This window comes from Siphateles boraxobius, unplaced genomic scaffold (assembly GCF_051911475.1).
Source record: "Siphateles boraxobius isolate OS27281-9 unplaced genomic scaffold, OSU_SipBor_1 3, whole genome shotgun sequence".
NCBI classification, from domain to species: domain Eukaryota; kingdom Metazoa; phylum Chordata; class Actinopteri; order Cypriniformes; family Leuciscidae; genus Siphateles; species Siphateles boraxobius.
In genome coordinates, this window is record NW_027508919.1 from 12,156,755 (window position 1) to 12,228,843 (window position 72,089).

At 38.9% G+C, this 72,089-nt stretch overlaps 1 protein-coding gene across 1 annotated transcript; it reads right to left on the bottom strand.

Annotated features, from left to right (window-relative positions):
- Window positions 1-34,948: 34,948 nt before the first annotated feature.
- On the bottom strand, window positions 34,949-37,787 carry LOC143756963 (uncharacterized). The gene is made up of 5 exons (XM_077247862.1): window positions 37,568-37,787; window positions 36,945-37,038; window positions 36,740-36,827; window positions 36,206-36,642; window positions 34,949-35,025 (listed from the first exon to the last, which is right to left on the bottom strand). The coding sequence occupies exons 1-5, from the start codon at window positions 37,599-37,601 to the stop codon at window positions 34,983-34,985; spliced, it is 696 nt and encodes a 231-aa protein (XP_077103977.1). The 5' UTR covers window positions 37,602-37,787; the 3' UTR covers window positions 34,949-34,982.
- Between the last annotated feature and the right edge of the window lie 34,302 nt (window positions 37,788-72,089).

Sequence of the window (72,089 nt, forward strand, 5' to 3'; positions counted from 1 at the left end):
GCTTTGGGACAACGTTTGGGTTAGTGTTGATGGCAAACTTTATCCAAACACCATTATGTTAGATTGATGCACGAGATGATTCATGCATCAAAAGGGGGGATGGTAACAATTTGGATAACAATTGACAAAATTTGGTTTATTAAGGGACGGTATATGTTGGGAGGACAAGGGGCTTAATAGGGTAAAAGCCTGGCAAGAAGCCATTCTTCTCCCTAACAAAATTGCTGTCTGTAAGTGTGCCGCACACGCTGATAACAAAATTGCAGGACTGTTTCAACAGGAAACGCCAGGGCAGATGCAGCAGCGAAGGCCGTGGCAGCACAGCAGACAAAAGAAACTACGTGTACTTTATTATCTGAAAATAACCTCGACATTTGTTCTTCTTTACAGAGCATGCCGACTTTTGATGCAGGGCAGAATGTGCCCAATAAAATAATGGTTATGGATGAATTTGACTTACTATCCTGGCCTGGATTGTTATTGTGGCAGAAAGAAACAAGGCCACACCTGCGCAGCGCATAACTTAAGATTTTCCTTTTGCAGAATGTCAGGAAGGATTGCAGAAAACAGAACTAATTCTGTTCCAAATGTATAAATATTGTGTTGTGGACATGAGCAAAGTGGGTTGAGTGTTTTTCAGGGTAAAAGGACCCCGAGTGCTATTAAGTGAGCAAGAAATTATCCGGAGATAATGTTTCAGGTTGTTGATTCCACAGGTCACACCAAAGGGGACGAGCGGCAAGACAAGCGGTCACTAACAAAATACTTAAGGTCTCCATTCACAGGTGAAAGCAGGCAAGAAATGGTTCACTCCAGTGGGGGTGCGGTCGTGATTTAAGGGAAAACCTTATAAGGATCAGAAAATGGTTGGAGAGTGTGACACCTGGGTCCAAGCCTCTCACCTTAGACAACACCAACAGGCCTCAAACATCCAATAGAGCACAAAGTGAGGGATTCAAGGACGTGCTAGTAACGTACCTCCCGAACCAGCGATGGAAGACCATGGCTACGGCACGCAAAGTGTCACCCTGGTGAAGACGGAATGTCCATGGGGCAAACGAGATGACCAATACACCTGGAGGAAGATGCACCAACTAATGGTTTGAGTTTAGCAAAATAATCTGTTTTTGTGATGATTTTGATGATTTTATTTGATTGAATCAAAATAGGGCTTAGATCAAATGATTTGATTGGTTAAGGATTCATTAGAAAATATTTCAGGTAAATTATAGGGATTATTATTGAAGAAACTTGATGATTAGGCTTTCCATTAAGGGTAAGAAAGGCCGATCATGGGAGAATATGTATGGTAATAAGCTAAAAGATGGTCCGTAATGGAAATATTTGAGTTAATTTTGAACAACTACATTGGTTAAAAGAATGGATAAAAAATATAAAACCTTTTCTGGATAGATTTTATTAAATATGGTGTTAAATAGAGCTTACTAAGTAAAACCATTGGCTGAATCGAGTTAAAAGTTAAGAAAACATGGTTAGGAAAATGGAGGTGATGTATGGTAATGGGCGTGGATTGATGGTAAATGGATAAGATTGGTTAATCTTTGGGGGATTGGGGGTACTGTACTACCAATTTCAGCGATAGGATTATCAATATTGTTATGTTTACCATGCATTATAATGTGTCTCCAGCTCAGTACAGAGACTGGTTAAAGCTGGGAGTCTGTTCAATTGGATGTACGAAATATGATGATACAAGTAGTGGGAGCTACTGTGACATGTGTTAAATTGTATGGTTTCCTTTTCTTTTTCTTTCTTTCTATGAATGTTTTTGATATGAACAGAAGGTTAAAAGCTGTGGTTATCCGCTATGTGATGACGTACAAGGAGAGGGTTCGAAATGAGGAATTTTATTCTACTTTTATTTCTTCGTATTTCTTAGCCTGTTGAAATGCCATGTGGGTTTCAAGATGTGTAATGATAACCAGGGTGTTAAATTGATGTGTTTCCTACTTAAACTATACACTATTTCTTGTTTATACTGAGGTGACTGAGGGTCCGACCTAGGTCGGGAGTGCAATAACAGTGCTTATTCACTCAGCCCGGCCTCAGATAAAGTCTTTACTTGCTTGCTAATACTTAAGTGACTATCCCCACAAAAACAGCCTAAGCTTTTTACTTTTCCAAATGTTATTTCACAAATGTTTAAGAGAGTGGTCAGTTATGTGAAAACCAGAGATGAAGAGTATAAGTGTGTTGAAATGACTTAAAATTTGTTCTATTATTTTTATTATTATGATTGGGTAATCTGAATGATAAAAAGGGGGGAATTGTAGTGGAAATTTTAATAGTGATTGATCCCAAACAGGTATCATAAGAGAAAGAACCTATTCAATGTATAAAAGTATATGTGTGTACGTGCTTATGCGTGACGTTTCAGGAACATATGGGACAGGACCTCTGACCTTAGGGACGGTCAGTTTTGGCCAGTTTATTTCAGTACCAGTTTGTGTCTTTAAGTAGAAACTGAACAGCAGTAAGGACCTTATCTGAGTGGGTGAAAGGTACAGCGGGTGAGGAGGAACCTTGAAAACAGTATAAAGGCTGTCTCATATCTTCCTGTTGGGTGTCACTCTCTTGCACAGCGTAACTTCTGTGTACTAGACTGGACCTATTCTTGCAAGAATAAATACTTTTCTTTTTATTAATTTGACTCTGAGTGTCTCTTACGCAGTGATGATGTTTAACAGAATTTTTGCCACAACAGTTGTTGTCATGCTTTCTTTTTGTTATGAGGTTGCAGGATAGACGAACCCAAAAGCAGACTGAATGCACTACACACAATTTATTGTGGACAAAACAGAAAACAAAAACCCACGAGGGGGCAAAACAGGACTGGAGCAGAGTACAACTAAACTAAGACACGATGACAAACAAGATACTGACTTGACAAGCAAACTCACAATAAATGAACAGGTTTTCAGGTCAAATACTCACAGGGATATACACGCACAGTTAGACAATGTACCGACACAGGACAGCAAACACAGGGGGATAAAATAGGGAGACACTAATGACAAAGACAGGTGAAGCTGACTAGACAAGGACAGGTGAAACAGACTAGACAATAATGACGAGACGAGGATAACAAGGGGGCGGGGTAACATAACGAGACAACACAAGCACATGGCTCAAAACACAAGACCATGTGCTTGCACACAAAACATGGGTCTGTCATGATCCTGCCTCAAGACTAGAGAAATGAAATGACAAGAGGGCAGAATCATGACACTTTTCCCAGAAAGAATGTGAAACATATATTGGTTATTTTCAGTTATCATTTTCAGATTTTAAATATATTTAAATATAATTTAAATAGATTTTTACACACTTAATGCATTATCATATAACATCACATTATTTAAAAAGTCATTGTATATTGCATTTTTCTTTAATATCGTGCAGCCCATGAGAATATACATATCATTTTGGTGGGTTCAAGCCTATATATGCGTGGCCTCGTGGCCAATCTTCACTGATTTTACATTCCATCAGTAAGATTGTGAAGGTTGAATTAGCAGAGCAATAGCACAGCTGTACATAAAATACTGCAATCCACACAACATAATGGGAGACATATCAGAGTTCAAAAGAGGACAAATTGTTGGTGCGTGTCTCGCAAAGACAGCAAGTCTTTGTGGTGTATAGAGCCGTGTGGCATTCAGGGTAATGTCGGCATACCACCATATATGAACCACATTAAACAGAAGTAACTACTTGGTTACTATCGTAACCTCAGTTCCCTGAGAGAGGGAACAAGTATTGCGTAGCTATACGCAGTGGGGAAACTCCTTTTTGCAAATTCATTTGCAGCTGCACAGCTAGCACATTGAGCGTCTGGCTCGCTCATATGCTGTGCTGCGGCAACTGCACATCCAATGGTGCGGGCGCCTCTGACGTGCGACCAATGAGCTAGCCTTACGTCATTACACATCAGACCCCGTCAAGGGGGCGTCGCCCTAGCCTATAATATTCCCCCGAATCCTCCATTATGGTTTAACGACTGAAGCGATAACTCTCCAGGTTACTATAGTGCGGCCGGCTACGCAATACTCGTTCCCTCTCTCAGGGAACTGAGGTTACGATAGTAACCGAGTAGTTCCCTTTCATATGGTCACTTCATATTGCGTAGCTATACGCAGTGGGGACGCCATGCAAAACACTGCACTATAAGTAACTGGTTGCCATTGTCTGCAACTCAGGACCCCTGAGCTAACAGAACAAGCCAGAAAACCAAGTATATATTACAGACCAGACACCGTCGGGTCTAGAATCATATATATGTGTTAGTTACAAACCGACATAATATACTAATAAAACCAGACACCGTCTGGATTATTAGTATAAGAAGTTACAACCGGCCAAAGCGGGTTTTATATATATATATATATATATATATATATATATATATATATATATATATATATATATATATATATATATATATAAATATGTATGTGATTGTGTTTTAGACAAGACCAGACACTGTCGGGCCTTAATCATATTGAAAGCACCTTCGCCTAGAGGGAAGGCACCCCCATATTATAAAACTTCATAAATGTGGAAGGCGAGGACCAGCTGGCCGCATCACAAATATCTTGAATGGGAAAGCCAGATGACCAAGCCATGCCCCTAGTCGAATGGGCTTTGATACCTATGGCAAACCTGACCCACTGAGGCATAATCCATAGAAATGGCATCCACTATCCATCTAGGCAGTCTTTGCTTAGTGACTGGATCACCCTTAGATTGGCCACCAATGCAGACAAAAAGCTGTTCAGATTGCCTGAAAGATGCAGAACGCTCCAGATAAATTCTCAGCGCTCTGACAGGGCAGAGAAGATTAACCTCCCCATCCTCTGCAAAAGGGGGAAGGGCTAATAATGTAATAACCTGTGCTCTGAACGGCGTTGAGAGCACTTTGGGTACATAACTGTGCCTGGGTTTGAGAATGACCCTGGAGTCATCAAACTCCAAACATGAAGGGCTCACAGAGAGAGCCTGCAGATCTCCCACTCGCTTGATAGATACCAATGCCAACAGGAGAGCAGTCTTTAGCGAGAGAGGTTTCAGACCAACCGACTGGAGCGGTTCAAAAGGCGGACCCTTCAAAGCCCCAAGGACCATGGAGAGGTCCCAAGGCGGCACAGAAGGAGGTCTGGAGGGGTTCATCCTCCTAGCTCCTTTTAGAAACCATACCACCAGATCGTTTCTTCCCAGTGATTGGCCAGCCTGATGCGCTGCAATGGCTGCCACATACACTTTGAGCGTGGTTTGGGAGCGGCCCGCGTCCAACAGCTCCTGCAGGAAGGAGAGTACCACAGATACCTCACATGACTCTGGGTCCACACGATTTTTCAAGCACCAGCTGGAAAAACCCGACCATTTCAAAGCATAAAGGCGCCGAGTAGACCGGGCCCTAGCTTCAGAGATAGTGCTTAAGACCTTCTCAGGAAGGTCCCCGGGTACCCGTTTAGGGGCCATACATGAAGAGCCCATAAATCGGGTCGAGGATACCATATTGTCCCATTGGCCTGTGTGAGGAGGTCTTTCCTCATAGAAACAGGCCAGGGGATTGTGTCCGATAATTGAACCAACTCCGGAAACCACGGTCTGGATTTCCAGAGGGGGGCCACCAGAAGGACTGGGCATCCGCTCTCCCTGACCCGTTTGATGACTTGTGGAATCATTGAGACGGGGGGAAAGTTGTAAAGGGGGCTCCCTGCTCTTCGAGAAGAACACTTCGCAATGGGTGTCTAGGGGAGTGTTGCCCCGTGAGAGCATATCCGCACCCAAATTCTGGATGCCAGGGATATGCGCTGCTCTCAGGGAGCTTAGATTGGCCTGTGCCCATAAGAGGAGGTCTCTCGCCACAGCGATGTGAAGTTGTCGCTGAAAGAGTAAAATCTGCTATAATGGCGAATTCAGGGGAATATTATATGCTAGGGCCACGTCCCTTGACGGGCCTCTGACGTGTAATGACGTAAGGCTAGCTCATTGGTCGCACGTCAGAGGCACCCGCAACATTGGATGTGCAGTTGCCGCAGCACAGCCTTTGAGCGAGCCAGACGCTCAATGTGCTAGCTGTGCAGCTGTGCAGCTGCAAATGCGTTTTACATATAAGCTTCAGTAAATCGAGGAAAAGGAGTTTCCCCAACGTTCGAAAGGGAACTGTCGACGCAAGAGGAAGCTGTCTGAAAGGCATGTCCAGGTACTAACCTGGATTGTATGCAAAACACATAAAACCAAAGCTGCCCAATTCATTGCAGAATTAAACGCGCACCTCAAATCTCCTGTTTCCACCAACTGTTTGCAGGGAGCCCACCTTCACTGTCTTCCCCAAGGAGGCTTAACACCTGGACTGTTGCGTGCCCAGAGTGAAGCACAGGGGTGGATCAGTGATGGTTTGGGCTGAAAAATTATGGAATTCCCTACAGTGCTTGAAAGGGCACGTCACTGCCTAGGACAACTGAAGCATTCTGGAGGACAAAGTGCACCTAATGGTGTCAGCATGATGCACCAATACACAAAGCAAGACTTTTGAAAGAATGGTTTGATGAACATGATAGTAAGTTGAACATCTCCCATGGCCTGCACAGCTGAATATTTAGAGCCACGTTGGGGGTATTTTGGATTGAGCAAGTCAGAAAATATTTTCCTCCACCAGCATTCTGGTTCTGAAAAAGGAATGGCTCAAAATCCCTCTGGCCATTGTGCAGAACTTGTATCTGTTATTCCCAAGGTGAATTGATGCCGTTTTGGCCGCAAAAGGAGGCCCAACAACATACTAATAAATTATTGAAGTTTATTTGTCTAACCCTATATACAACTTGGCAAAAGTAGAAGAAAAAAAAAGCCAAGCCCTAAATGGCTAAATTCTTAACCATACATTTTTGGTCACAAAATAAGTTAAATTTAAGCAAATGCACTACTTAAAAAGCCATTGCTGTCTCAAGAAACCATCAAAGACAGAATTAAGTTTTTGGCAGAATATGAGAAGTTATGTAGAGTGATGAATCACAATAAAATACGAGTTGCAAGGGGATGCTCTAGAGCGGAGTCTTCGAAAATCTGCTGAGAAATATAATAATAAATGTATCTCTACCAAGGTGAAGTATGTCATTGTGTGGGGAGCCTTTTTAGCTGCTGGTATTTGTGAGCTACTTCACTGTGAAAAGTAATTTAATGCTTTGGAGTACAGGAGAATATTGCACAATGGCTTGCTTCCAAAAATTAAAAAGTTGTTATCTAAAGAGGAATACTCAGATGTTATTTTTCAACAAGACAATGTGCCTAACTGAATTGCATAGACCAAACCAAATGATGGCTTGAGAACAAGTCCATCAGGCTCAAGTTTTGGTCTGGTCAGAGTCCAGATTTGAACCCTGTAATAAATATTTGGTCTCACATTAAACTCAACCGAACTGGGAGACATTTTTCAACTACTCATGAACAGTTTAAAGCTTTTAACGATAAGTGGAACAACACTGACTCTTCTTACTGTAAAAAGCTGTGTGCAAGTTGGGGAAGGCTACAGTACGTTATCTAAAGTGAAAGTATTTGTGCTATTCTTGCTAATTTCCTGACCAGTGATTTGCGATTATAATGGTTTAATAATGATGGTTTAATGTGATTAAAATACCATTGCTGTCATCAACTGTTTGGTTACCCACATTCTTCTAAATATTTTCTTCTGTGTTCAGCAGAAAAAAATAACTTTAAACTTGAGGGGAAGAAAATTATTAGAATTTTCAGTTTTGTGTGAACGATCCCTTTAACTATTCCTGGAGGATACTTTCTCAAAGAAATGTGTTCCTGTACAGTCTGTAGCACGTTCAAGACTTTAAAAATTAACAAAAGTAATTCATGTAATGAATAAAGTCTTGAATCATACAGTGGACACAACATTGAGCAAGGAGTCATGCATCAATACCACTCACCAATACAAAAGGCCATCCTCTGTGTTCATTTAAAAAAAAAAATGTTTTTCCAGGCTGAATGAAGAGAGCATGAAAAAAATGGAAATTGGATGAGTAATTTCAATGAGTTTGAGCTGGAGCCCGGTCAGAACTCATTAAGAACCAGAGAGGGTCTCCAGCTTTATGCTTTAATTAAGCGTCAATTTCCTCAGAATTTGATTACGGGAGACATGCCATTATGTGCTGCTTGTCATATTATTCCTCTTATTCAACAATGGAGTTTAAATACGTCCCTTCACCTGTCTCACAGTGCCGAAAGACTTGCCACATAAGAATGGATTACACAAAATGAACACAGTACTGCTTCACTTGCATACTGGTAGTACTGAGAGGTTGTGCACATCGCTCGCCTGAGTGTTCAAACTCCCTGAAAGATTAAATGATAGAAAAGAGAGAGATGAATCTTGGGGCTAGGAGGGAGGCTGGGTGAGCTTGATTGCCTAGGAAATGTGCAATGAATATATCAATGATCTCTGCCACAGCATCCCACTAAAAGATACTGCTGGTGAATTTATGAGTCACGAAACATGCAGGATAAGCTCACATTAGAAAAATCACAGAGTGAATCTTAGCTTGGTGAGTCTGAGTCATTAAATGCTACTGGTATTAATTCTACAGGAAAAAATCATTACTGTAGCAGCAGGTAGCTTTGTTTTTCATTAACATATATGGATACATTGCATTAAAATGGTGCTAAAAAAGAACAAGACATTCTTTAAATAATCAAGTTTTAGTTGTACAGTTAGGAATTCAAGGTGTTTGTGATAGCTTTCAGAGTTTACTTTGGGCACATGCCTCATTCCCAAACAGTGCATGTTAATTTTGTTGACCTGTTGTATTGGTTAAACCCTAGATTTCCTTTTCAAGTTTTTAGTTCTTAATTTTGAATAAAATGCTAGTTCTCTCTCGTCACCTTTCCTCGTGACCCAGAACACACAATCAAACACCTTCACGCATACGGCTGCCTACCCCAAGATTCGCCATCTGTTCACAAAGCCTACAGAAAGAAACATGTAAGTCTTAAAAATGCACTGAGACTTTGTTCAAGAAAGAGATCAAACTAAAACTACAATGAGAGACACATTCATTTTCATTTGACAGGACGTACATTAAAGTGGCACAAAGCATAAATTAGACATCAGATCATTGCCATTGTTCATTGGTGAATGATTCTAATAAGATACAGTGTAAAATAGGAACCATCAATCTCTGATGAAATATCTAAACATAATAACTGTGCTGCGTCTCAACTCTTGAAGTCACACCTTGGTTTTGTGATGAAGCGAAAGATAGCAGTCTCAAACTTGAGCTTCTCAACAGTGCAGATGGGTGGCTTGTCAGATCTCAAGCCTGTCAGAGATTCATCCGAAGTGACAAGGTCTGGGAGAGCAGCGGAAATGGGGGCACTATTGAATTAGAGTGTCAGATATGCTGATACACACAGGGGCGACTAACTCAATTTCATCACCAAAAGTCTCCATTTTTTGAAAACACATCATAATTAATGAAACTGCATTTCACTGATAGATGAAATGGACAATGTTTTAGTTATTGGGTTCCTACATACTGACTAACAATGAGATCTTTCAGATTGAATGTCAGTTGACTAGCTGAAAGACTGTCAAATGAAAGATGACTTACCAAACATTATATGGTATTTGTAGCAGTATACACTGTAACAATGTTCTCTTTGTCATAAGAAAACAGTAACATCCACATTTAACATGAATATTTACACTCAAGCTAGGAAGGTTTCTGACCTTTTGGCTGAAGAATGTGATATTTTTAATCAATCAATGCACAAAATAGATGCAAACTCATCAATTAAACCAAATCCTGTTTTCACACATCTAAAATATATTGAGACTAAACTGACAAAGCCAAAGACTTTAAGTTACAAGGGAGTCAGACCCACTTAATGCAAAGTGCTCACTAAGAAACCATTAAAATGACATTTAACATCAAGCCTAAAGAATTTAGACTTTAGTTTGATGGTTTGATACTCATTCTTGGCAATATCTATGAATATCTGAACATTTATTTGCCTGAAATGGTGAAAACTTAGTAATTTCTCTGCTATCCATAAGTCTATGGATTTAAGAATCCAACTTAGCATTTCATTAGGGTCATGTGGTTGTGAACACAAGTCAAATAAAATGAGATAAACAGTGGGTGAGCACAGTGAAATGAAAATGTTCCTCTGCACAATGTTTTTGATGGCACCTCTCACCCTGGTGGCACAGAGCTAATTCTCAATCTTGTTATGATGCTTCCTGCTTTCCATTCCACATTAGACTGAAGAAACAAGCATAAAAGCTGAATAGCCTTTTCTTGGTTATGGAAATAATTGGTCCTATCTCCATATCACAGAACCTCACTCACGCTTGTATTCACTGTACACATGCTTTATCAGCACTGTGGTAATGCTGTGTTGTGGCAGTGAATGTGGAATTATGGAGTGGAGAATGTAAACACTTCAATCAGGATTCACAAATCTTGCAAACAGTGTTTCATTAGCCATTGTGATTCTGCTGCATTTAGTACAATATCTTATTTAGCAGGCAAGACCTCTTGGAGAACTTTTGTTCCCAATGGACCCCGGATTTACAGCCCTGGTTCTGAACTGCATAAGTGATTCTAAACCCTATTTAGGAGGGTTCAACCCCCTTTTTAAAAAAAAAAAAAACAATTGGCTTTTGAATTATTGCAGAAAATAATCTCTGTGACAAAAAAGTTTATGATTCTTACACATTTTGTTAACCATGATAATCTTTACAAATAAACAAACATATTTAAAATAAATATTGCATTTATATTAAATACAAAAAAAGCAATAACGTATCAAACGGTATAAATGAACCACACCGCAATCGCATGATGTCAACCATATTAAGTGTCCCCAACTAAGCAAGCCAGTGGTGACAGTAGCAAGGAACCCAAACTCCATCAGGTGACAGAATGGTGAAAAGAAAAACCTTGGGAGAAACCAGGCTCAGGAGCAGTTCTCCTCTGGCCAAGATATACATATTTATGGGGGGAAATATATGCCTCATTAGTGTCTGTTTCTATGGCCTGTTATAGGTAAGCCATCCACCATATTGGAATCGTCAATTCCGGTTTGGGACCATTAGAGAGCTAGTTGACTGTGCATCTGCAACCTTGTTATTCACACGTATGAATATCTATATCTGCAATAAACATTAGCAGATGATTTTCACAGCATTTAGTATCATTAATGTGATAAGCATATGGATATTGCATATTGAGTTATTCATAAAAACACAAACCAGCACATTCTCACCTCTGAAAGGTCGTCCCATTTTGACTGGAATTTATAGCTCGTGGGTTTTATAGTCATGTGTTGCACAATGCTATGACATTTTCGATGAAAATAATTGATTTGTTTGTGTGAGTTATAAACAGCTTCATGTTAACCATTCCAAGATAGCGGATGCTTCGACGTGTCTGGAGTGGCCTAATATGGTATCTACATATAGGCCTACATATTTGTGATCCCTGCAGCAAGCTATTATTCATTCCTCCTAAGGGAAGCTCAGGCCCCCTAGTGGTGGATCCATAGGTGACACATTCTTCTATAGGGCGGCAATGTTCTCTAGGGCAGGGGTTCTCAATGTGGAGTCAGGTGGCGTTTAGGTATGGCAGAGAATGGCAGTTGCCATACCCTGACATTCAGACAGTTGGCTTGAGTTGGCTTTGAAAAGCAAATTTAAACAGCCTAACACCGTGTCCTAACCAGATGTGATGCGATCAGATTTACAACGTAAAGCAATTTATCTGTCCAAACCAGACTCGACCCGAAATGCGACAAAATCAATCAAAAGAGCAGCCAATCAGAAGAGCATCTGGGTGGGCTTTCTCTGCAAGCACAATGACTGCAATGGCAACTAAACGGGTAAGTTGGCTACATTATCAAATTCATGAATCGTACATTATTTAAACATGATTAAAAATATATAATGAGTGACTGAAATGAGTGTATGAATGAGTGTATGACTTTTTTTTATCATACAATACACTTGTTTGTTCACCTTGAGTTGACAGTTTGAACTGTAGCCTATCCTTCAATTTATTTAAAAGATCTGAGATGAATTAGGCTATCCATGTTGCTTTCAATATAAAGGTCATGAAAACTATATTCAAACTCACATTAAATTATTTTCATGCCTGTCGCATCACGTCTGGTTTGGACATGCATGGTACAGAGCTTATGTTTTCCCACCTAGGTCTGCAAATTAATTTGTTATAGCCTACCGTAGCCTATATGCCGAGCTATATGTCGCATTTTTTATCATCTGAAACGTGTAGCGACTTGTATTCCAAAATGCCTTATAATGACTTTAACGTCAAATAAGCCTAAGCAAAACACTTTAAAGCATACACTTCAACATTTTTATAGATGTATTTCTCATGTTTGTGCTACATGTACTGTATTCGCTGTTTTGAGTTAATTTTTGTGACGTTGCTCTAGAAAGAAGTTCATAGAGACAGAGATGGCAGAGCAAAATGTTGTGTTGTCAATTTGAATGTACACAAAAATAGATAGTTTTGAATTATGTCTTACTCTTATCTGTATGCCCATAAAAGACGGAGTATTTTAAGTTCTTAACGCTGCAATAAGGTTAAAAAATCCAAGTGATCGTGCCAGCACCTTACACTAGCACACACTACATATCAGTTCTAGCATTGCTAACTGGACATCACAGCTTATTAGACATCAAACTAAAAATTAGGTCAACCAAACATAGAAATGGTTAGGCTACTTAAATTTTCAATTGTAGTCTACAATATGTAGAGCGTTCACCGTGACCACCACTCTATCCTCTCACTGCTATTATTCCAAACACAATATAGGATGCTGTTTTACATGGATATTGGGACACGAGTGAAGATAATCATTTAGCAATCAAATAGATGCGAATATGGAAACATTAGGATTTGTGCCGTGAGAGACGAGCCCAACGCAAATTCATTAAGGCTTTAAAATAAATGCTTATTGTAATGAATTCCATTTTAATTTATGTTTATTTTATAGGCTTCTTATCTTTTCATTCTTACTAAAATACATGTTTATCATGTTTGTAAAAATTTGTTTGTTCGTTCTATTTTTTTTTTTTTCATTTAGGGTTAATTCTAAAATTGTGCTGTATTATTAAAAAGTACATATTTACAATTTGCGCCAATAAAACAGCATATTGTCTTATCCCACCCACAATAATTTTAATGTGACTGTTATAATTCCAAGGGGGTCCTTGGAAAAATATTCTACCCTATAAGGGCTCCCTGGCCCGAAAAAGTTTGAGAACCCCATCTCTTTGAGTTATCCTAGCCACTACAGTTCTGATAACCACTGTGAATTCTTTGAGCTCACATTAAGTGAAATAGCCTTGGAAATAATAACGATAAAACGAATTTGATTAGTTTAATACATTTTTTATCTTTACTTTATTTTTTTATGATTTTGTTTGTTTTTTGTTTTGAAGCTGTCACTTCATTGAGTCACGCTTGCTTATATCATTTTGCACATTAATTAACCGAAGAGTTTGAAGAATTATTTAAAACTAAAACAAACAACAAAAAAACTCATCTTACAATAATGCTAAAAGCAAACCTGACTAATTTGAATTATTTATATTCATGAGTGCTTCATGGTTTTTAAGGGCAAAATATTATCCACATCATTTACCATACCTTAGCACATACATTTCTTTAATGTATTTAAGTCTTTGCCTTGTGTAGAGTGGGCTATGGGTGCACTGTAGTGTACAAAGAACAACTCTAAACCAATAAGAGTTACGTGCATGAATGAATCACAGAACAATAGATTTCTTCTCCAAGGTGTATATTGTGTTTTATATTGTGTGCATATAGGTACTTCATGTAGGACTCTGAGCTGCTGTCAAAGAAATTTCGTTGTGTACAGATAGCAAAATAAGCCATTTTCATGGACAGTTACCCCAGCTATCTCCACAGTCCTCAAGTTTTACATCAAGGATCACAATCATTACACTAACATTCTTTCATGGTCCATTTTACCCAGGAAGATTCATGTATAGGGATTATGATACAAACACACGAGGAGCCTTATTTGATCTGAGTCAATAGTCAACTGTGAAGGATTTTGCTGAAGAAATGAAACTCCTCAGTTTTCTTTTGTGGGCGTAAGTGCTTTTACTATAAGAGCTGAAAGGTCTGGAACCGTTGAATCAGTCATTTACTTCATGGGATTTATTTATCTTATTCAGTGTATTATAGTTTATTTCAGAACGTATGTTTTTGTATCATTTGCAAGGATAAATAGAGAGAGAGAGAGAGAGAGAGAGAGAGAGAGAGAGAGAGAGAGAGAGAGAGAGAGAGAGAGAGAGAGAGAGAGAGAGAGAGAGAGAGAGAATCATTGTAATGATAAAAAAAAAAAAGAGTTCCATAATGTCTTCTTTGCACCAAAATAATTTAGATCACAAACTGGATATCATAATTGTTAAAGGTAATGGACACATAACAATGAACTAATAGATAATTTCCACAACAGAATGAAATGTTGGTGTCCAGAGTTGAATGTCATTTTAAAGCATTGAGACTCATGTCTCAATGGGTAGGTAAAATGAAGCAGCTTAGATGTAAAATACTAATTTGCACAAGCAAAAAGTCCTCTATGCATAAGATTTTAGCTTTTTATTACTGAGCTCCTCAGTCAAGACAGAAATGGTAGTTGGAAATTTCCCAGTGGTATAATACTTAAGGGAAGCTAATTCTCCACACCATATTTGCTTTCCACAACTGCATTGACTTTTTCTACGACTGTATTTAATCTGCGTGTTTACTACATTAGACAAATGTACTTGCTTTAACATGCGCAAATGAAGAGATATTGCAATTTACTCCCACGAATGAGAATATTACATTCACTTCATGCTTTAATTGTTGAGAGAATTATGATAACAATTACAGCTTTTACAACAAAATCATAAATGAAAGGTTATTTAAAAAGAGGGTGACTATCCATTACAGAGAGAACCATTGATTTATGGGTCAATGATGTGATTATTTTTTATTGGTCCAGATCTAATAAGTTATTTAAAAACGCACAACATTTATGATTAACGTTTTCAAAATGTAAAAGAAAAGACTGCAATCCAGAGTCTGTAATAAATAGGTAAAAATATGTATTTATTTATATATTTTACTGTTGTTTTTATTATTATTAGTATTTTTAAAAATATGAGATATTTTGCCCTTTGTTAGTTAAGGTCAGGTCAAATGGAGTTACCACAAAAATACTCATTATAAAAAAATATTTTTTTAATATTATAATAATGATTATGATGTGTATTCAAGGCAACAAGGACATATTTTAACTTTTTACTTACACCACTTGAGTTTTTAGGACTATTAAATCAAATTATTTACAGAAAATGTATAATATATAAAACCAACTTAAATAGGAAAATGATTTGCCTTTATACAAATAAAGACAGCTTACTAAAATTGATTACATTCCATCACTCAACATTTGTGAAAGATCACATTACCCTTGAGAAACACCAACAACTATTAAAACCTCTGCACTTCTGAGCTCCCTACAGCAGTACAAATCAAAGCTCTTCATGCTAATATCCAGTTCATTTCAATTATTTTCCAGGTAAATAAAATGCTCATCTTCATTTATTCAATAACCAGTCAAATATTTCATAAATATGGATATGTCATGCTGCATCAGCTAACTAACAAACTGAATAATAGTTTCCTGTTAAAGTTTCTATCCAGATATGTAGAAATTTGATTTCCAGAAATGTAGCAGCATGCAAACACCACACCCACGGAGTGTTTATACATATGAAGGCATTCATTTACTTGTATGCAACACAGATAAAGACAGAGAGGGAGAGAATAAGCTGGAGAAAAGAGAGCAGGCAGACACTTAGAAAACATCTGAAGGCAGAAACATCTACTGCAGATCTCAGGTTGAATGAGGACATCTCGTGTAACAAGGCCTCCAGTCAGCCAGTGTCTCTGCTCTCTCTGGGCATTTTCCTCACTTCCCTGCTCACTGGGGGGCTGGCTATGCATAATGCATGGTCCATAGGTCCCAGTGCATGTCACAGGTAGCCATCAGCCACGCGGAGGTGAGCGGCCCAAGGGATTCAGGCAGACGGCCACTGACAGGGGGTCTGTTCATTAAGCAGCAGATGCCAGGGTAGGTCAGGGTGTTACCGGTTTAAACGCATCACGGATGAAGCCTACGGGAAATCTGTGTTTGATAAGTTTGGTGTTCATTGACTTGCCTCACTTAGGACTACATTTTCGGACAGGATTCTTGTTCCAGGATCAACAAAATATGTTGATCTAGGAACATGCCTTAATTGGCAAAATCACGGTGATGTAAATGATTGCCTAATACAGCTTATGAAGACTTGATAAGATGACTATATTTAAATAGGCATCAATTTTTTTCATGCATTATTTGCAACACTTAACAAGAGACGAACTCTCCCTGGGATTCAACTTTTTTGACCCCTTATTTATACATCCCACAGTTTTAGTCTTGGTGTTGGTGTTTCTTAAAGAGAACATCCTGGACATTTGATGATTTCAAAGGTATCAGGGTTTGGCTATAATTACCAAATTATATCTTAAAATATTCTAAAAATAGTTACCAAAGCAGACAATGCCTTTCTTTTAAAATGGGCAGCACGGCTACATTTACTGTGATGCAGAACTGAATTTTCAGCATCATTACTGGAGTCTTCAGTGTCACATGATCCTTCCGAAATCATTCTAAAATGGTGATTTGGTGCTCAAGAAACATTTCCTATTATTATCACAGTTTAGTTCAGATTCTTTGAAATTTTAAGGTTCAAAAGAACAACATTTATTTGTTGTTATCTCTTGTAGCAATTTTATGCTACCATCCTGAATAAAAATATTAATTTCTTTGAAAAAATAGGATCCCAAACATTTGAATGGTAGTATATTAACTAATTGTATTATTTCCCATTTTATTTCTTATTTATGAATGGAACTACAAAACCATAAATGCTATAATTGTCTAGAAAATTAATGTTTAATACTTAACCCAGAAGAACAGGATGTGCATTGCATGATTAATATAGACCTATACATGCAATAGCACGTCTGTTAGCACTACAGGTATAATGAAGAGAAGCATATAATCTCTGTGCTTTATAAGAACTCTCCTTTGCTCATCTTAGAGCATAATTAGGTGCCTTTCCTGGTGGGCCAATTAAAGTGATTTCAATAAAACATGTACCATTAATTGACTTTGAACAGCACTGTTATACTTGTACTAATAATTCCATATGCTCTGATAAACAACTCCACCTTCTGCAGGAAGTGTGCAGTGTGGTGCCAGTGGGTGCATCTCTCATAACAGTAAAAGTGATGCAATATTCTTTTTACAGAGCATTTTAAAATGGTCGTATACAGCAAAAACATATTTGCTGGCATGTTCTTCCACTGGCGTGTGTGCTATTTGAGGTTGCAGTTAACAGTGGAACACAACACAAAGCCCCCTGTGTGAGTCCAATGAAATAAGCATGATTTCTTTTGGGCAAGCAGACGTGTGGATTGGGCCATGAGGAAGGTAATGCTGTTAACTCCCTGGCCTCTACTGAGATAGAGACAGCATCTGCTGGACAGATAAAGGCATCAGTCACAGCTGGGCTCAGTCCCTGCAAACCCCAATTTTGGCATTTACTCTATCGATTAGGATCCCAAGAAGCTGCAGTCTGCTGTGATAAGAGCAAAATGGCCGAGACTTTGGAAGCGGGGGGGGGGGGGGGGGGGGCTTACAGAGAGCATAGAAATATTCTCTTTGGCTTTATGTCTCATCTCAGTGGATAAATCACTGCATTGATGTGACCTGGCCCCATTCAGCCAACAACTTTTATTAGCTTCTAATAGGAATGTCATTTGAAAGAGACAAATCTGACAGTTTTTTTTTCTTTAGAATATGTGAGGTTCTGATTTAATAACCATTCCCCTGTTTTCATTACAGAAGAAGAAAGAGGAGAAAAGGCAGTTTCTCTCCAGCTCTCTCAATCCACATATTAGGAGCCAGATGGGTCATTGCTGTTATGCAGTATATTTTGTCCCTATTCCTACCATACGTCTGAACATGTTCTAAAGATGGAAATCATATTAGTGTTTTTCTTTTATCACAATAAATTGAACATAGGGTGAATTTTAAAATAATTCACTACTTTGGTTCGAGCAGATGTTGCATGGGTGCTTCTAATAGAAAAAAAATCCAGTTGTTACTTTATTTTTCTTCAAACTCTTTTAAACAAAACATGTTTTCTTCAGAATATAGTTTTGATTGTTTATCAGTTTATAGGGTTTATAGTTTATATAGTTATAGGGTGCACATAGTATCCCTTTTTCTATCAGTAGTCTTATGCAATTTTTCCTTTATCTAACAAAAGTCATGTCCTTAAAAGTATAATTCTTCAGAAGGTGAAAACAACAGCACGAAGATCAGTAAGCATGATTTGATTAATTATTTGTGGTATTATTTAAAATGTTCCACCCCGCCTGATAAAAATACTGAAACTGATATGAAAAAATGGTCACAAAATATGAAAAATAACCTCTATTACATGTCTGCTAGCTAACGCTAACAAATCCTCCTTGACCAATGTCTTTATCTCTTTATTTCCAACTTGTTCATTTTAGATGTGTAAATAATATTTAAAAGTAATAATTAATATAGTTAATTAATCTGCATATTTCTGAAAGTATTATATACCTTTTTATAGAAATATTTGCTTAAATTACTTGCTAAAATAATTTTTAAAAAAGCTCAGTTTTTTGAAGGTAGTGCATAACAGGAATGACCCAGAGAGCACAGCAAAGAGAGATAGAGGCAAAGCAAAAGAAAGCCAGCAAAATGTTCACACAGCAGCTCATCACAAATCTCTGGTAGTCACACATTGCAATTTCTCAAAACATATTCATGTCTCTATCAAATTGTTCAGCCGACAGAATGTCATATCTGTATAACAAAAACGATGCAAGAATTTTAGTGAATAGAAAATTGCCGGTATCTCATTGTTGTACTTCCAACAGTTGACATGCACTTGAAGCTGCTTAGATACTGAAAGCATAATGTCAGGCAGAGGGAAGGTAATCGCTCCAGGTAAACAGGAAGATGCACAAACATATATGACAAATGTCACATGTGAAATCTTCTTCACCAGTGGAAAATGTATTTATAGTTTAATGTATGTTTCTATTTCCTTGATTAATTGATTTTACAATTTCACACAATTGTTTAGGCTATATAAATTAAATAAAAATAAATAAATACATACATTTTAACGATTAATGTCTAAAAGTTTGGGGTCTATAATTTTTTTTTTTAAAAGAAGTCTCTTATGTTATCCAAGGTGTGATTTATTTGATCAAAAGTACAGCAATTACATCTTCAGTGTCACATGACCCTTTAGAAATCATTCTAATATGCTGATTTGAACTGGTGCTCAAGTAACATTACTAATTATTAACAATATTACAGCTTAATATTTGTGTGGAAATTGTGATACATTTTTTATGATTCTTTGATGAGTAGAAAGTAAAAAAAAAAAAAAAAGAAGTTTATTTGAAATACCAATCGGGTCACACTTTAGATTAGGGTCCAGTTCGAACAATTCACTAACTATTAATTACGCCTTTTGCCTCAATAACTGCTTATTTAGTAAGGTAGTTGTTAATTTTAGGTATTGAGTAGGATTAGGGATGTACAATATAGTCATGCATAATAAGGCATTAATATGTGATTTATAAGTACTAATAAACAGCTAATATCCAAGTAATATGCATGCTAATAAACAACTAGTTAATCATGAGAATTGGGCCCTAAACTAAAGTGTAGCCAAAAATCTTTTGTAACATTGTTAATCTCTTCACCTTCCCTTTTGATCAATTTATTGCATCCTTGCTGAATAAAAGTATTACGTTTTTTCTTTCAAAAAAAGAAACAAACTGATAATATACTGATCATTTTCAAAAGGTTTTCCCGAACACTCTTCCTGTCAACCATTGCTCAAACAGGTAGTCCAGCCTAAAACTAGTTTAAACCAGCACAGTAATGCTGAAAGCGCCACGGAGCCACAATATTTTCACTTTTTGAATAAATAAACCTATGACTTGGTTGTTTATAGTCATTGCAAATTAAACTAAAATAAGTATTCTGTCATAGAGAAAAAATTACACGTCACCTTTAATTAATTTTGCATATTCTTTATCAGACATATGCAGACATTGAGATTAGTCAGAGCACAAGGCCAACCAGACCACAGCAACCACAGAGCAGCTGGGATTTAAGCGCTTTGCTCAGGGGCACAACATTAGCGGTCAGAGGATTTGCCCAGGGCAAGATATGAAGCTGGACCTTTCCGCTGGCTCATGGTTCGGAGGTCTTACCACTGATCCAAGCACCTCATTTTTATAGGTTCAAAGTGAATTTTGAACTGTTCATATATCATTCTCACAGGTGTAAATACAATTCATGAGATTGAGAATTCCAATTATCATCAGCGGAAATGTAATTCACGAAAATCTGAAACAGATTCCCATATCTCTCTACCCAGGATTCGCCGTCTCGCTGAGTTATGACCCAGTAATAGTCTGGCTTTTTGACGTACTCTAATAACCGAGTTAGTGCTCTGGAATATAGTATTAGAGCTTGGCTGCTTTCAGTCTCTTTAAATATTCTGGATTTACAGATCAAGTAGTCCAAAAAAATTCTCTGTGGATTGCTTCATTAAACTGAATGAAGTTAAACTAAACTGAAATCCAAAAATCCATTTTCAAAGAGGCAGAAGTCAATAGATATAATAAACACACAGGATGGTGACTCCCCTCGCCCGGTCTTGTTTACCATGGCTGGTAGTTTTCTTGGAATAGCATGTGATTAAGCTGGCCGAGATGTGCCGCCACACAAGGAGTTGTTTGAAAGGCAAGCGAAAAGTTGTTGTTTGGCAAAAACTAGTGAGATTGCCAGCTGCCTGGGGAGTTCACAGGGATCAATACAGCGGGAGTGACAGCACCAGACTTGATTAAATGTGACTGCTACATCTGGCAGTCGTGGCCATTACTTTCCCACTACCATTCCCTGGGGTCAGGGAGCATGAAGTGACAGTACCCAAGCAAACCTCCATTACCCCCTTTCCCTGACCTTACAGGTAGCTCATAGACATGTCAGTAAAATAGTTACATACTCTCAGCTACGGCGCAATCGAGCGCGACAATCGCTCAGTGTGTTTGTTTGCGCGTCCGTGGGGGTGTTTGTGCTACAACTGTACGGATCGCGTGAGATAATTACAAAGCCTTCAGATTTGGTTCCCAGTGACACTGTGCATTAACATTTGCTTTGTGAAATATCTCCCCTCCATCACGGCTGAGTGATAACGCCCGTATTGAAGACAGAGTGACATTAGAACAGTGACTGAGGTTGATATTGTTAATCTCCTCACTCGACACACACGCCATGCGCGTTCACAATGGATCAGCGTGAAATCAATCCAAAGGGACCTCTATAATGGTGACACACAAAATGCTTGTAAATTCAGAGTGTTTGCAGTAAGAGGCGTAGCTCCAGATGGAGCTCATGCAGTGTTTAAATAGATCCAACATGTGTGGCACCCCAGTCAGTAAATGCAACCTGCTGATACCAAATCACTTCAAGCAGATTAAAGGGGCTTCTGTACCAACGAGCAAATAACTGTACTGTTGAGGCTTCTCAACAGTCCACAGATTTTCATCTTTGCCAGTGGTTATATCACAATGAAAAATTATCAAACATCAGACATTTAAATGGTACTACTACAAGGGGATGTGCCTGAAGCCAAATACTTTACTCAGAGAGGCACAAATAATGGCTTCAAAATGAATAACAAATTCTATCGAATAATAGAAAACATATTTAATTATTTTTTTATTGTGTTCATCACAAGAGTAATATGTTTGGGTTTAATATTACAACTGTTTTTATTTCTTTGAAATGCCTATATTAGTGTTTTAATTAAACCTTCCGTGAAAAATATATGATAACATGTTTCTGTCTCAAGCCATATGCACACAATAGTGGTCAGCATGGTAGCTATAAGTGGTTAAATAAAAATGTGCTTTTCATTTTGTTCTGACACACATTCTGTCCACACAATATTCTATTTGAATATAGATGCAGACAATTTTGTCATTGCAACAAATAGAGATACATATAATGGCTGCACTGCACTCCCCTAACTACTCTTGTAGTCTCATATTAATATATCATGTGTGAAATGAGAAATGTGCGGGTACAGGCGTTTCTCAAAGACTTCTATCCTCTTTTTACTTCAATCCTGTTTGAACTCAATCAGGAAATATTCAAATGCATGCCGAGCAGCCTCCGGCCACATCTGAGTTTCACTACGTTTCAGTGTGATTTTACAGTCCGTGTTGCAGCTGTTGATGGCAGTAGAGCACCTGCTATTGAAGCATCAGCTGGAGGGGGAAAGATACGCATGCACTGTCTTGGAGTTTCAAAGCAAAGGCAGGAAAATTAGCCATTTATTACAATGGTAAAATCTTCATGAACTGGACGTCTCAATAGAAAACGATTCTCGACTCTGTAGTTCTGCTGCAAAACTGCCAGTAGCTCCAGAAGTCAATTCAGAAGGAGCTTAAGATGAGGTAAAGAAAACAAGTGGTTTCATGACATCAAAGATGAAATTGTCTTTTCAAGCCAAAGTAGTGCATTTCATCACTCATATCTTACATTTGTTGCAAAAAGAAAGAGACACTTTTTTACAATGTGGTATGTTTTTACCTAAAATGGGCTTCAGACTGCAACTTAAATGTTTGAAAATGTAACAAAATTTGAAAGAGTTAATTAAAATCTAAATCTAATGTGTCATATGTGGTTGTGTCACTAGAGTGTGTGCCAGTGTTTCCTCAAACAAACAACAAACATACTGTATGGTGCAGTCACAATTACCATTTCTCTGTGAAATTTTAAGAGCAAAATTAATTCATTTCAACAGGAATTTGTGCGATTGGGGGTTTCGTGAGAGGATGAAAACGTTCACCACTTGAGTACGAGTCGGTCACACAAATTCGCCATGTTGACCATTTTAAAATGACTTCTGTGTGAGCAGTGCTACATGTATTGTTATGTTATTTTCACTAATATATTCGCTGATGTGACCACACCTACAGCATAAGCTGTTATTTATTTTTCTGAACAACCATCTATATCAAGCAACCCTGTAATTTGTCAAGAAAAAGGTAATTTGGCTCTAAAATGTTTCATTTTAGGATCCAATGCCATCTTGATTTCTTTTTTCTGTCCAAAGCCCTGCCACTGTTGTAGCATTTGGAGTAGCATGATTTCCATTACACAAGAGTAGATGTTAAAACTTCATGCTGATTTGTACTCGGCTTTCGCCAAGATAAGCACCAATTTAGACATAGTGTTAGTATGTTAGCATATTTGCTATATTTTAAAGCTACAACAACAAAGTGTTACATTTAAGAGCTATTTTAAGATATCAAAGTTCTACTACTTTAAATTTATTCACTTCAGCAAAAGTACTATTAAAAGATAAGTTATGTAGGCCAACTAGCACATGATCTTTATTTTTCTTTATTTTATTTCTCTTTTCGCTCTACGGCTTGATTAATTAAAAGAGCATTTTTATTAATATCGTGTGTTGCACCTCTTTGAAAGCAACATAAAAGCTGCAGCAGTGCCTTATGGGAACAAACTGACTCTAATGCTGAGGCCGTCAACCCGTGTCTCTCTCTTTTAGCCCATTTCCTCAGGAACAACAGCACTGAAATGTATTTTAGCACACGATTTAATCTAACTGTATCTGATAGAACACTCCTCATCTCTCTCACTGACACCCACAAGGATTGTGAAAGCAGTATTTGGCGTTGCACTGCTGATGAATGCTTGCTCTCACTACATAATACCTTTTACATCAGTGATGACAAGCTGCAGACTCAGCTACTGTGGGTCATCAAAATGATTCACGGTGAGAACGATCCCATTTAACCTCCACCTCAAAGCTAGCATTTCCAAAACCCACTTCCCGAATCTCACCTTTCTTAACCAATCTTGCTCCTTCAAAGCACTCAACCCTGTGGCACAGGAAGTTTAACTTATTTTAGGTCCAGAGATGCAAAGGAAGAAAGTGGTCATCTACTGTATCTGCTTGAGAGATGAACTTCAGCTGTATGGATAAAAAACACATTCAGTAATTACAGAGCAACTGACTGCAATTCTGCTCAAAAAGCATTTGACTGAAAAAGGGTGGATGAGGCAGTTTGAATTGTGCGGGGTGTTGCAGAATAAATAAATCACTGTAAAAGAGAGTTGATGCAGCATCCAATATCTCTTTGCCATGTGTTTCTCACAGCGCTCAGTCATGAAGACATTAATTAGCATTATCCTAATGAAAACAAAATTCCTTAAACATTCATGCAGGTGCAACGATTCAGCCAAATTAATCTTTCTTCACTGAAAAGAAAAACCCTCTGGAACATTTTCTCTTTTTAATCATTCTGTACCCGAGATATATATTTATTTTTATGTAACATATCTATAAATATGTTTTATTTACACTTTATCTATAACCTTCTAGCAGCATTTTTTTCTTCTGTCCAAAAGGTGTGAAATAAAGATTCTTATTATTATCCACCTCCATTAGAGTGGATAAGATGTTGTCTGAGTGGGCAGCCCGGCTCATTAAAGTCCCATTCTTCACATGCTTGTCACCACACAAATCAACACCAAGACTGCTGAATATTCATAAACAGTGAATTTTCAGCATATTCATATTATTACACATTAGGTTATTAAAGGGTTAGTTCGCCCAAAAATGAAAATTCTGTCATTAATTACTCACCCTCACGTCGTTCCAAACCCTTATGACTTTCGTTCAGCTTCGGAACACGAATTAAGATATTTTTGATGAAATCCGAGAGCTTTCTGAACCATCCATAGGCAGCAACATCATTGCAACTTTCAAGGCCAAGAAAGGTAGTAAAGACATCGTTAAAATAGTCCATGTGACAACAGTGGTTCAACCTTAATGTTATGAAGTGACAAGAATACTTTTCTTGAGCACCACAACGTTTTCTACAAATTTTAATAATTACTGAAGCATCATGTGAAAATAAAGACAATGGTGAGTGGCTGCTAAAAATTCAGCTTTGCCACCATAGTAATAATTTACATTTTAAAATATATAGAAATGAAAAACAAATGAAAAACACCCACGGGTGAAGCAACATTTTTTTTATAATTTCCTAACAAGGTCACATGTCAATTAAATCCAGAGTAGATTAGATGATAAACGAAATATCAGTTATTTTAGTCAATCTGTTGGATGCAGCAGAAATGGGCAGGGGTAAAGACTGGAGAGACGTTGGCAAGGGCCAAATTGTTTGGCCCTCATCTTTACTGAAGATAAGGTGTCCTGCAACACTGCACATATCGTTTAGGAATTGTTTGAGAAACATGATGAGTTCAAGGTGTTGCCCAGGTCTAAAAATTCCCCAGATCTCAGTGAGCATCTGTGGGATGTGCTAGACCAACAATTCTGATCTATGGTGGCTTCACCTCACAACTTACAAGACTTGAAGGATCTGCTGGTTATGTGTTGGTGCCAGATACCACAGGCCATCTTCAGTGGTCTTAGAGTCCATGCTTCGGCAGGTCGGAGCTGGTGGCACGTGAATGACCAACAGCATATTAGGCAGGTGGCCATCATGTTTTGACTCATCAGTGTGTTTGTGTTTGTGTGTGTTGTGTGTGTGTGTGTGTGTGTGTGTGTGTGTGTGTGTGTGTGTGTGTGTGTGTGTGTGTGTGTGTGTGTGTGTGTGTGTGTGTGTGTGTGTGTGTGTGTGTGTGTGTGTGTGTGTGTCTGTGTATTAGGGGTGGGAATTGGCAAAAATGTGACGATTCGATAGTATTGCGATATTTGGGCCACGATTCAATATTATTGCAATTCTCAAAATATTGCGATACAGCAAGTATTGCAATTCAATTTTCTGCGATATTGCGATTTATGTCCCCCATATTATTCAAAGGCATTACAAAAAATGAGGAAAATAAGACCGCTCAACTCACTTTAAATGTCACATTTAATTCTGTAAACATTATCTTCTACACATTAACTGAAGTGCAAAAAGGAGGGTAGTGCAACAACTTGAAAACTTGTTCTTGAACATTCAGGACATAGGACCTATTACAGGACAGGATATAATTATTCTCTGAATAGGAGACCTCTCACATGAATGGTGAGCTCTAGACTTGCTAGATAGTCGGTGTTACACGGTGTCACAACAACGGTTTCATCACTTGCCCACCGCGGCACCGCAACAACAACAAAAAAGTTTAAAGCTTTAAAAATATTTAACGCAATTACGCAGTATCCGTTAAATCCTGCCTGTATTACACACACACACACACACACACACGACCCACAGAAAAGACGCGCGTCACTATTGAGTTCTCTTTCGGGCTTGAACAATATGAAGGTAGTTTTGTTTCTTTATTATTCAATGAAAAAAAATTATTTTCAATTAAAAAAACCTTCACTTCAATGAAAAAAAAAACTTTTCAATCAAAGAAAAAAAGTATTTGAATCCAAAAATATATTTGAGACTCAAAAAAATACATTTCAACACTGCTTTTCTTTGATTGAAAATGTTTTCTTTGATAGAAGTCCGTTTTTTTGTTTTTGTTTAAAGCAACCTTTTTAATTGAAGTAACATTGTTTTTTGATTGGACCATATAATGGGTAGGACATTTGTGTCTTTATCATTCAATCAAAAAAGTGTTCAAATGGCAAAAAAAAAAAAAATACCCCGTGAATAAAACAAGTATTGAAGAGAATGTGTTTTTTCGTTGTTGTTTTTTTTTTATTTGCAGAGAACCAATATTTTGTAAGGAAGGAGGGGTTTCTTTATTGTACATTTATTTGCATGTATGTATGGTTTGCTCTGCACTGTTTACGTAAATTGGTCAGCGCAGCGCTGGTGAGGATTGTTCGCGCCGCACTGCCCACTGGGTGTCGCTAGGAAACACGTCCGCGCTGCGCTGACGAATCGGCCGCGCGGCTCGGACCATTGAACCGCGCAGATGACATGTCAGCGTGGCGCGCTCTGTAAATCCCCGCTGTCTCGTCCCACTTTTTGGTTTGTTTGGCTTCCCATACAAAAAGCTTGCTGGAGAGTGGCGAACATGACTTCTTTGTCAGAAAGATGTCGTTGGTGTAGACACTTGTCAATCAAACGTGTCTGACCAATAGAGAAGCACCCGCCCACTGCGGAACGTTTGTGTCAAAATGATTCTATCAAAAAAATTTGAACTTCAAAACTTTTCGCCTAAAAAAAAAAGTGATTCAAACGAAAAAATCTGAACTTCAAAACTTTTTGCACCTCAAAAAAAAAAAAAAAATGATTCAATCAAAACAATTTGAGCTTCTACATTTTTTTCATTAAAAAAAACAAAAAAAAAACGAAAAAACACATTCTCTTCAAGACTTTTTTATTCACGGGGTAATTTTTTTTTTGGCATTTGAACAGTTTTTTCTTTGATTTAAAATATTTTTTTTGATTGAAACAACTTTTTTGGAATTGAATGATCAAGACACAAATGTCCTACCCATGTATGGCCCAAACACAAAAAAGATTACTTCAATCAAAGAGAACATTTTCAATAAAAAAAAAAAAGTGTTCAAATGCAATTTTTGGAGTCTCAAATATTTTATTTCCATTCAAAAACGATTTTCTATATTTGAAAATGTTTATCTTTTCATTGAAGTGACTTTTTTATTGATTATGTTGTTTGTTTGTTTGAAGCAACTTCTTTTTTGATTGAATGATAAAGACACAAATGTCCTACCCATTATATGGTCCAATCAAAAAACAATGTTACTTCAATTAAAAAGGTTGCTTTAAACAAAAAAAAATTGACTTCTATCAAAGAAAACATTTCAATCAAAGAAAAGCAGTGTTGAAATGTATTTTTTTGAGTCTCAAATATATTTTTGGATTCAAATACATTTTTTCTTTGATTGAAAAGTTTTTTTTTTCATTGAAATGAAGGTTTTTTTAATTGAAAATATTTTGTTTTGATTGAATAATAAAGAAACAAAACTACCTTCATAGAACAAACCATAACACACACAAATTATGCCAAAATGTCCGTTTTGTCGAGTGTCCTCATAAGAGCAGTCTTAAATGATTTAAATAAAGTCTTAAATGAACGTAGAGATTTGTGAGAAAATGGGACGCTTGTCAGATCGCGTCTCTGTCTCACATTGCACTGCATTAACGAATGTACAGTTTTGTTGCGTAGCCTTCGCTCAACGGCTGTCCGAATTATCTTATTCGTTTTCATTCCCTCTTTCAAGTGAACAATATTGATGGACTAACCTAGGGAATAGGCCTAACTTAGTGAATGAGGGTTTAGGGGGCGATTTAAATAATAAAAGATTGATACTTGGTGCCCGTGTATCGATACAGTATTGCCACAGAAAATATCGCGATACTATGCTGTATCGATTTCTTCCCCCACCCCTATATATATATATATATATATATATATATATATATATATGTATATGTATATATATATATATATATATATATATATATATATATATATATATATATATATATATATATATATATATATATATATCAGGGTTCCCACGGGTCCTTGAAATCTTGCTTGAATTTATTTTTGGAAAACATTCCATATTATTCCCTCCACTCCAATAAATAAAAATTTAAGCACAAATCAATTTCAAATATATAGTTGAGATTTAAGAAATTGTTTTTTGTCCAAAAATAAAGAAAATTATAAGTTGTCACAGAACGCTCAGCTGTGCCTCCCTCTGGCCTCATCCGCTCCCTCTCTCCGGAATATTAAGGAACTGCATTTCCCATCTCTCCCTCTGATCATTATCTGTCTCCATCCCTGCAGGTTTATCTAATTATCCCCATCTTCGTCACCTGTTCTCCATTATTGCCCCTTTATCTGGACTTTGTCTCTCACTGTTACTTTGCGAAGTCTTGATTTGCTCTGCTGTCATTACCGAGCGTTATTCCCTGTTTCTAGTCCTTATCTGGTACTCTGATCTCTGCCTGGACTCTAGTTTCTGTGAACTAGGTTTCATCACAAGCATCGGAGATAGTTTCTCATCGACAGCAGCTGGTTAAACTAACCAATCTTACTGAGGAACTAGTAAAATCTGTTCAAGCACTCACCCCCGCCGTTACTGCTGCAAATCTGATTCCCACGCCCGCTGCACCTGTACCTTCTCAACCGGTTGTGAGTACCTCCTCCAGCAATCCCAAAATGTCACTCCCTGAAAAATTCAATGGGTCGCCCATCACTTGTAAAGGCTTTCTGATGCAGTGTGAGATTTATTTTAACCAGTCACGGGAGCAAACCACCGACGACAGCCGCATCTCATTTGTGTGCTCGCTTCTCACTGGAAAGGCGTTGGAGTGGGCAACGGCGATGTGGTCAGGAGGTCAGTTTTCTATGCTCTCTTACGATAGTTTTGTTACTCACTTGAGAGAGGTGTTTGAGCACCCGGCGGATGGAAAGGATCCGGGGGAGCTACTTCTTTCGTTACGCCAAGGAAACTCCACTGCGGCTGATTACACCCTCTCGTTTCGGACGCTCGCTGCACAGACGGGCTGGTCCGAGGAACCTCTCAAGCTCTTATATCGAAAGGGTCCCATCTCGGAGCTTCAGGGAGAGCTAGCCTGCCGCGACGATGGAAAAACTTTAAATAAGATCATGGATCTCGCCATTCGTCTTGACCACCTCATCCGGGCTCGTCGCTCATCATACACGACAAACTTCTTTGTCAAGCCCTCTGTCAGCACTGAACCCGAGCCTATGCAGATCAGCGTTACGCATATCACTTCGGCCGAAAGGGAGAGAAGAAGGCGGAATAATCTCTGTATGTATTGCGCTCTACCTGGTCATTTGAGAGCTTCCTGTCCTGTGAGACCTCTGGGGAGAGCCACTTCAACAGTTCCTAGTGCGGTGAGTCCATTGATTCCTACTCTTAACTCACACGTTTTGGAGGTTTCTTTACATTTTAATGGAGAGAGTGTTAAAACTAAAGCATTAATTGATTCTGGAGCGGCAGGAAGTTTTGTTGATCTTGCTTTTGCCGAAACTCATCGTCTGTCTCTCGTCTCTTGTGACTCTCATGTGGCAGTGGCAGCGCTGGACGGGCGCCCCCTGGGAACAGGGAGAGTGCAGTTCATCACTCAACCCCTAACTCTTAACATTGGTTCTCTGCACTCCGAAACCATACAACTTCTTACTATCAATTCGCCACTTCATCCAGTTATATTGGGATTTCCCTGGTTGGAGAATCACAACCCACAAATTCCTTGGTCAGAGAGGCGGATTTCCCAGGCGTCTCCATTTTGTCATAAGAACTGCATACCCGCTGTCCAAGGTCCTGAAACATGCTCTGAGTCTTCTAAGGAATCAATTCTTCAATATTTACCGGCAGTTTATCATGATTTGAGTCTGGCTTTCAGCGAGAGAGAAGCTCATCTACTACCTCCACATAGAGCGGGCGGTTGTGCCATTGAACTTCTACTAGGGGCGGTACCTCCTCGTGGGAGAGTTTACCCGTTATCTCGGCCTGAGACTGAGGCCATGAAAGCTTACATCGATGAACAATTGTCCAAGGGCTTCATTACTACCTCTACATCCACTGCTTCAGCTGGGTTCTTTTTCGTGAAGAAGAAGAAGGACGGTGGTCTCCGTCCTTGCATTGATTTCTGGGGTCTTAATGAGGTGACAGTCAAATATCGCTATCCTCTGCCGTTAGTCCCTGCCGCCTTGGAGAGGTTCAGGTGGTCCCCCGAGTGCACTTCTGCATTTGAACAGTTGAAGGAGAGATTCGTCTCAGCTCGCATTCTTCACAACTCTGATCCAGAGAGGGAATTTATCGTGGAGGTGGATGCTTCTAACACCGGAGTGGGCACGTTTCTCTCTCAACGCCATGTTAACCCGGCCAAAATGTTCCCCTGTGCATTCTTTTCTCGCAAGCTCAACTCGACAGAGCGTAATTATGATGTGGGCGATTGGGAACTCCTGGCCATGAAGGCAGCCTTTGGTGAGTGGAGGCACTGGTTGGAGGGTGCGCGTCAGCCCTTCACGGTCCTTACGGACCACAGAAATCTGGAATACATCAGATCCGCCAAGCGTTTAAATGCGCGCCAAGCCCGATGGTCTCTGTTCTTTTCCAGATTTAACTTCAAAATCACTTTCAGACCGGGGTCTAAGAACGGGAAGGCTTATGCTCTCTCATGCTTGTTCAACAGTCCCAATGAACCCTGCAAACCAGAGCCTATTCTTCCCGCCACGTTGATCGTGGCACCCGTGCAATGGGAAATAATAGTGGAGGTCACTGCTTCACAACGAAATCACGCGGCTCCACCAGAATGCCCCGCAGATCGCCTCTATGTTCCCCTCGAGCTCCGCCATTATGTTCTACAATGGGTTCACTGCACTCCCAGCGCTGGACATCCTGGCATTTCTGCTACCACTTAGCTCGCCTCCAACCGTTTCTGGTGGGGCACTTTGAAAAGCTACGTCATCACTTTCATCCATCGACTTCATTCCATTGGCTGGGTTACCTACCGCCCTTCAGACAGCAGAGGCTCTTCTAAATCACGTGTTCCGTCTCTTCGGACTTCCTGACGACATTGTTTCTGACCGTGGTCCCCAGTTTACATCTAAAGTCTGGAGGGAGCTCTGCACCAAACTAAACATTAACGTGAGTCTCACATCGGGTTATCATCCTCAGGCCAACGGTCAAGTGGAACGATTCAACCAGGATCTCATCCGTTTTCTGCGCACCTATTGCCACCAGAATCAACATGACTAGTTGCTTTTTGGTCTGGGCTGAGTATGCCCAGAATTCCTTGCTGAAGCCAGCCACAGGATTAACCCCATTTCAGTGTGTTCTAGGCTTTCAACACCCGCTTTTTCCATGGGCTGGAGAGCCATCTGATCTCCCTGCAGTGGATGCGTGGCTACGGCGCAGCGAGACCACCTGAAACACCGCCCACGTTCACTTGCAGCGCGCTATTCGCCACTATCAGCAACACGCAGATCGTAGAAGGCGCAGGGGACCTCACTATAGACCTGGCCAGTGGGTATGGCTCTCCACCAAGGATCTCCGTCTCAAACTCCCCTGCAAGAAAATTTCTCCTCGGTTCATCGGCCCATTTAAAATTCTCCGCCAGATCACTCCAGTTTCCTTTCGTTTGGCGCTACCAGCTCATTACCGCACTTTCCATGTGTCTCTTTTCAGACCCGCTACTACTCCCAGGAGAGAGGTGGCCCAGGAGGAGATTGCCCTAGTCCAGGGAAAGTGTGTCCAAACTTTTGACTGGTTCTATACTATAATGTATAGAAATAATATTGCTACTGTATTATAATATACACATACATAATATCGGCTGATATATCGTTATCAGGCTTTTTTTACTTCATAATATCGGTATCGGCATCGGCCCCCAAAAATCCATATCGGTCGGGCTCTAGTGTGTGTACAGTATCAGTGTACTGGATCCGGGCATTATGTCTTAAAGTTAGGGCAGCCTAATATTCTTCCTGTCTGTGTTTTTAATGTTAGAGAAGCAATTGTTGCGGTCCATTAATGTAGGAAGGGTTACAAGGCCATTCCAGCTTCGCCCTGGCCACCTGAAGGGCCTGCTCCACCCTGGCCGCCTGAACCAGTACCGCCCTGGAGACTTCCGGCTCCTAATAGGCCACGCCCGCGTCAGCCTCCAAGGCGCCTCCAGGGGGGGTTTATGTCACAGATCAGCCTGCACGTCATCATCACCCTCATCACTGCCACTATTTAGACTCAGGCTGCGTTCCAAACCGCATACTCAATGAGTAGGTACTTAATTTCAATGAGTACTTACTCAACGAGCGCGAAAAGAGTAGGTACTTCATAGCCAAATCTCGTTGAGTATGAATGCGATCCGGACATCATACGCCATGTTGACGTTATCATGTGACCTATGACGTTATCACAAGCGCAACAATTTAAAAGTTATGAGCAACAGGAGCACCGACATCTCACTGCATCAGTACAACCTAACTAGAACTGTTTTCATCAGCGTCTGAAATGGTTGGCATGTCTGCAATAGCTAGACGAATGTGTGGACAAAGGAGACGTCGGGCTGCTGCTCGGAGATCTCGCCTTTGGAGAAGACTGATGATTTTATACTCAAACAAAGCAAGTATTACTACTTAAAAAATTAAGATTACCCCAGAATGAATTGCATTACTAGCCCACCCCAACACTTATGCACAATAATGACAAATGCTGACCAACTTAATTATTTAACATTTTCTTAATTAAAATGATATATTTTGGTAAAACAAGCAAACTGTTGTATTGTCATATGACATAGATGTATGAATACACACTAGACAAATGCAGCTGATGTGAATACATACAATTTCCTTCAAGCACTGATTAATGCAAGAATTAATGAAATGAATATTTTATTGAAACATGAATAAATATTTAATATGAAACATGAATAAAAATAAATGAATGAATAAAAGATATCATATCACTATAAAGAAATACATATACAAGTCAATACCATATGAAACATTGCTTAATTCAAGCTTTTTGTTCTAACAAACTATGATGTATTTACAGGCGGTGAACCCCACATCATACTGCCATCTCAATAGAGCGGTTCCCATTCTGCGGCTTTATCTTGATGAAGCAGCTGACCACCGTGCCCACCTTCGCCTGTCTCTGCCGTCCATCAGGTCCCTGATTGCTGCAGTCAGACTGGAATCGGACCATGGATGGGAACGGGAGATTGAGGTCCTTGTGTTCCTGCACTGGCTGGCCCATGCAGCATCCTACAGGGTGGTGTCGCAGGCCTTCGACATCCCAAAGACCTCTGTGTATAACATTGTGCACAGAGTGAGCAAGGCCATCATGGGAATTTTGAGGAGGGTGATCTGCTTTCCGACCGGAGATGACCTGGAGGCAGTGGGAGCAGGATTTGCACAGCTGTCTGGCTCACCAGCTTTCAGCAGAGCAGTTGGTGCAATAGACGGCTGTCATATCCGTATCAAACCTCCAGCAAATAACTCCCACTGCTACTTCAACAGAAAGCTGTTTCACTCCATCCAACTCCAGGCCATCACTGATCACCGGGGGAAATTCCTTGATGTGTTTGTGGGGTATCCTGGGTCTGTGCACGATGCCAGGGTGCTGAGGAACAGTCCAGTGTATGCTGGCGGCCTTTATCCACCTGCAGGCAAGTGCATCCTCGGGGATGGAGGCTATCCTTGCCTGAGTGCACCCATCTGCCTCATCACCCTGTACAGAGAGCCGGTGCAGAACCCTGTGCAGGGGCGTTTCAACAGCAAGCACTCCCGTGCCCGCAACATCGTGGAGAGAGCTTTTGGGATGCTGAAGACACGCTGGCGCTACATTTTCTTCAAGGCCTTGGAGGTGAGTCCTGCCTTCGTGCCTGAGATTGTTGCGTGCTGCGCTGTGCTTCACAATCTCGCTCTAGCCAATGGGGACATCGTTGAGCCAGAGGATGAGGAAGACCATGATGACGGCCCCCCTGATCCCCACAACCTTGAAGCAAGAGTGGGAGAACAAGTGCGGGACAAACTGGCTGCTGCAGTGTCTGCTCCAAACATCCCTGTGCCGGCTCTCCATGAGCATGACTACCTTTAAAACATTAAGAAAGATAAAAATGTTTTAAAATTCATGTTGTCAGCATTCAGTTTCTTGACAAATGTCATTTTATAGGTTTACAATTACATGCAAATATTTGTTAGAGCTTTAAAACCTTTTGTAGTGTAGAGGGATAAACCAATTAACTGGTTAGAATAAGATTGCTGGTCAATCAGCAAGGCTCTTTACTCCAGGTTTGTCCAGGGTCATTGTCCCTGTAAATAAATGGAGTTAATCACTTTCGATAAAAAATATGTCAAATGCATAAATGTGATTGATATTTGTAAATCATTTTTTGAACCAGTCATGGGCATAAACGGTCAAAGCTGCTTAGTTTGTCAAGGAATTACTATAATGCAAAATGCATACATAAATTTACTACAATTTATATTTGGTGGGTTAAAGGGTTAGTTCACCTCAACATATAAATACAGCAATTGTTTACGGTTTACTATTTACTTATTTAATGTTTTTTATTGTTTAAATACAAAAGGGAATTTTTGTCAAGTTTGTTCTGCTGGTTTCATACAATATCAGTCAATGGAGCCCAACTTTCAGAAGCTTCCTGGCATTATTTAATGACGCTTCTGAAAGTCCATTGACTGATATTGTATTAAACCAAACAGTACAAACCTGACCAAAATCACCTTTTGTGTTCAGGAAAACAAAAAACAGAGGGATCAAACAACATCAAGGCGAGTAAATAATGACTATTGAATTATTACTATTATGATTTATTTGCTTGGGTTAAGTAACCCTTTAGTCACTATTTTACTGTGTGTAATTTGTGTAAACAGTCAACAGTCAACAAGTTCAGCTTTGGTCATGGAGGGCTATTATCCAGCAGAGTTTTTCCAACCCTAATTATACACCCCTGAATCAATTTAAACAAATTAATAACTGACTACTTGAAATTTACTGACAGGTGTGCTGGAACTTAACCCTCCATGACCTGCCTTTAAGATCCTTGCATGAACTCTGTAAACCTTTAAAAGTCATATAATACACTCCAGTAAAACCAGTGTTTTAAAGTGTTTTTTCTTCTTACATTACACCATACATTCACTAATTATTAATCAACGTTTCATAAATATTTAATTTATGAATTTGATTACAATCTTAAAGTATCACTAAATTTCTAGAAGTCTATAATGTACTGTGAATGCCTAGAAATAGTTTGTTTTATATACATATTATTGTACAAAATTCTTAGGCCACCATTTGTAGTTGTTGCACAGTACTGTGTGTATATATATATCAGTACCGTATCTATATATAGATTCCCATTTTTATTCACAAATTTAATTCACATCAACCCAAATGTGCAAAAGATCAGAAGATGTTTTTTGTCAAATAATTTATTTTTTGGCGAGCATCTGAAGAACAGAAAGGAACCTTTCATCCCTTTCGTTGGTTTCTCTTTCTCTCCTTTCCTCTCTCTCGACTGCCTCCCGGTGCCATCTCTCTTCTCTTTCTCTTACTTCTCTTTCTTGTCTTTCCTCTCTCTCTCGTCTCTCCCGTTCTCTTCTGTCCTCCTTCTCCTCCATTTCTCTCCACAGCCTCTCCTCCCTCTCAGCTGCCTTCCGCTCTCTCTCCTCTTCTCGCTCCTCCATGTCCCGGATCAGCTCCTCCACATCTATAGCCCTTTTCCTAGCTCTTCCTGGCTCTGGCCTCACTGAGGATGAAGAGACCACAGCAGCATCCGGCCCACATGAGGCAACGAGGGCAGGAGGAGAGATGGAGGGTCTGCCCATGGCAGTGTACCACTTCCAGGATGCTGCTGTGGGCTCTCCATCCTCAGTGCTCACCCCCGTCTGCGGACATTTCAGATCCTGCAAAAATGCACAAGCATGATACAAAAGCAGTCATTTTAACAGCACAATATTTAATCATTTAATTTATGTATTAGAAGTAACAAAATGATCTTACTTTGTATTTTTGTTTCAGGTTTTCCCATTTTTTTTTAACAAACGCCGCCGTCACCCTGCCTTGCAGGCTCTGCTCCTCCACAAAAGATCTGCAGCAAGAGAGAAATCAAGAATGAAAAAGTTATATCTCTGTTTGAAAATACAATAATTGAAATGTACTGCAAATAAAGTATTCAATTGATTTTTAAATATTTCTGTATACTCACTCAAAGCCTTTGATGGCAGCATTACGCTTTCCGGTGAAGAGCGCTTCATGAGCCACTCTCCACTGGATAAGCAGCCGCGTGTGCTCATCCGTCCCTGTAACATCCAGACAAGACTCACGTTACCTCTGTGATTTATGAGCTCAATACTACATTTACATGTTGAGGTTGTTGCTAATAAATAGCTTTTTATCCATCATAAATGTTCAACAATTTTTCAACAGTACTAATGGATAAATGAAATAGATTACTTATGTTTAGTTACTTTATGTAAAATGCATTAAACTAATAAAAACAGTGTTAACAACAGTGAATTCTCCTAAACAATAGTACACACACGTCACTCAGATGTCTATTTCATATCAGTTACACGTAGTAATCTTGCCAGATTTTGAATAAATATTTAGTAATGGTATTTCAGATGTATACGGTTTAAAATGTATGCAAATACAGTTTAAAGACGTATGTGTCCTTATGGAGCTCCTCTATCCAATAAAATGTGATTTACGGCAAAATCACAAATTTACCATATTATATAGCGTCTTTGCACCTTCAACAGTTCAACAATTTACTGTACAGAAAGTTAGTTCAACACATGCGATTTGGTTTGTATTTGTAATACTCACATTTGAAAACACTCTCGTCCACCCTTTCCGTCATGTTTGAGTATGAAATATCTACTTCTTCTTGTTCTTTTTTATATCGTATCCTCTCGCGTGGCCTCCTGGGATAGATGAGTACAAGCTGAAAAGCACTCAAATGTCTGGGCGAAAGCAGGAGATCATCCGGGAACTTCTCGCCTACTCTTTTAGGAATACTGATGTTTCGAACGCACTGCTTCTTTCACGTACTGTTTTCGCCTACTATATAGTAGGAAAGTAGGCATATTGGAACGCACTATCGTCCAAATCTCGCGATAATTAGTACGTCAACCAGGTAATTCTTGCCTACTCTTTTATGAATACTGAGGATTCTAACGTACTTTTTTGCTCGCCTACTCTTTTTCCCATACTATATAGTAGGGAAGTATGCGGTTTGGAACGCAGCCTCACACTCCACCACAGTTCATGGTTCGGCCTTGTTCGTATGATGAGGACTACTCTCCCTTTCTACAGCAATCTCCATTCTCTCCAGTGTTTCTCCTCCAGCGTCGCCGTGTCTATTGTGATCCCTGTGTTCTACGTCCACATTTTCCCTCCAGTCTTCCACCGAACTCCACACCTGTAAGAAGAAACATATTATTCACTGCCAGCATCCCGCTCTCCAAACCATCATTGCACTTACCAGCGTTCTGTTCATCTGCTCAGTTGTAGTCACAATAAACTTCCTGTTATCTCCTTCTTGTGAGTCTGATTCCGTAACAAACACAAAAACTTGCAAATTTTTTGTTGAACACTTCAAGAATTATATGCAGGGAAATGAAGCAAAAAACTATAAAAATATCAACGCATCTTGTAGAGGTGAAACAAACACTGAAACACCATCAGCTCATATAAACCCACCGACAACAAACTTTCTTTGCCTCAAGACTATTTCCCAATATTCCTCCAACATCGGAATTAATAGCATGTTATAAAAACTAACAACTCCTCATATGAGACGTGTAACACACGCACTAAAAAACAGGTCAACCTAGATATAACTGCAACCATAAATAAGAAACACTTCCAATCTGCACTGATTTATGTGATGGATAGGGCTTTTTGTGCAAAAATGAGATGGACTAATCGCTAATGTTTTAGAGCTATATTTATGAGGTCCTGTCAGATATTTGATAGTAAACATAGATGGCTTGTGTGGAAGCAGAGGCCAGACTCAAAATGGGGCAGAGGAGATATTCTTTGATGACAGGTGAAAGCAACACAGTCTGATCAAGCTCTGTTTTATGGAAGATCTGCCAGACCACAAACATGCTCGGCTGAGAACCAATCCCCTGCTACATAGCAACAGTGAGCTCTGCTGATATGAGCCTACAGCCTTTTTTACTGCCATTCTATTCAGACGGCTTCCATTTCCAATACAGAATGTCACAATGAAGAAACAGCTTTCTCTAAAGGGACAGGACACAAAAGAATAAAATACAACGGGACAGAAGAGTCAAAATGAGCAGATTAAAACCACTTATTTTCTCCTAAAGAGAACGTGATGTCATAGTAACTTGTGTACAAAAATGACAGCCATCATTGTAGCATACAAAACATAAAGAACAAAAACCACTAGAACTACTATTGGCTACAACATAGTGAATCAAGAGGGAAATAGATACTTAAAATAGACTTGCAGTGACATACAATTTCAACTATAGTCAAGTCAACTACAGAATTTAGATGGCCCATTTTTCTATCAAAGATAATTTTGCTTTTTGCATGAACAGGTGAAATTAGCTACATTATCATCTGTCTGAATTTTTTCTGCTCTGACATGAACCATTTAGCAGCCGTGAGTTACCTATCTGTTCTATTTCTTAATTGAATGTGTCCTATCTCATCTTCTGTATACTTTTCAGGTGCACAAATACTGCGGTCCCACAGCTGGTGCGATATGGTGACGGACTGCCACCAAGCTCTGAGGAAGAGTGATGGCGCAGACGTGTCGCTACGCATAATGTTTTTATAGACGCCTTGGGAGGTGAGAACCTTCTGACAGGAGAATGCATTCAACTCGACATCAGATCCCTAGGCTCCAGCAAACAGCTGCTCCGATCACCTTAACGCTGAGCAGCAACACCAGTGAGTCTGGCATTTTCCTAAAAATATAGTTTAATTACACAAGCAGGCCTCCTTTGGGATACCAAACGCTTTTAAAAATGCCTGATTGCTGAGTGAGAGTATTCTGACTCAATTTAGAGAATATGTTCCATGCAAAATCCAAGTTTTTCTTTTCTAATAGAGAATTTATTTGCATGCTACTGGCAGGGTGTTGGCTCACCCTGGGTACAGCATATGGGATATTAAAGCTCTTAAATAAAAAGTTTTCTTTTGGATCCCTAATGAACTGTAGGGGCTCTCGGGGTCCCCCTACAGTTGGGAAACAGTATTGTCTTCTACTACTGTCGTGAAATCTGTCATGGTTACATCAGGGGATACACGTGCATTTGTTGACAGTTGATACTGTCTTGAGTTCTCGCGAGTTCTCACGTCTTTGGCAGACTGCCAGCGTTGGGTGGGAAATATCTTCATCCCAGGTACATTGTCATATATTTCAGCATGTCATATGAATATAATTTCATGGGTTTTACTTTTTTTTTTCCAAACGTCAAAAGATCGCGTAGATCACGTTTACAAGACAGCGTCATTATAGTAGCCTATTGGCTACTGTTTTACATAACGGATATGCTAATTCAATTCAATGTTTGTGTGGTAGGTAATAGCCATATATCGTCAATATTATAATATCAAGCTAATATAGATGAATCTGCAATATTGAAAATCGATTTACATTATAGCCTGAGGCAAGACAATTTCACCAGAAAAATAAATAAACTAACATGACTACCAGCCTGCAGACATTAGTATAGTTATAGTGAAAGATTATTTATTATAACCATCGTAAACTACCATGTTAGTGTTTAACGTTACTAGCTACCAGATTGATAATTCGCTACTCTACTAGCATTAATTGATCCATGAAGATAAATGGAGAACCAGATATATTCCGTAACCTTATTTAGCCTTTTACATTTCGCGCGTAGTCAGCTCCCTGACTCCCTGATTTATTTATAAATTTATAAACACTTTATAGATGACTGACTGCTGCGCTTGTGAGAGGGTGCATGTTACTGAAAGAACGAGCATAGAGAGAGAGAGAGAGAGAGAGAGAGAGAGAGAGAGAGAGAGAGAGAGAGAGAGAGAGAGAGAGAGACGTTCGCGCGCGCAGCTGCGCGTGCACACTCTCACCGTCTTCAAACTGTCTTGCTTAACCTCAAAAATTGATCCTCGTTCGGCCTTTTAATTTGTCAATCTCCCTTTTTCTTTTTTAGTCACCTCTGACAAAACCTTTGCCTTCTTCCTTTTAGTTGTTGATTCGCCATGACAACAACTTGGGTATCAAACGCTAGTTGGGCTCTCACGTCAGAATTTGAGGAAGTTGGGGATGGTGGGGGAAGTGACGTATGCCGTATAGCAATCGAATTTTGTAGGTTTTTTTTGTGCTCGGGTTCCTACCCGAAACCCGAAGTTACATAGTGCCAGTAAAAGCGATACAGACACTGTCAGGCTATGACAGACGTGCTATTCAACCTATTGTAAGTCGATGTACCATCTCAAGGGTCTTGGAAATATATTATTAGTGCTGCTTTTAAGGAGTATAACATATCAATTTAGGATGTGTTCACATTTGTAGTTCGGTTCAACCATGTTTCTTTTTTAGGGTCGCATCTTGTAATACTTTAAAATAAGGAATAAAAGATCCGTACTCCCTTGTGTCTTCTTAATGAATATTTTATTTTATTATGCTACAAAGCAACATCTTTTATTTTATTATGCAACAAAGTAGATCAAGATCAAATGTTTCGGCAATCAGCCTTTTTCAGTGAATCAGGGTCACATCATGTCTTCATTATTAACTTTTTTGGTTAATTTACATGTCTTTGGTCATTGTTGCATTCATAACAAAACTCACCAGAATTCGCCATCTTTTACAGCGATCTCTTTTCGCTTGTTCAGTGCTCACCAGAGTTCGGATTGGAGCGTTTACACTTATTCAAATGAAACAGAGCAATCGCACCAGAGTTCGCTTTAGTCGAACCAAACCTGCTAATTGTAAACACACCCTTATATGAAACAAATAAATGCAATAAATAAATGCAAATATTTCATTATATTACATATAACATTGGATGTAATTTCAGTGTAAAAAACGGTCAAATAAAAAAAAATTATTGCAAGTAAAACCATGTAATTTACAGTGAAAGGGAGTAAAAGGACATTCCCAGAAGTCCATGCGACACACAGTTCATTTTGTTTCTTTTTTTGTTAATAATAATGTATATTAGTGTTTTAGTGGTAAAGTCCTCCTGCAGTCAATAATTTGGTAATTCTTTGGTAATCAAAATGACATATTTAAACGTTTCCCATACATTCAGAAGAGGAGGAAGAGAGAGTTATACAAGTTCGTCTACAAGTTGGCGTATCAGAATGGTAATGCATTTATGTATCACTCTCTACAACAAATGGTAATTGATAGCCTTTGAGAATGTTATCAAACAGCTAATAATGTGTTGCTAATGTTACACAAACCATGTGCCCATTCGGCATCTCAGAATTACACAACTGCCTTCTAAAAAATAAGCATCCTTAGAAACACTTTGAACATCACAGAAAGTCAGGAGAAAAAGGAGAAAGGCATATAGTTCATCATAACATAATATACATAATTCACCCGCCATATTGCTATATGTACCTGTTTTTTCCTGTCCTTTCTTTAAGGTGTTCTTGTGCTCATTGTGTAAAAGCCCCGTCCCGGATGTTGACAGGACTACTGTAGTTATATGTTTGTGACAGTAGGAAACAGGGATTTTTTCAAACCGCATATTTGGTAAACTGCTGTTTTAAGGAGAACATACTCAGAAATGATGATGACTATGAATTTGCACATGGTTTGTCTTAAAGCAAATTAAAAACACCACATAGACATATAAACAACATTAAAAACTTGATTTTCACCACAGGGGGGTCTGCAATGAACAGGTGGCTTTCTCTTTTACCATCTGGATTTTTATTACGGTGGTCATATAACATTTACAGGATACAAAGATTTTGATACTTCAGGTAGATGGAATGGCACAGCTGCCATATTTTAAAACCATGATTTAAGCAGGGTACTTTTTTAAAGAGTAGAACAGTCGCTGATGCAACAATCTGGTGCAATTTAGGTTATCTGATCTGCGACTGCAGGCCCAAATCATCGACTAGCGGTAGAACCATTTAACTAGTCTGTACAACTGTCTTGTGCATTATGTTAATTATAATGTTAATGTGTTAATGTATAATAAAGATGTTAATGAACAAGCTACAAGGCAGGATGTATTCCATAAAGGCATATAGAAAGCCACAATGCATCCTTTGTAGCCTCTTTCTAGAGCTGGGATTAGTTTTTTCATTAGTGGAGATTACAAAGTGTTGGTTTGAACAGGCTGGGGTCACATCAAATACTATGTTTGTTTGGAGTAGAAAGGGCTAGGGCACAGGGGAGGAAGGGTCCTAGTTATGAGGAGCAGTGTGTATCTGCACAGCAAACACCCTGAGTGTATCAAAGACACACACTCACACACAATTTAATCTAGGTTTAATCTAAATTTAATCTAAGTGCAGTGCGACTGCTCATTTGTAAACAAGGCTGTCCTCGGTATATTAACATTTAATCTGTTTCTGTCCTTGTCGATGGCATCTAAAGGGTAATTTTCACTCCTGGAGTAACACCAGAGCTTTACACATCAAAAAAGTGACTGTAATATTTGATTATACCCCCCACTGAGAGACATATGAACATATTAATCTGCTGGCATATGTCTGATTCTCACAAAGAACAGGATTGTAATGTCTTTACAAGCTAAGCCAAGAATAGGATTAAATGGCTGAGGCCATTTGGAAGTCTCAGATCATATTAACGAAGTATGGTGGTCCCATGACTACCATCTCCGCACAAAAAAAAAAAAAAAAAGGAGAGAAAGAAAATGGCATTATTATATCTGCGTATAGAATACTAAAGAAGCTAAAGTGACAGGTAATATTAAAACCAACCCCATTATTACAGGCAGGAGGTGAGATCTCTGTTCTATCTACCGAATGATGGTGATAGATTTCCGGCCGCTGACTTTGAAAGTCACTGAGGAAATTACCCATCTCACATTCCTGAAGTATTTTCATTTGCGAAACACTGAGAAACTATGCATCTACCAAATCAAGGATTTGGAGTGTATTTTCTGATCCGCTGAAAAATATGCTGAAAATCTTACCATTACTCATTCAGAAATTGTCCTAGTTTTTTCATACAGGAATCCTTGAAATATGTAGCACCACATTTGTTGGCTTTTTACTAAAAACCTCGCTGAATCTCAGTGCACTTTTCAACAGCCACAACAGAAAAAGAGAATAATGCACACTGAACTTTTCCTCATTCAGTTGCATTAATTAATATAACTGGGTATGCATCTCATTTTCAAGGTTAGGCGTTATTTCCTCCCTCTGCCTTTCCTTAAAGTATGAATGCCCCATTAAAATGACTAAAATATTTTAAAAATAAAATAAATGAATAAAATAGCTCAGAGAAACAAACTCACAGTCCTATTTCTTCATTAGCAGAAAATTGATTAACACCAGAAGGAAAACGCTTCCAGATTCAGCTCTCTTTCCCCACACGTTGGCTCCCTGAAGAATTTACTAGACGTAGCTTCTCTAACAGGAGGCTCAAGCGACTCCTCCTCACTGAATTATAGAGATCATTTCCCATTAACCAATGTAATTAAAAGCAAAAATTCAAGGGCTCTCTCAATGTTAAGATTATCACTTCAAAGACAAGCTGTTGACACACTGGAAACAGTTAACTCCTTAATGAATGATTCATGAGGGTGCGATGTGGTTGGAGAGAGCGTTCAGTCCCTCCACCACTGCAGCCCAGACCTCACTCGTTGTGGTCACCATTAATAGAGTCAAAATAGCGCTTTAGTGTTTCTGCATTCCTTCTTTGTAAGAACAGATAGATCAGTGTTCTTCATGCACTCTTATAGATCAGGCACAAATCTTGAGCATGGCCCTATCCCGAGCAATTAGGGTGAGATTTAGGACGTCGAAACAGTTACCTAAATGCAAGAGATCATTAAGCTCTCATTGTCTGTGAACAAGGCAGGAGAACACACAGTCACAAAGTCAAAAACCGGGCAGTGACTGCATGAAACCAGGTCTTTCTCACTGGATTCATTATGTCTTCATTCATGTCTTTAGTCAGCAAGCAAATGGAATTCATGAAATTAATTTATACCACAAAGGACATTCATTTTGGTCCTGAAAGCCTGTAAAAAAAATGTGTTTAATAACATGTTCTTCGGCCTTTTGTATGTAAAAGAGAAAACACAAGGGCCCTTGTTGAGAGACATATTGTACAGGATAAAAGCATTAAAAAAATTGGTCACCTGACAATGGATGGAATATTATATACTTTTGGCTTTTAAAAGGGGTCTACACAGTCTGCATACAAGTTGCTTGAGTCACCTTTCAGCAGCTTCATTTAATCTAAATCACCTTCTGAATGCGTTATTGACTAAAAAAGATCTTTGACTGAGGAGTTGCCAATAGCAACAGTTGCTGACTGAGATAAAGAGAATACTTCAAAACAATGTAAAGAACTACTGCTTTAAATATTTGCAAAAATTAAACAAACTACAGACCAGCCTCTAACTCATGTACGAGATCAGAATGAGTCTTCACCTTGAACTCTATAAGAGAAAACAGTATGTATATGTATAATGTATAAATACACTATACATTGATTTTGATCAGTGAAACCCTCGTTATTTCTGTTCCATAGCTAAAAAAACTGCAGTATAAAAGAGTCATTGAGTGAATGAAAGGGACTCATTTGGTGGAGAGTTTTCAAGTGAAATTGACCTATCAGGCAGCATTTAATGAGCAAAAAGTCTGTGGGTGATCAATATGTGGCCATCCATTTTACATTTTAAATAGAATCTGCACAACGTGTCCTCCATTACCTTATACAAAAACACAAAATAATCCTACCATTCCTTAAAGAATGAATCTAGCTGTTTTGATTACTTTATTCAAGGTGAACTAAGCTTTTCTTCATGAGCAAAGTCTGAACTGCCCAAAAACATCTTAATTGTATATTAATGAGGTCTTAATGAACTCATTACAATTACAGAGCTTTTTGAAACAAGCTAAGATAATAACTGCACATGAACAGATGCATTAGCTTGGGAGTTACTGATCATTTTCTTCAAAGAACACCCGTGATTAGTAATTCCAGACATCACTACAAAAAGACGACTTGCTTGTTTGAATCCTTGAGGAATGAAACAAACAGTTGTATAATCTGTAATATTATAACATATAGTTACTATATAGGGGAGACTGGGGCTTGTTGTCACACAGGTATGTTGAACACAATTCTACACTGGCAGACATTCATACAAGGATCAACTATAATAAAGATCTGTATTAACTCTTCTCAGGACGTTTATGGATATTTTTTCATTTTGCCATTTTATGAATTGTTTTACTACACGGTTTAATGTTTGGTAGACAAAACAACATTTTACATAAGTTTACCTTTTAAATTGAACTGAAAAGCCTTATAATAGGCTGGTCATAATGTGACAACACTAAAATTATTTTAATGAGATATATATTTACTTTTAATTAATAATAATAAATACAAAAAATTTGAATGATTTTTTACATTTATATAGCACTTTTCTTGGCAGTCAAAGTGCTTTACATAGAAGGGGGGAATCTACTTAACCACCACCAATGTGCAGGATTGATGTAGTTCTGGCTGCTGAGTATGACACCCTGACAGACGGTACCGACGCTGCTAAGGTCAACAGCAGCTTGATGTACACTGTCCTCGAGTGTTCCCAGAGCACAAAGTGGATCCAGCCACGTCCCCATTGACCGCTGTGATCTCTGGCCAAGCGGCGGCTCCCTCTGCCTGATCAGACGCCGCACCTCTTGTTGGATGGCCAACTGGCCACTTTCCCTGCAATCCAAGGCCAGGGCTCCTCCTGCTTCCTTATGCTCTCTCTTTTTTGCCTTTTGATGGCCGTTGACCAACCGGCCATGTCTGTGCCCTGTCAGAGGCAGCCATGGAGACTAGGATTAAAGAGATTTTCCAAACGAGAATGGCTGAACATAATCACTTATAATCTCAAATTCTGGGCCTCTTGATAATGAAATTGGGACGCTTGTTGGCTGTGACAGGGGTCCCTTCAGTGTCTAATTTAGGAAGTCGGAGTGATTCTACAACTGGCAAGAAACTCCAGAGGTTGAAAAACCAGATCAGAGGAGCGACCACCAGCCACGTGACCATTTAGTTGGAAAAATGCCTAATAGCAACCTTCAATTTAGACGATAAAGGTATAATTATTGATCTGCCCAGCTGTAAGGGGTGTGGATAAAACGGAAACCAGAGAAACCGGAGAACTACCGCTCCATGTGATGGAGTGAGGGACAAAGTGGGCATAATAAATCAGATCAGCCCCAAAAAATAAATAAAAAATTATGTGGCGCCCCATCAGAAGCTGCGTCTCAAGCTGTCCATCTTTTACAAACTAGACACTCTACTCTTTTTAATGGTGTTAGTCCTCTAGCATGCTAAGTCTTCATTTGCGAAAACTCCCGGGGCTGAATCGGTTACCACATATGCCAATCGATGTGAGTCTCTGACCACATGCAAGTGCTCAGAGGTACATGTGACCTTAGCACTTTCCATTGACCTCTGTTCGGTTTGTTTGGTTAAACATGGTGAAAGTAACAGAGACTAAAGGGTGAGAGTGGGAGGACTAAAACGAGTAAAGACTTTCCAGACTGTCAGAGGTATCGATATCTGTATGACAGCCCTGGGTTGAGCCTTGGGTTGCCGCTGTTCTCGAAAGAGAAAAAGAGGGGAAACATCATAAAGAAAGGCTATATAAGAAGTAGAGGTGTGAAAATTAAATGTCATTTCTTGACAGCAGTGTCAGAGAATGGTGGTGCTGGTGAAGTGTGACACTGGATTGTTGGCTGACAAGGCAAGAGGGGGGAATTGTCAACATTACCTCCTTCCCAGCATGCACAGCAGAGTGTGATGGAGGGGTTGGGTGGGGAACGCACCCACCACATAGTCACATTCTCCAAGAGAGATGAAAAGAGTCTCTCTTGCACTCTTGCTATCTCTTATTCTCTCTATATATCTCTCAGCGTCTGTGTGCGCACAGACAACGTCAGTCTGCAGGATAAACAGAATCAGACAAAGAATATTTTCTATAATGTGTGTATGTAGTTGAACACAATGGAAAAAATGTAAGTTTTCCATCTACATAATATTTGCAAGTGCACTAGTAAAAAGCCATAAAAAACCTAGTGTGATAACAGTCTCAGCCTGGATTGCACCGGTTGGCATCAGGTTGAATAATGCGGCGGTGTCTCTCAGAGGTGTTGCTACATGCTAGATACTAAAATTCTGAGATTTCCTGTCTGTCCTGACCTGCTGTGTCTCCATGCAGAATTGATGTGACTTTTTCCATGTCTCCTCGCTGCACTGCAGCCGTGCGATAGCCTGACTTTCCTGTACACTGTGGTTTAATTAAGCCGTACTCCACTGCGCTCTTGAACCTTCTCCGCTATAGACAGGATGACAGGGATGATCTAAAGCGGGTCTGTTAATTAAAGACATGCTCCCTGAGTTCAGTGTGGGAAGTAGTATGTGTGTAAAGGACTAAAACCAGGCAGTGTTGGCTTTTGCGTTCATTTTCTTTCGTTAAAATCAGCATTGTTGTCAAAAGAGAAAGTCTGTGGGAGTTTGCAACCTGCTAGGGGACGGAGTGGGATTCCGGCGAGACGACAAGCGCGAGCGACGCTCCTGAAATGGGATGGCTGTCTTCTTCCTTTCAAAGATATGCTAATAGGGCCAAGGCAGCACCTTGATGTCGTGTCTCGCCATCACTTCCTCTGAAGCATCGCATGCCAATCAGAGGCGAGCTCGGCTTTGATCAGTGGGCCACATTAACTGCCCCGGCTCGCCAGAATGGCTCCACTCAATTACAACTAGAGAAGCAGCTACTCCATTACATCCCCTATTCATGAATCATTAATCTGCAGTTATGGTCAATATGGGTTATCATAAAGCGCCAGGGGGGAAATGCATTGAACTGCTTCAGAAAGGAATCTTTGAGTCCCAAATCCGGACAATGAATGACCCTAGAAAATAAAGAAACATATCTTCCCTTACGAAAAATAAGTTTATTCAAGTGTGCAATGAGTAGAGTATACTTTTTTAAAACTAAAAATAAGAAAGTATACTTTCAGTCTACTTTTATGTACTTCTCATAAATATACTTAAAATTGCACTTAACACTTGCCTTATACTGATAGAAGTAGCAGCCTTCTAATACTTTTTTCATATAGTTTTACATACTGTCTAATAAACTTACATTGTTTGAAAAAATATTGATTTATAAAGAAAACAGATATGTTCCTAAGTCTGAGTATCTGCATTAGTAGCCCCTTTCACACAGCGCGTCGATCCTGGGAAATTGCCGGGAAATTGCCAGAACGCCTTCTGTGTGAACGCAAACACGACCCGGGATCGATGCCGGGTTGGGGACCTAGTAACATTGCCGGGATCAGTCCCGGAACGCGCGCTGTGTGAACAAAAGCCGGAACCAATGCCGTGTCGTAAATGATGACGCTGAAGTGAAGTGAAAGCAGGCTAGTGAAACGGTACGTAATACGCTAGTTTATGATCGAATCAGAGAAAAAAAAATGCACAAGCGTGGTTTCTCGAGAAAGAAATCGCAGCTCATAAGCAAACTATAGACGCTGCTGAGACATTACATGTTACATCAATGTCACGTGTCTTTACGGTATTTTTACGGGTTGTGTGTGAACGCACTCTCTGATTCCGGAAAATCACTTTCAGTGTGAATGAACCAAAATCAAACGAACCCGGGTCAAATCCCGGGTCACTTTATCCGTGTATTTTCCGGAATCTCTGTGTGAAAGGGGCTTTTAGGGTAGTCCACTGGTAGTGTACGTAGGAATTTACTCCAAATAGGCCTATACTATCACACAGAACGATTTGTTCTTGGAATTGGATTTGTTTGTGAAGTGAACTGTCTCCAGTCAACAACTCACTGATTCAATGATCCGTTCAGAGCGGGTCTCCAGTTATCTGAATTCACAAGTCTGGTGCGAATGGCGTGAAAGGTAAGTTACAAATGACGAATTTTAGGATTGATTATTGTAACTTGAAGTATACTTATTTATTTGCTCGCAATGGAAAAATAGAAATCTTTATTAAAAAACATTCTGGTCACATCTCATCACCTGAAGTTCACATGAAACAATTATTATTATTATTATTATTATTTTTAAGGGGGCTCAGGAGAGTCTGCTCCAGTGCCTCGATGTCTGTATGCTTCCTACTCGCCTTGGCAAGTACATTCTTCACGACATTGACATGCCTCCTGTCACTGCTCTCTTACTTCCAAGAAGCTTATTGCCTGCCGTTTGTCATTCACCCAGAAAAAAAGACACACAAAAAAAAAAAAAAAAACAGCATATAACTGCACGGCAGGACTTACTTTTGTAAATTAAAGCACATGCGTACTGTAATCACTGATTTTGGAATGAGTATACACTCTAAAAAACGTTGGGTTATTTTGTGTACCCAATAGCTGGGTTAAAAATATTGGGTTGTTCTGTTGGGTTATTCGGAACATTTATTGGGTTGTTTCTATAATAACGCAGCCCGTTAGGTTGAAATTCAAATTTCGAAGGTTGACCACCACAGCTGACAGAAGATACATGGGTGTGTTAATATTACACTACACAGTATGCATATTGTAGCCTATGTTATTATTTTTTTTCGTTATAACATGACTTTAAGCTCTTACATAGTATTATTGCCGTTTTTCGTTCTAAATGTTCACCCAATTATTTGTATGTTTATATCTCCCCTGTATGACTGCTTTTTGTCCGCTATCTGCGACTAACGACACCAATATGGCCATATAGCCAGCCAATTTCTTAGTACTCAGTTGTGATACTCTTCCTAACTTTCTATGTTCTTTCCAATACTTTTTGGGAAAGTTATTAATATTTTCAGATATTAACCGGCGCTCTCGGCTTCAAGACGCAGCGAAGCCTGGTCCATCCATCCTGTGACGCAGTCACATACAGGAAGAAGGTATGCTGTGTTATATAAAGGCCTACATTGCAGCGCAAATGTTTACTTGGGCTATCCCAACTACAGTGTGAATTTAAAATACTACAAAGTGTTAAACTAGGGTGACCATACGTCCTCTTTTTCCCGGACATGTCCTTTTTTCGGACCTAAAGAAAATGCGGCCGGACGGGACGCCATTCATTGCGTGCTTTTTTTTCCATTGCTTTAGATCACGCTTCTATAAAGATTAAAAGTTATAAAAGATAACTACTCAATAATATAGTAAGTTATTAAAATAGTCAGTTGAGTTACATACGTTTTTAAAAAAAGTTTGGTCTTTAGTTAGTATATGCTATAAAAACGGGAATGTGACGTCATGATTGACAGCTGTGATTGACAGCTTCTACACTGAGGAGGACAGTGAGGAAGACTGCACTTATTAAGATCACGCTACATGGGGTGAGTACCAAAAACCATCTCCTGGTACTCACCTGAGTAACTCACTGAAAAAGTTATGTGCACCCCTGTACATAACACTTTTCAGATCGCCACATGCCCATTAAATAAAATGAAGGTTGGTTGAGACTTTATTCCTTTATAATAAACTTTAACTTATTACTTTTTAAATGACACATAGCAGTAAAAGGAAATTTTAAATGGAGGTCATTTACCACAATACATGGCAATTGCAGAAGAAAGCTCTATATTATAATATAATATAAATAATAAAAAATATAATAATATATATTTATATTGATAAACAGATGTCCATACTTTCATTGTTACTGCACCTTATTACATGGCTTGGTTGAATTCTAATGTAGAATGCGGTCTGTTATTTCTTGATAACAGACCACTGCTAAGTATAACACACCGTTGCCATGAAAAACAGTGCGTTGCCATGGACGCAGGATTCTAACCGTAGATACGGAACAGACTATTTTCTTTAGCGGAAGCAATACAATCGTTTTTAAATCAATAAACTCCTTTTTAAATCAACATTTTGTGTCAAATTATTAATTTATTTGGTAGGTAGCCATGTAATAAGCGGGATAATGCGAGGCGGTTGTTATAGCGAATACAACCCCTTCAGGCTGATTCAAGCTCCGCTTTACGTCGGGGTCATAATCAGCCTGTCGGGTTGTATTCACTATAACAACCGCCTCGCTCTACATTATCCATTACATATGAGGTGTTGGTGTGATTTTAACTTTTCTTTTTCTTTCTTAATTTTTAGATTGCTCAGGACTTTGGTATTTTTATACCCACATGCCAAAGATAAACGTTTTGAAATTTTGGGACATGCATCTCAGCGAATCCTTTCATATTGCAAGACTGAGAAGAGAGCCTTGAATCCTGCACAACAGCTCTGTACTTTCATGTCAAGTTATAATATTTTGTCTATAATATAATGGACTTGTTTAAAGATTAATCCATTGTTCTTTCTGTTTTATGTAAAGACACTCTTGGAGATGTTGCTTTAAAAACCCTGCCAGCTATCTATCCTCCATAGAGTGCCAAAGTTATGACGTCACTTTGTAGGCCAAACCACGGAAGTGAGTTAGCATTTTAGCACTTCCGGTTCTCTCGCCCTAAAGTCTATGGGTTTTTTGAATGGGTTTTTGCTAAATCGCCTGAAATAAGGCCTGTGGTTAACAAGGCCTCTAAATATTTTAAAGTTTTGATCTATGACATAAAACCCACCAGTTATAGCCTGCTTGTGATTTTTTAAACTTTATTGTGTCTGCTTGTGGTTTTTAAAACTTTATATAGGCTTCAAAATTTATACATTTTGGATTAACTTGTAAAGATTATCTTGATAGACAAAACGTGTAAGGGTCACAACTCTTTGTTGAACACAGATCTTATTTTTTGCGATTTTCCAAAAGTCTATGGGGAAAATGCATAGCTTTTCGATCGTGGGAACCCATGCGCCGCTAACTTCCGAGTTGTCCTACAAATTGACGTCATAACTATCGGCACTCTATCGGTCAAAAGTTCAGTATGGCGTACCACAAGGCTCAGTACTAGGACCGCTGCTGTTCACTCTGTACATGCTACCATTAGTAGATATCATTAGGAAACATGGAATTAGTTTTCACTGTTATGCTGATGATACTCAGCTCTATATTTCCTTAAAACCTAACGAAACTTACCAATTCACAAAATTAACGGAATGCAGAGCTGATATAAAAAATTGGATGACTAGTAATTTCATACTACTAAATTCTGAAAAAACACATATTCTAATTATTGGACAAAAAACTTCCACACGCAATATCCTAGAACACTGTTTAACACTTGATGGCTGCTCTGTTAGGTCTTCGTCGTCAGTTAGGAAACTGAGTGTGCTCTTTGATACCAATCTCTCATTTGAAAGTCACGTGTCTAGTATCTGTAAAAGCGCATTTTTCCATCTTATAAATATATCTAAATTACGTCATATGCTCTCATTGACAAATGCGGAAACAATTAGTTCATGCGTTCATGACCTCAAGGCTAGATTATTGTAATACTCTCCTGGGTGGTTGCCCTGCACGCTTAATAAACAAACTACAGCTAGTTCAAAACGCAGCCGCTAGAGTTCTTACCAGAACCAGGAAGTATGACCATATTAGCCCGGTTCTGTCAACACTGCATTGGCTCCCTATTAAACATCGTATACATTTTAACATATTGCTGATTACTTACAAAGCACTAAATGGCTTTGCTCCCCTGTATTTGAGCGAGCTCTTAACCCATTATAGTCCTTCATGTCTATTGCGATCTCAAAATTCTGGCCAGTTGATAATACCTAGAATATCAAAATCAACTGCTGGCGGTAGATCCTTTTCCTACTTGGCACCAACACTTTGGAACAATCTTCCTAACATGTTCCGGGAAGTAGACACAGTCTGTCAGTTCAAATCTAGACTAAAAACACATCTCTTTGGCTTAGCATACTCATAACACATTATAGATTGCTATAATTCAATGTTAGGCTGCATAGTTTAGATCAGCCGGAACCGGGAACACTTCCCATAAATCCTGATGTACTTTGTACATCATAAGAAGGATGGCGTCTACGCTAATATTAGTCTCTCTGTTTATCCCGAGGTCTACCTCAAACTGCCAGATCCAGGCCATATTCAGATCTGAGGAAGGACCATCACATGGACACGATGAGAACGCATCCCTGAAGTGCCAGCCTCATCAACACTGTGAAGGCCTCATGGACACCTCAACAAACCCATCTCCATACCGACGTGATGACTCCGACCACTAATCAGATGAACTGGATAAATATTGTGAAAGTTCTGATCCAATCTGACTTCTGACCTATTATGCCGCCTAAATCATAATCATACACTGTTTGTTTGTTGGCCAAAGGAGGACTGGCCCCCCTGACTGAGCCTGGGTTCTCCCAAGGTTTTTTTCTCCACTCGGTCACCTGATGGAGTTTTGGTTCCTTGCCACCTTCGCCTTTTTCGCCTTTATTCGCCATTGGCTTTTGGCTTGCTTAGTTGGGGACATTTAACATTTAATTTTGAATTTAACAATACTATTACAACTTTACTTTCCTGTTATCTCTGTAAAGCTGCTTTAAAACAATTTGAAACAATTTGCTCATTGTAAAAAGCGCTATATAAATAAAGGTGACTTGACTTGACTACAACCGTTTATTTGTGTTTTTGTGTTCCATGTTTCTTAGAACTTAAAGCATAACTCTAAATTAATTTCAACATTAATATTCTGTGCCTGGAGGTGTTCCCTCAACACGTCGCCTTATCAGGCAGTTTATAATTGCATTACTTTTTATTTTTTATTTATTGAAACAATTTCTTTCCTTTATGTAAGTACATCAAAACAATTGCAACAATAACTTTTGAATGCAATGTCTAATTGAATGTAAATAAAGCATTGTTAATATACTTAAGTTGTGAGTTATTTATTTACATGGCAATAATAGTAATTATAATTAATATTAATTATAGGTTGATTAAAGCATTTTGGCCAAATAGCAGATTCGTTTTTTATAACCCAATCTATTGGGTAAAACTAGTTACCTAATTTATTGGGTTAAAATAACCCAACAATAGGTCGGTGCTATATCAACCCACCATTGGGTTGGGTCGTTTTTAACCCAACTTTTTTAATTGAGTAGCGCTGATTGCTGTGTATTGTATTTAAAGTAATTGTTTGAAATGAGCACCCTCAAATAGTTTTTAAACAAAACCTTCCATAGAACGAGAAGAGATGTAACCTCTCAAAATGTCTGTAATCAACAATAGGGCAACAGGGGAGTGATACACATTGTTTCAATGCTATTGTTTTTGAGAAAGGGTGAATGACAAAGGGCAGGCAATAAGCTTCATGGAAGTAAGAGAGCAGTGACAGGAGGCATGTCAATGTTGTGAAGAATGTTCTTGACAAGGAAGACGAGGCGAGCAGGGGGCAGATAGACAGCGAGGCACTGGAGCACAGACTCAAGTCTGAGCCCTCTTAAAAATATGCTAAAGACCCGTTCCTTACTGGCTGCATGTGTCTGCTTTAGTACTTCCTTCACACATAATCCACCAGAGAGAGAAAGAATACACACAATGAAGAAGAGACAGAAAAGCAGAAGAAATTTAAAGAGATATGAGGGCTCGTCTACGGGTAATATTAGGAAAAATTTAATTGATGAGTTCATCTCTGGCTCATTATTGCAGTGATGAATCAGATTGCAGGCTTCCCTCAAAGGCAGCTTAATGACTTGGTGACACACATCAGAATGACTTGTCTTCCATCACTGAGTCGTGCTCGGCTCTGTGATGTGCTTAAACAAAATTGATAATTACTAAGTGCTTTTATCAAAGTAATGAATGATATCAATGAGAGGCCATTTATACTACATTTTGTATGTTCAGTCTCATAATAGGTTATAAAACCTGCTGTCAAAGTCAATGTGAATTGCTGATTGTAAACCATTTTACTACTGCGTATTACAAAATAAAACAGAAAAATATGATTTGGAATTGAAAAGTAGACGCTACATAATACAATCTTAGCCAATGAGTGCAAGGGTGGCTGTGAAGAATTTGAATGTGAAAAAAAATTTAGTGCAAAAAAGGCATTTTTAGCACTGTTAATTGACACAAATTAAACCTTTGTTTAAAAATGTTCTTTGGAAATAAATATTCACTGAATTTGATGATATTACTAAATTTATAATATACTAGCATTATTAAGATTTAGTTTTAGAAATACCATTTCATTTAAGTTAGTTGCCACAGCAAGTTTTGTAAAAGTTTTTCATCTAATGTTAGATTTGATTTCACCTTTGTTTCAGTTAACAAAAAGTTTTTAAAAGAGTTTTAGTTAAAAATAACAACATTGATTCATGTACTAATTCATTTAGTCATCCAAAGAATACCATGGTACATTTTGCAGGTGGACCTCTTGTCTAACTTTAAGCATCTAGAGAAAACAACATGTATTTTACAGAAACTATAGCTTCTCCTGAGATGTACAATCATACAATTCAGAACATTTACTAAACTATCCCTTTGGCTGTTGGATCCTACACACAATCATCGTGCACACGTTCAATCTGAGGAAAGATGGCAGAATCACTGTAATTACTGTTGATGTTCTTGGACCATGTCCCACAAAGTCCCCCTCCCCCTCCCCCTCCCCCTCCCTCTCCCTTTCTTCTTCTATCCCCTCTTGTTCTCCTCTCCTCATTTGTGTCGCTGACATTGTTAATGCCTTGCCGCTAATGGGAATGGCGTCTACTCCGGCCGGCCTTAAAACTTCTGTCTGCCTCCTGTATCCTCTTACTTATCCAATAATGAGACCACATAAGGCGGTGTCTCTATTCATAATGGAGTCAGCGGAACTGTCTTGTGCTGTGTACACATCATAGGAGACAGTGGTAATATTAAGAGATAGATCTAATTGAGAGATGATTAAGGCCTTGTAGCTGACGGACTTCAGAAGCCATGGAGCTCTGTCTCTCTCTCAATAACATGGCAGTTAAGGAGTTTATGAGGACATCTGAGGCTCCAGACAAGTTATGTATACTCCAAATGCACACCCAGATCCAGTTATTTAAAGCACCAGCTTCGGGGCAGTTAATAGTTTTGTTTTTTTCTGAGTGCTTTTTCTCAGATAGTAGTTGGCTCCATCCTGCCATTATCTTTCTTTCAGAGTCAATCATGCAGCAGACATTTGAGTTGCTTATTTGAGAATGCCTCTAATTTCAGGAACAGATACATCAGCACTTTGAGTTTGTAATAATTGAGCTCATGTGATAATTGGTACTACCAATAGTGTGATCATGAGGCTCAACATGCGAAAGGGTCATTGAAATATATAAGGGTGTCCATGAAAACAAAATGACAGTTTTAAAAGGAAGGAAAAATTAAAACACAATGCCAAGTACTTAGAAATGTACTTCTAGGAAAATGTTTGTTTAAAATGGTTTCATGTTAGTTCCATGATTGGTTTACATATACACCCTCTATCCTATATCGTATACAGACACACTTGCCAGAAGTTTTTTAATTATATATATGAATAATATTTAAGAACTATTAATTTGACAAATAATTAGAAATAGATACAGTATATATACAGCTAAAAACTTGTGCAACGCATGCACGCCTACCAAATTTGATCTACCTCTTAGGCTCTACTGACTGAGTTAAATCACTGAATACATTTCCTGTCACCTAGAGGCCCAGATTTGCATTATACTTGACAAACACTAGGCTCCAAATATCTGCTATATCTCGGCTATTAATCAAAAGGCACAAGAGGTTCCACGAAAGGTTTATTTGCATTCAACTAAAGCTCCCTCAGCACAGCCCATGCACCAGGTCCTTCACTGAATTAGTCTGTGATATCATATGAAGGAGAGAGACAGGAGTTGTTAAGTGGACTGACTCATCTCTTTATAAAGGAGATGTTAAGGGTCTTTTTAAGGAGGTGCAGGATGCCAGTTGCCAGGCCGTGGGGACACAAACCATCTCTAGGCTTTGGAGCATTTGAAATTGACCTCCAGCCCACCTCTGCGAGAGCGGAACAGGCATTTAGCAAACAGGCGATCAATTACAGCTTTTTAATTGGGCAGCTTTTTAATGAGGCTTCTGAATGTGGGGAGCTACGCCTCTGTCAAAGCGGGTCTCACATAAGGGTGGACCCCATCAAATCCATGGCGACTTACTGGACTTACATAACCGTTATGCAAAAAGACACAGCGGCCCTTAAAGGAGCCGTTGTCCTTATGAATGCACCCTCTATCATCTATTAAGCTATATTCTCATCCCCTTAGGGATTTTAGATTGCTTCAAGTACATTTATAGCAAAAGCCCTATGATGGAGAGTAGGTCAAATCCAAGGCCATCATTTTTACCTGTATTTCTTTTCTGAACCTTGCTAAGTTTCAAAAACCTTCCTCATTACTCGTGTCTTCATGGTAACCCTTTTCCTGCTGCTGATGCTTTGAACACTCACTATTGTTAACCTGAGGAAAATGCATCTCAAATTTCTTCAAAAATATGAGGATGACACAAAGATATCGCTCACCGTTTTTTTTATTTTTTATGTGTAGCTTTCATATATTCATGATAATAGCATTTACAAAGAAACAAAAGCAGGAATAAGAACAAAAACAATGCCATTAAACATTTAGTACTGAATATACTAATATAATAATTGTAAATAATCAATAATCAATATAGTCACTATATTTGTCAATAAAATATGCCCAATAACTAAAATATCTAATAATAATAAAAGCTATTAATATTATTATTAATAGTAACTGTTTGTCAATAAATGGTTACTAAAAAAATACTTATCTAATAAATATATTTAATAATAATTTGAGTTAACAGTCCTATTTTATTAAACACATAGTGTGCTAGTGATTTGATAAAAGCTGTCTAATAGCCATCATAAACCTACGTCAAGAAGTAACAAGATCCATCTATGAGGCTCAGATGTTTACCAGAACTGCAAACACAGACAGATCCGAGTTGGTTAGGCATAAAAAATGCTGTATGATTCCTGGCATGCACTGCAGATGTGTCTTTCCAGGTCAAAACAGAACAAGATTTTAAAGCTGAAATAACGATACTCACTATTTTCCAGGTTCAGCCGAGCATTTGGTTTTATAGATCCTTTAAAAAATTATTATGTTCAAGGCAATAAAAGTAGGCAACAGTTTGTAATTAAAAGTCACAGTGCAAGTGTCTGTCTCCTCCTTCATTTTAACAAAGTATGCTGGTCTCCATCACACCGAACAGTAATGGATATGGACAGCCATATTTGCATAGTTTGACAGAGAGATTCAGACAAAGCAGATGAACAAAGAGAAAAAATGTAAATGTGCCGCACTTAAACCAACTCTTCAGACCGCCAGGGTTAAAACTCCGGCCTCATCTACACTTGACCAAAAGAGCTTGAGTATTTATTTATTTAAAAACAGCCTGAATAAATGGTGCTCTCGCTTCATGCCTATTGAGCCAAAAAGTTAAAACCATGGAATTTCATTGAAGCCGTCTACACACCGGATGTTTTATGGAAGGTTTAACAGTAAAATGTAAAAGGCTCATTAGGTGCTTCTTGGTGCCATTCTGCTCTTATGGGGGCATATGCAATTCATATCTGAAGTGCCATGCGCTGTTCAAATAAGACAGATGGAATTATGCCAGGGACTCAGTCAGCGGTGTTATTAAGCTGGTTCCAGAAAACTTTTTTTAAGTAGCAGAAGAGTCGAATACTAAACTAAAGAAGTCTCGCCTGCTGGAGACGAAGGAGGCTCAGCTCACTCTCATGCCTTCAGCCCCAGGGCATACCCGGATGCCGAGGGTGACTGCAGATAAACTGATAGGGCACATCATTACCGTCCCTTCACACACCCCTATGGAAACCGAACCAAAGCATGAGAAAAGGAGAGATTCAGCTTCCCATCTGCAATTCAGATGACCCTGTTGCTGCCTGGTTTGTGGGTGCAGAGGGTTTGTGTTCACGCCGTCAAGTCTGTATCCCTCGCCCGTGTGCCGCCAAGGTGAGTGACAGCAGGTGGGGATGTGGACCAATTAAACGCGGGCTGTTTGGTTTGATGAATGTCCCAGTCTGGTGGGCTTGGCGAGAAACACAGGTGAGCAGAGGCAATGTGCTGCCCACAGCTGTCGCAGTGAATAAGAGCAAACATACTGAGGAGAGATCAGCCGTGGCGCAACACTCTGGAGAGGCGGTCTGCCTCTGTCCCATCTCAAAAACTCTCCAGCTCCCTCACCTGTCTCTCCCTCTCTCCATTCCTTCAGCAGCCTTATAAACATTGACAGTTGTGCTCCAGTGGTAATGAGTACGGTGTAACTGGGAGCTCCACATTCGTTCCCTCGACTTCGCATTGCAACCGGGGGAAATGAAACCGCTGCCAAGCTTAAGAAAATAAACTCCTACTTTTTCAACAAGTGTGAATTACATGCCAGTCAACGCCCTCTTTAGCCCGCGACTTGACGAGAAAAGGCGATGAACACACTACAGGTGCAGTCATTAGGCTTTTATGCTGTCCATGGCACAGCGGAGATCGGATGGTGTTTGCTCTGAAAACAGGTTTTTTTCCCCCAGTTTTGCAGGCTCAACTGCTACGGATTTCAGCACTGCCTGAAATTAAATGTCAGAAAACTGATTTTCATGCAAATGCAGCACATTAAAGCAAGCAAATGAAGTACTTAGGGAGATCTACTGCCAAAAAAATCCTGTCAAGGTAACAAAACACTTTGCAATGCTTGTGCCGAATCAACATCAGATCCTACAGAAAAAGGTTCAGACATTCAAGTGCTATGAAAGCATAAAAACCAGGGAGTCTTGACAACACAGACTGAAATCTAACACACCTTAAATACAAAGAGAGATAATAGGCTCAGTAGTTCAATTTCATTACTGCCTTAAGCCCTATTCGCACGGGATAAGTATTACCTGGTGACCTCTAGTCATTTGTAATAATTGCGGAGTTCGTCTGAGATCTTAATCCTGTGCGAATCGGCCATGTCTGTAATTTGTAAAGTTAAAATTCCCCCTCAAATTACCTACTATATTTCGCCGAACAACGAGGTCCTGTAATAATATCAGTCCCGTGCGAATTGGCATCTCTGTGATTTGGCCGGATCGTATATCATTTTTCAAAGTTTTTGTTTCATGTGCGCCTTTTTATCCATCTTTCGTGAAGAATGGAGGCTGCGTTGGAGTGTTTTGATAGTATTTTGGGTGCTGGATCATATCGCTATACACATCTACACAATTTGCAGAAAGTGAAAGCTGAAAATCATTAGAAGAGCAAAAACGAAAAGAATGATTAGATGGAGATGAATGACATGTATAGCAGCATGCGGTAAGGAACTTTATTCTGTTTATGTCATAATATATCATACAGCTAGACCTATAACGAAAAGACATTTCCAAGCAATAGCCTAGTAAATTTGAGTAAAATCACAGGCTTCGGTTATCCCGTGCGAATGCGCCACATGAAATTCAGATGTGGGGGGGGGTAATTTCTAAATCACACATGGTCCCCAGATAGTACTAATCCCGTGCGAATAAGGCTTTAAATAGGAGAGATTTTCTGACACCATCAGTCTTATTTTGTGCCATTACTTCCTCCACAATTCACACTTCAGGAATGGCATTTTTCTCCCCAAAAAAATTAAGTATATTTTGTCTGTTCATGGTTGCTTAGTCATCTATCTGTTGCATTATAAATGAAATAATCTGACATTGACTGATGTTATTGACTTACCTCATGTACAATGAGTGCTTAATTTTATCTACATTCCAAACATGCATATTGAGGTGTTTTATGCGTTTTAATGATTTAATGTAATGCAGCCATGTGCCATTCAGATCACTTATCATTATGAGGTGAGAAGGTAAGACTATAACGTGCTAATTTTGCACTTCCCACTAACAACAAATGTTGAGAATATCACCATGTGGTGGATTTGTGTTCATGTATCCCACACACTTATTACACACACGCTGATACGTTTCTTTACAAACAAACCATTAATTTTAAACTCTGCAATCTAGGAGCAAAAAAATAAGCTTTCACATGCTATTTAGCATGCTACTGAATACTGTGCATTATATACTGCAATATATACTCAATAAAACCCAAACCTGAGTCACCCCTGCTGAAAAAAATAGAGCATTTACTATTTCTACTAATAATAATTTACAAATCAAAAATTATTATTATTATTATTATTATTATTATTATTAACAAAAGAACACAGTGCCATGCTTCACTCTGAAACACTTTGCTCATCACACTTTATTTACGGAATTAAATCGCTTTTCGATTTGATAATTGTACCATTTGGCGAAAAACACAGTTTCATATCCGGAGAAATCCTTATAAATATGGCAAAATCACAGTATACACCACAGAAATAGAAATAAGTATGCTATTCTGAATACAGGCGAGCGCTGATACCCAATGCAGTGAATATAATTGGATTTCAGGGCTGTACAGTGTTCTCCTCACCTGCTACTCGACCCTGAGGTGAAGGTCGTTGGCCAGCCGGCGTCTGACAAGCCAAATCCCCTTCTCTGAGTGTTTGTGTCTATACACTAATCAGTATCCATTAGCGAATGCAGGGAGCAAAGACTGGCTGGCCTTATTTATGTGAACAGCAACAACAAAGCTTAACAAAATCCAAAGGTGTCATGAAAGTGATCCATCTCTCTGGCAAAACACCTGCTGTCTGAATGAAGTCTCTCAGGTCCCATGGCGCGGCTTTCGAAAGCAGGAAGCAGTGTCAGTGGAGGTGCTCAATTCGCATCACCTACACTGCATCTGTTAGGAGTCTCTGTACCAGTCACAACTGTCCCTTGCCAGGCTATCAGAGCTCTAAAGATTATTTAATAGAGGAAATATTGATGTAAGAGGGAAAAAACATTCACATTTTAAGAAGGTTGTTTGTGTGCATGCGGCTAGGTGTGGGCAGGAACGAGCGTATAAAATGTTAATATGAGGTCTAGTTTATCTACCTGCAGTTGTTTTATTCCCATTTGCCTGAGTTTGCAGAATGCAGATGTGTTGGTAGGAATCTGAGGCAATGATTGCTAATTACAGTACTTGCTTGGTTTGTATGGTAACATAGAGGGGACACTTTGCTGCAGTTGATTACCCTAGGGAAGTGTTACATGTATACTGCCCCCTGGTGGTTCAATTCAAAATCCATGGGCACTGCATTTGTATTTAACTAAGCTGATTGTTGCAACAAGGGGGGATAAACGGTTGACTTCAAAAACATCATTGTTGCTTGATTTCTTCACATGACTTATAAAAAGAGAAATTATGTAAAAAGAGATAAAAGAAAAGATTGATTTCACCATTTCTTTTGTGAGATTACAGCTTGAACACGATGTGCCTGGTGAAAGTAATTGCTTTCAAGAGGAGACTATAAAAGCTTTATTATGATATAGACAACAAACAAAATAAGACATTGGGGTTTAAATTATATTCACCACTGACAAAAAAAGCCCATATTTGTTTCAGATTTATTTCAGTGCACACAGCATGTTATTTGTTGCTCTGTCCTGCTGCTCAAATGTTGACAGCAAGCACGCTTTAATCCAAGAGAGTAAATCCCCTTCTATTCCCCATTCATGCTCCTTCACACATGGGTGACTGACAGCTGCTTTCGTAAATAATTATAAAGTTCCTGGCAGAAAGCATTGTTGGAGACATGTGTGTTATGGCATGTATCAGATGTGCCCCTTTACCCAGCAGCCTCTTCAACAACAGGTCTCTAAGAGCACTGCAGCCTGCAATGTGGTTAAATGCTTGCGAAAATCCCCCAAAAAAGGCTCACTGTACAATTACCCAGAGAAAAAAACGGGGGGAAAAAACGGAGAAAAAAAACATGAATATGCATGATGTTCTCATTGAGGTCCGACTCTACGTGTCTAGCTGAAAACTAAATTATTTACAACAGTGATCTCTCGACACATCACTAAACGATGTGCAAGGAAAAAAAGTTGACATGCACGCAGACAAAATGTCCTAAAAGCAACAGCTAATGTCATCATACTGTGCATCAAATAAATGGATTTAATAAATGATTAAATAAAAAATTAACGTTGGAATTTCAGCTGCACGACCTGCCCTTATGATATAATAATATTTGTGAGTACAGATGCCATTAACATTACATTTTTTTTCTTTTTTTTTATAAATACGAAGAGCAGAATCAGACATGATACATTGCAAGAGAAAAATAATTCTTGCATGGAGTCACAGATTAATGTTGTCACACCTGTTACGGTTGTGATACGCTAGTCACAACAACTGTCACTCTCCTGTGAGACATCCACAGGTGTCAAGATATCATGACAAATACTTGTCAAAAAATAATCTCTCTTTCTATCTCCCTTCCTCTCCATTTAGCAAAATAATATGTTTAAAGGCATAGTTCACCAAGAATGTAAATCTGTTGTCCTTTACCTACTCTCATATTCCACACTTTTGTGAGTATTTTCAGTATAACGTAAAAATGGATGCTTAGCCTTAGTAAAATGTTCATGCCGTTCCTTTCTATAGATTGGAAGTGAATGGTAAGCGAGGGCTGTCTAGCTTCAAATATAATTAAAAAAAACACTATAAAACACAAAATTCGAGCCATGCAATATCGTTGCATAAGGAACAGGCTCAAACATAAGTCATATTCACTCTGACACAACTATCAAATCTCATTCATGTGGATTAAAATATGACAAATTTGTTTTTGTTATGCCAGGTTTGATGCTAAACATGCAAAACATCATTGGTTCTTGTGTGCCTTGTAACTGATGTGATGTGCTAAATTTAAATATGCACATATTCAAATCACACAAATGAGATTTGAGAGCTACAACAAAGGAGGAGAGTGAATAATAGCTTTGTGTCAGTCTGTTTGTCACACAAAGCTTGGTATTATTATTTTTTGTCAGCTTTGGAGCTTTACAGTCCCTGGTCACCATTTGTATGGATTGTCTCATTTCTGTTTGTGTAAAAGAAGAAAGGTCATATGGGTTTCTTAAGGCGAGCAAATAAATGACAACATATTTACATTTTTGGGTGAAGTATCCCTTTAAATCTCACTCCTAAAATGTGTTTTTAAATACAGACTGTATATTTCAGTTTAAACATTTCTCACCTCACCTATTCGGCAAAGAACAAACTCTTCCAGCTTCCAGCGGCTAAACAGGAACCGCATTCACACTCCGATGAGACGAAGCACATGGTTCCTCTCATCGGAACCGCAGCACACACCTGTGTGTCTCATTGTGTGCATCCACGAGAGAGAAAGAGAGAGAGAGAGAGAGAGAGAGAGAGAGAGAGAGAGAGAGCAGTCTTCATGCAGTCTTAGTTCACCTGACGCCTCGCCGGAATTAAATTACCACTTGGCCAAGGAGCCGGAGCCGAACAGTAATGAACTGTACTTGTGCCATATGTACCATTTATGTAGTCAAGATTAGCCGGACGAAAACAGGGGCCGTGGTGATTCACGGCAGAATTAATAAGCAGAACCCTAATAGCCCAGCAGTAGCAAGATCTGAGCCGTGACTGGCTCTCACAGGCCTCCCTGTGTCGCTTCATAGATGTGTAGCCCTGTTTCACAGCGGAGCAAGTCTCATTTAGAGCGCATTTCAATAAGCCAGCTTTAAAAAGACGTGACACTCCTGCATTTCAATTCACATCTGTGGACAATGCTGTTTGGTATTTTGGAGTATTTCAGTATCACCCTTGGAAAACAAAGGCACTATTTCTGCAAATACAAGCAGAAGCATTTTCACATTGAAAATTAGGAGTGCACTATTGCAGAAATGTGTCAAAGCCAAATATGGTTAAACTGGAACATTTACATGTTCTCTTCCAGGACACAAGCAGATGGCCGATAATTTGTGTGGGTAAAAATATACTGACCCTTCAGAAAGGGTTGTATGCCTTTTCTGACCACCACTGATTCTAATGATGTTAAAATGCTGTCTCAAAGCACTGATCTTAAAGCAATTGCATATTTTGAATTATTTGATTATAGATTTATTTATGGACCCAAGAACTGGAAGAGTACTTCCAGTTATTATACATTATAATAACTGGAACGTTGTAGCTTTTCTGTACAACACATATAATTTTTGTCTGAGTCATGATGCGTTATTACACTTTAAAGGAGAAGAGAGTAACTTTTAGCACAAGCACATAACTTGACATCTAGCATCCTACGGTTTACTCCGTTGTGCCAAATCAACAGCATGCTGAGGGATTTCTGCTGCACTCTGTGTGCTGTTCCTGTGTTACTTTAATACATCTTTCATAAATCCACAGGGTATATCGCTTTTTTTAACAGGAGTTGATCAAACAATGCCTTCCTTTGACTTTGTATCTCTGTTATGAAGCTACTTAAATATGGTAACACAAACCATGGCAGCAACACATTTGAATATTGAACAGAACAAGATTTCAAACCAAGATTTATCATCTAGATTTATGATATTTACTTATTTTTCTAATTTGCAAAAAAATACTTACTTTATGATTACATTTTGTATGTTGTCAAGGTCTCAGGAATATTGACAGACTATTAATGCTGTTTATCTCAAGTGGATTTAATCTAAAATAGATGTGGAGTTGGAGTCATTGCCTAAGGGCCAACACATGAGATCTGATATACTGAGCTTCAGGGATTTCACACATTGCAAACGCAAATGTTACATATTATTCTTAATATAAGTGGACACAAAAGTGTATATATATATATATATATATATATATATCGCTTGTATTTATCATTACCCAAGGTGTAACTCCTTGGTTACCCCTGCAACCTCTGGCCATGTACACACCACAAAAACTGTAAGCATGTCAACCACATTTATTCACACTAGTAAATATATGTGCTATTTTATCTATTGTAAACCAAACTAAGACTAGAGACACCCTCGGCTAGATATTACTATAGTGATACAATTGTTAGTGAAACAGGCACCATGTTCTGGAGAGAGAGAAAAAAAACTAACAATGGAATTAGAAAAAAAAATAGAATTAAAATAGATTCCATATCTGATTTGCTAATTTGCTAAGACAAATAAGCAACCACAGCTTCAAAAACACGCACCCAGAACAAGCCCGATATTATAATATTATTTAATATCATCAATATTATTTATTATCAATAAATGAGCCTGCAACATAAACTACTCAGTGTTTAAGAAGGAAAAACAGAAGTTATTTTACAAAAATCATTAAACTGCAACAAAGAAGGAGGGCACACATCCTCCAATCACATTTGAGCAGAATAGGTTTGGCCTGTAATGCTTAAAATATAAGAATATAAAAAAAAATTAATTAGGTCCTTCTCCTCCCAGCACCGTCCATCATCTCCCATGTTTCCTCTCCATCTCTGTTGGTAGCATTATTTGTGAAAATGTACACGTCTATTTACGTCTACGAACTATCATTGCTTACATTTACAATGTCACATAGCAGCACATTGAACATGATTTTTCTCCACAGCACTTGTATTATTGCACTGATTGGCTATTAGCTGTGAGCAGAGTGTCAATCAACTTGTTGGAGAAAACAGCGACCATAAACGTAAAGAACCGAAGTAGCTTGTCAGAACAAGCAACCATATTTTTTTTAAAGTAAGCCCAAAAAAGCAAACCATGACCAGTGATTTTTGAAAGCGACTTACCAAAAAAGAAGCCAAAAGTCGCATATTATAAGCAAACTTGGCAACTCTGCAAGCTGTGTGTACAGAACAGGGTTAAGTACTCAAAGGAGGCGTGACAACCATAATTAGCTGTCTGTGGCCTTACCATCCTGGTAGAGGAAAAAGATTGGTTGCTTTCACTTTCCAATCTATTCTTTGCCTGTGACTATTAGGTAGACATTGTGACTGCAAATGGACTCAGTGAATTAGGAAGACCAGAATTAACTGCATACATCAACATCAATATGTTCTTCTGATAGTGCAGTGGAGACAGTAATGAGTTGTAGGCCTATGCCATAGGTCTATAAAAAAAAAATAAAAAAAAAATATTTATTGATTACTGAACTCATGGGGACACACATTAAGAGAAAATGCTTTTTACATTTTCTCTTTAAAATTGACATCCTTTAGACCAGACATATATATTGGAATGACATTTAATAAATCCACAAGTAAACAATATGCATGATATGTTCATCATGTACCACAGCTGTCACAGAACCTACACTTGTGTTTACCTTCTTTTGTACTATTTTTATTACTCCACTATCATTATATTTTTTGGTGTAAATCAGCCTCTTACGAGTGCAAGATAATTACCAAAAAAAAATTCAGCAGAAGGTTATTTAAATTCAATCTTTTAAACAAACCATTGGGTCCTCTTGAGAGTGCATAAAAATGTTTTTATGATTGTCATGTTTGCATTCAACAAATTCATCAGCTAGAACTATTATACTGTCTGAAAACAAGAACATATTTGTCTAAACACAAGTTCCAGATGATACTAATGGTTTGCAATAGCATTTGTGTCTATTTAATGTTGAGTGCAGGGTTAAAGTGAAAAAAAAAATCCTGAGCCTGAATTTAGTTTTTTGGGAAACTGCACAGACGGACTTATCTTCAATGGCACCATTTATTTTCAAGTATTACAGCTGTATCTTAATGACATCTTTTTATGAATGAAGGACAGTATTCACTGATATTAATATAGCTACAGATATTTCGATGAAAATGAGAGAATAAGAATGGTGCTCTATCAGTGATGTTCATTGATTCAAGTAACTTTTTTGACATTTGGGTATAAAGTGTTTTAATTCTACAATATATGGTATAAAAACGTCTGAGTGCTGCCCTCTTCTGGTTGAACGGTGGCTACTGCAGTTTAATTTTCCGATTGGATGTTTGGGATGGTTCGTGACCTAAGCGGTGGCAGGTGACGTAACCAGGTTCCAGCTTACCACGCCCTTGGTACGAGCTACCACCCCTTGGCAGTATAAAAACCATCTTGTTTCGTCAAAACCACTGTTTCGACAGTCCCGAAATCTAAGCTGTTGTCCCAAATCCCGAATCCTGCCCTGATTGTCCCGAAAATTATTCTAAAGCAAAATCTTGAGTAGGCCTAGTTATTGTCTGATAAAACATTAAAAACTGTCCGTGGAGATTGAGTCGTGAGTTGCAGCAGCCGCGAGCTCAGTGAATGAATGTGCAGGCAGCCAGTCTAAAGGAGTGATTGATTTGTCGTGGCACTGTGTGCAAAAAAATACTTCAGCAATGAACAATGACTACATATTAGACTACACCCCCGAACTCTACTTTGCAGCGGCGTCTTGAGGTGAGTGATCATACATATTTTAAACACAATTTATGGTTAGGCTAAAGTTAATCCTCTGGGGTCGACAAATGCGCAGTGTATTTTACTGGATTTTTTCACATAGCGGCAAAACATGAATATGCCTACAGAGAGCGCGCGCTATTGACATCAACTCGATAAGACTCATCGGATGCCAATCGCGATGCGGGAGTTAAGACCGCAGTTTGAGCCAGCGGCTCGAATTGATATGGCTCTGGCCCTGTGTCCACAGACAATTCAACATCCTCGACTGAAAATGACAGCTCTGTTGCAAAGCTACTTGCGTCACTCCAGTCACTCTCCATTTTAGAGTCTGACAGCAGCTGTCAATCAATCCGTCTCTGCGGCTCTCACATCTCCTTTCTTTTCATCCATGACGGCATTAAAGTCACCTAGTGTTTCTGGCGTTTTATCGCTGACTGTGCCGCAACCGCTATACCTGCTCATTAGAACGTTCAGTGAGCTATTTTACACAGGCTCAGTTCCTGCTCCTCCGTGGCAATGACGGCGGGCGTGCGGTTAAAATCATAACAAACGAATTTGATAGTTGGGGGGACACAAACGGGATTTTGTCCCCCGTCCGCATAGGAAATTACGCCCGTGGGTAGGACATCATCCCCAGGCTTCATGACCTTGCGCTCCATGCTTTCACTGACGACGCTAACGTATGGATCTCAATCACCTTGTGTTGCCAGGACCCGCCCTGTTCTGCTTCTGATAGGCTTTTAACGTTAGTTAGAGCTGCGTTCCTCTCATATGATTGGTATGTGAAATCAATTGACTCGAAAATATTAAACTGCATGCAAGTTCCCCCCCAATTTTTTTTTTCCTCACGGCCGCATGCCGGAGATCCAGCACAGTGCCGGAATACTTTAAAGGTACAATATGCAGGATCTTTCGCCACCAGGGGGTCGCTAACCTCTTACAATAACAAAGGCGTATATTGATGACGTATATTCCACATTAAGCTGAATTATGGATCTTGTCGTCAAGCTGGTGGATCTTTTATGGATGAGTGAATACATTGATGTTTTTAACATGACTCCGTGTTGTGAAGCAGTGTACGATTGCTAGACGACATATACCAGCGCCACACACAACGCGAGTCCTGCGGATATAAAAGAATAAGTTCATTTCATTCTACCGAACTACACGCAAGTGCTGAATTAATACTCACACAGGTCAGCTTATTAGACGAATTAAACTTGAGGAAAAGCAGCGCTGTTTCACTTGCTCTAACAGTTACACTATCACACTAAACGACATTTGAATGTGTTGAATGTTGTTAGTTAGGTTGTGTGTTGGCTGTATGAGACTAAGTACGTTAAGCTAGATCAACATTAGAATAACATACAGATCATATTCTAACATTTCATTATGTTGAACTAAATAGCATTGATAGTTTTATGTACATTTGCTCACCTGTCTAATAAAGTTCATGCAACACTCGCGTCTCTGTCAAGTCGAAGTTAGTCGCGGACGTGGAGCTCTCGGCATCTCGAAAGATGATCGTTTTCGACTTCGTTTTAGTCCTCTTTTTGTCTCAAAGTCTGCTTGCCATGGTCCATAATGTTTGAACAAAACAACAACAGCGTGAGCGTCCTGCTAGGCATAACGGGCATAACCCAGTTGTCAACTTCTGTCACCATGGTTACTATGGCAGTACGAGAGCAAACCTGGCTACTCCACATAAATAATGTGAAGAAATGTGAATGTGTAGATTGTTTGATGTGTAGACACATAATATTAACATTTCCTCTGTAGGCCTCTCTGTGGCAGCAGAAACTGTTTCTTCATCCCCATCGTCCTGTGAAGATGAGCATTTGGTTGAGCACATTTTATAATACTATTTGTCCTAATTTCTGGTGTATTGAGTAGGCTACTTCCAACTGTCTGGGGTTCTTTTGGGACAGGAGGCTCCAAAAGACAAATATTACCATCAGAATCTGTTGGGAGCAACAAAAAAACCAACCCAACGTAAAATATATGGAAATATCAAAAACAGCCTATATAAAAAATAACACATATGTAGACCTCTTACATTTTATGAAGGCACTTGAATCTTCGGGAGTGACTGGCTCTGAAGTCCCTCCAGGAATTCCCTCAGCCATTGGCCCTCCAGCATTCAGGCTCAGGGCCATCTCCATCTCCTCTGCATCTCCATCTTCAACTTCATCTTCATCTCCTCTGGATCTCCATCTCCTCTGCATCTCCATCTCCTCTGCATCTCCATCTCCTCTGCATCTCCATCTCCCCTGCATCTCCATCTTCATCTTCATCTCCTCTGGATCTCCATCTCCTCTGCATCTCCATCTCCATCTCCTCTGCATCTCCATCTCCTCTGCATCTTCATCTCCATCTCCATCTTTGCGAGCCTCTTCCTTCTTTCTGTTGGCTGAGTAGAAGTCAAATGAGAATGAACATTTAATTGTGTTAATTAGACCTATGTCAAAAATGCTGCTGCACTGCAAGACACTGGATGCTATTTAGTTATTGAATATGTCAAATGTTTGTTAAGTCAGGTAGCCTACATCCATGATATGCTCAAGCCTTACCTGATTGAATTATGTTTTTATATTTCAGTTTCAGCTGCTGCCATGTTCTTTTAATGCCTGCAGGATTGCACCTACATGAAAATTAAAATTAGGTTGAATAACATACTGTTCTTCCAGTTTCACCTCTGATATTATAACAGTTGGGTAAGTTACTCTAAAATACTTATTAATTACTAACTACAAATGACATCTTCAACAGTGTAATTAGATTAATGTAAAAATTACCATCTCTAGAAAGTATTGGTCTACTCATTACTAATTACTTTATAAATCCCATATCAACCTCAACCACTTGAACAATACAAAAAGAGACCATAAACTGCACTTTTAATGCTTTCAAATTAACAATATA

Coding starts and splice junctions, on each gene's coding strand:
- LOC143756963 (XM_077247862.1), bottom strand. CDS start 37,601: ATGACGGAAAGGGTGGACGAGAGTGTTTTCAAAT. Junction 37,039..37,567: donor GGACGAGAGTGTTTTCAAAT/GTGAGTATTACA, acceptor TGGATGTTACAG/GGACGGATGAGCACACGCGG. Junction 36,828..36,944: donor GCTGCCATCAAAGGCTTTGA/GTGAGTATACAG, acceptor CTCTTGCTGCAG/ATCTTTTGTGGAGGAGCAGA.